General features: G+C 40.5%; 2 protein-coding genes across 3 annotated transcripts; one reads left to right on the forward strand and one right to left on the reverse strand.

Annotated features, from left to right (window-relative positions):
- The first annotated feature begins 18,712 nt into the window (after positions 1–18,712).
- On the forward strand, positions 18,713–21,819 carry LOC131237582 (allene oxide cyclase, chloroplastic-like). The gene is made up of 3 exons (XM_058235427.1): positions 18,713–19,047; positions 19,282–19,403; positions 21,058–21,819. Exons 1-3 carry the CDS (start codon positions 18,735–18,737, stop codon positions 21,457–21,459), a joined length of 837 nt encoding a protein of 278 aa, XP_058091410.1. The 5' UTR covers positions 18,713–18,734; the 3' UTR covers positions 21,460–21,819.
- A 4,018-nt stretch (positions 21,820–25,837) lies between these two features.
- Positions 25,838–38,456, reverse strand: LOC131237583 (lipid phosphate phosphatase 2-like). 2 transcript variants are annotated; one of them, XM_058235429.1, is made up of 8 exons: positions 38,306–38,456; positions 34,299–34,520; positions 34,063–34,150; positions 33,454–33,563; positions 33,250–33,343; positions 31,947–32,123; positions 31,803–31,862; positions 25,838–26,231 (listed from the first exon to the last, which is right to left on the reverse strand). In XM_058235429.1, the coding sequence occupies exons 2-8, from the start codon at positions 34,512–34,514 to the stop codon at positions 26,029–26,031; spliced, it is 948 nt and encodes a 315-aa protein (XP_058091412.1). In that variant the 5' UTR covers positions 34,515–34,520; positions 38,306–38,456; the 3' UTR covers positions 25,838–26,028. The 2 variants fall into 2 exon arrangements, with proteins under 2 accessions (XP_058091412.1, XP_058091411.1); XM_058235428.1 differs by having other exon boundaries at positions 31,947–32,135; positions 38,306–38,455.
- Positions 38,457–72,089: the final 33,633 nt, after the last annotated feature.

Consider the following 72,089-nt stretch of genomic DNA (forward strand, 5'->3'; position numbering starts at 1 on the left):
TAAATAGGCTAGACCAAATGACTTAACCTAGGCCATCCCAAAACCCACAACAAATTAATAGACCATAAGTATAAAAGAATAAATGCATACATGTTTGTATCAATCCACTAATTAAGCAAAGCAACACATACCATTAGCTCCATTTTCTATTCTTCACTCCAGTCTGGCTGTGCCAATCGGGTCAGGTTAGTAGAGTTGGAACCTATTACAATTAAATGGGCTAGGTCAGGGTAGGTTGGAATTGATAAATTTTAAGTGGGATTGGTCAGGCATAGGGTAACAGTTCCATTGGTCGAGTATGAACCTGGATTCTTGTCCTGTTTAGTAAATGGGTCAGGTTCATGCTAACCCCAACCTAACCCAAATCGAGACCAATTGCCAACCTTATACACATGCTGGCTGAAGGTTTGTATATCATGCAAGCGTTAAGTTTATACCAGTTAGCCCCATGGTTTAAGATCTAAAATGTTGATTTGATAAGATAGCCATCGATGGCCATGCAAATAAATAAATAAATAAATAAAATCTCATAGATTAGAAGATCCTTGGTGCACAATGGTTTGGCCTTTTATTGGTTGAATCGAACAACTCCTTTGTTCGCTACCTACCTGTTCAAAGGTTTAGGTTTTTTTTTTTTTCATAAGAAGATTTTAATTGGACAGCTGGCGTGCGGCCCATAACATTAACGTCTTGGATTAAAACAATGGGTGCGGCTTATATGAATTGAGAACTTAAATGATACAATCCATTGGCCTGAGCATTGTTTACTTCATATATGAAACGGGTTCCTTTACAGGTCCTAGTAGAATAAGCTTTAATCTATCAGTGCCACTCGTGGGGCTGCCAAGGTATGTTTTTGGCATTAGCCAGTCTAGTAAGATCTTCCCACCATGAAAAGTTACAGCATTTTTTTTTTCTTTCTTTTTTTTTTTTCTTTACACACGCACCCACGGACGCTGTAGTGGGATTTCACCGCCTATGGGTATCAAACCCAAGACTCCTCAGAGTCTACCATAGAGGTAAGGACTCGAACCTGGAAGAAGAAGAAGAAGAAGAAAAAAGTTATAGCATAAGCTTATTCAATGAGTGATATCTGTGGGGCTCACCAGGGTGTGTTCATGGCATCCAACTTGTATAATAAGGTCTCTTCACCCTAAAAGTTGGATGTCCCAAAATTCAGGAAAAATCATAACATGGTGGGGCATATTTCTGGTATTAGTTGCTCCTCCCTGTTATTTGGCTTGCCCATTCCACGTATCTCAATTCATGGCAATGGAAGGTCGGAAATGTCTGTTAACAGGACTTTTTCATTGGGCTTACATGGTAGCCTATGAAGGTTCAACAATTATGATTTTCTCTAATGCTTGGGTTCTTGCAAGAAACGTTTTTAGTTGTTCTCCACTAATGGGCAAAGCCAGTAATCCATATGATGGTCTCTTATGAATAGATGGATCAAAATGTTGATGGGACCTAATGTGCTTAAATGATCTAGACTATCATATTAAAGGTAATGTTGAATGGTTAATATTTTTCAAATTGATGTGATGCTTGTATGGCTGTCCATGAAATGTGGGTCAGACCTAATGAACAGTCTAAATCAATGGATTGGACAATCCAAGTGCCCAAATGCAACTAAATAGAACTAGGAGAACTATCACTCATGGAGCTCTAAGAGCACCAGAGCATTTTTCTTCATGGTTCACAAGCAGGTTTGAAAAACAGAGTTTTACGATTTATAGAGGAGAAGAAAAGAATATTATGGTTCCTAAAGGAGGCATCATTTTGGAAGGGTAGGATCATTCCCTTAGTGGGTGTTACCCTTACTGTGTGTGGGCCACCTTGATGAATGTATTGTATATCCACGCCGCCCATGCATCCCTTTTTTTCAGCTCATTTCAATACCTTATTCCGAAAGTTAAGCAGATCCGAATCTCTGGTGGACCACAACACTGTAAAATGTAGCGAATGACCATTAAAACCTTTTGTAGGCCACGAAAGTTATCGATCAAGCTGATCTTTGTATTTTCCCTCATCCAAGACCTTATCAACCGGTTGGATGGCAAATAAACATTACGGATCTGCTTATGGTGGGCCTCGGGAAGTTTTAATGGTGGACGTTCAATCATCACTGTTTCCTGTGGTATGGTCCACCTGAGATTTGAATATGCTCAATGTTTAAGACCACGTCCTAAAATTGGGCTAGAAAAGCAGATGGACGGCATGGATACAACACATCATCAAGGTGAGCCCCATTGTAAGGGTACACGGCTTCCAGATTCAGTGAGGACGTCAGGTGGTAACCATGGGCCCACCTTGATGTATATGTTATATATGCACACTATCCATTCATTTTTTAAAATCTTATTTTAGGACGTGGGCCCAAAGTTGAAGGAGATCCAAATCCCAGGTGGACCACACCATAGGAAACAGTGATGATTTATTTTTATTTTTTTAAAATTACACACCCACAAACATACCATATGGGTGCTCAAACCCAAGACCTCAACACTGAAACCCATAGGCCATGAGTAGGGACCCACTTCTTGTGGCCATATAAGTTATGGATGAAGTTGATATTTGTATTTTTCTCTTTATCCAGGCTTATTTGACCTTATTAATAGGTTGAATGGCAAATAAATACTAAGGTGTGACTTCGGAAATTTTTAATGGTAGACGTTTAATTACAATTGTTTCCCATGGTGTAGTCCACCTAAGATTTGGAACTGCTGCAGTTTTGGGCCCATGTCCTAAAATAAGCTAGAAAAATGGATGGACAATGTAGATATACAACACACACATTAAGGTGGGCCCCACTGTCACAACCTGACCAAACTTTTGACCTGACTGAATCCGTGCCCATAATTTCTAATCTCTCTCTCTCCCAGCCCGTTTATTAAATGGGCTAACATATCTGGCCTAGCCCTTTTGGGCCTAATTTTCTAGCCCAAACCTGTCACAAAAGCTTGACCCGACAGTCCCATCCATTGACAGCCTTCGGCAAATCTTAGAATACCCAAAAACTAAAACATGACTCAATCTCTAGTTTGGTTGGGCCGACTTGAAGATTTGGGTGATTCTTTATTAGATGCCCGATAATAATTACTTCTTGCTCTAGATTTTTTTTTTTTTTTCTTTTATAAAAAGAACTACGTAATAAATATAGAATTTACATTTATTTTTCTAAAAAGATACCTCTATCTTTTCACTACCTTGGCTTGGGTGGGCTCCACCATAATGTTCAAGTAAAATCTATCTTAATCACTAGGTGTGTTAACCCATGTTAGCTCAAGAGCCCAAAAATCTACTCCATCTGTGATTTAGATGGACCACATGATTGGAAACAATGTGTAAGTCTCTGCTTACCCTCCAAACTATTTCGATTAATGTGGCCTACATGAATCCCAGATAGATCTGACTTTTGAGAAAAATGCATAAATTTTTTTGTCCAATCTAATTATTGGAGTAGATTTCATATAATTATAATGTAATTTATTTATTGTCTATTGGCTAATATTGTACAAAATATCTAATGGCCAAAATGAATATTACGTAAACATGATAGCAGCCTGTCAAAGCCAAGATGGGCCGTCCCTTGCAATTTCAATTTTCTCCCAATGCAATTTGCACAGTTGGAGAGAGAGACAGAGAGAGAGAGAGAGGGAGAATCGAACTTCATTTTGGTAAAGCCCACCATGAAGTTTATGTAAGATCTACTTTGACCATTAAATACATAATCTTAATTTAAGCCTAATCAGGCTAACTTGTGTTTCTGGTGGGACACGTCAAAGCAAATAATTGGGAGATAGTCAACCCTTGATTGTGTCAGAGCCCAACATGATAATTATACGTAATTCACTCCAACTATTAGATGCCACATATAAGTGTAGGCGAGGAGCTAAAATTCAAGCTCATTTATGATTTAAGTAGGCCATACCAAGGGAAACAATTGGGATTGGTGATTATTACATGTACACCATTTACAATTATGTGGTCCACCTTAATCATGGATGGAGGTAACTCGTAGGTCTTTGGCTTAACATGAGGAGACGCATCATGTGGTTAGGATGGATTTACCATAAACATAATGGCGTGGCCCCCAAGCAGTTGGCCCATTTGCTCACATACCCACCCAACCAGCATTATTTTATTTTTATTTTTTAAAGTACAATCGAAGTAGTGGAATAATAATAATAGTATAATATCGATTAATGATGCGGCTATTTGAAAACATTCTTTAAAAAGATAATAAAATGCAAATTTCATATTAATTAGGTAGTTCTTTGTAAAATTTCTTAAAATATAATAGCCGGGTTTGACTCTGTAACTCAGACATGGTCTGACCCGATTCCCCACTTGTACCCAACTTGGATTCCAAAGGATCCGATTACGACCAAAGGTTGAGAGAACATAACCTCCCCAACTCAGACTTTGCACGTACGGCTGAGCATTCGAGGGCGAAATTATCGCTGCTACCCGATCTATGGCTACGGTTATAATTCGTAGCTATAGATCTACAGAAACGAAAAAACTTTGAAAAGCAGGGGTATTTTCGTCATCAAATGCCCTGTCCGTACGTGAAAGGTCTAAATTGGGAAGGTAACTTTTGGATTTGTCATAAAGACGCTGGATAAAAGATAGGATTTACGTTGGTAATTTTTTCAAAGGTTTATATTTGGAAGGAACAATTGAACGGTTTGATGGTGCACTGAGTAGTTTAATACTCCGCAGAGCCGTTCAATACCTAGTCCCATCTCCAGTGATCATAGCCATTCATCTGGTGAGAACTGCCGTAGATGGCCCATTACGTTGCAAATAGTTCATCCATCAGATGATTTGTGCATCCAATCAATGGAGTGGACAACCCCTTTTTAACCGTTCTTTTGAAGGCCACCAGCGGTACCTACTGGATCATCCAATCAGTGGAATTTTTGTGTCATCATCCTTTCATCAGGGACCATATAGGACGACTGGTTCAATCAAGGACTGGTGGGCCCATCCACCCTCTATCCTTTTCCTTTCTCTGCCAACGACTTAAACGTGCGTCGAGTGGTCCATGAAATAAAGATGGTACCTAAATGGTCCACTACGAAAAAGACAGTTGACAACCGTCCCTTAGTTATTTCTATACTCCATAGACAGAAGTTCGGGCCCACCTTTGGGTAATCTAAGCCGTTCGTCAGGTGGGCCGTATCTCTCCTGTCTTTTCGTCCTAGATATTTGACAGAAATGGACAGTCAGAACCAAAGGATCATATTTTGAAATAGCCTAATTTGAATGGTTGGTTATGATCATCAGATTGGTATTTAGAATATTCCTCATCCACCGTACATCCGGCTAGCATATGAACGATTGAGATTAGTGCAAGGGGAGCTAGATGGGCTGAACAAAATGCTTCATCCAACTTAGGTTAGATGTAGGCCCACATTTTCCATCAGGTGGTCCACACTGATTAATTCCTCTGCTTAAATAATCAGACTTTTGGTGGATAAAATGGAAAAAAAGAAATAGACGGCTGAATATCTTCTGGCCATCCATTTGTTTCGTACACCGTGGCCCACCTAACAAATGAAATTGACTGCTTTTGAGGTGACAAGATCTAATTAGTGTGGCCCATCCGAAGAAAATACTGGATCTAGCAAACACGTGCCTGAGACGTGCGCGTGCGCGTAGATTTGCATGGATCTACGCACGTGGGGTAATTCGTTTTGCGTCTGTCGTCATACAGAACGAGCATATGTCGCTGCTCACTAGGGTCCACATGATGAATTTTCCAATGATCGAAACCGTTCATATTACATATTATTTACCAAAAATGCTACCATATGAAATTTGGGCTAAAATAATAATTATTACAATCAAAATATGAAGATGAATTTAGAAAAATCAAAAGGAAGCTTCTAATGGCTCGAATTCAACTGTAAAAAATCATGGTTAAGGATCATCCTTAAATCGAGATCATTGGCAAGACCTTTATTTGTGATAGTAAAGAGAATATGGACGGTTCAAACATAGGACCATCTTATTATGACGCCCCAGTGAGCAGTGACACACGCATGATCTTGCGTTTCGATAGAGGGAAATCGTACAAGTAGGGTAGTATCAACTACCAACACAGCCATGTGGCCACACTGCTTTTGAATAAGTCCGGTAACCCGCAGGAGTACAATTATTGGACAGCTAGTATAGCCCACTAAGGCCATATCTAAGGACTCGGATTCGGTAGTGAGTACTGCTCCTTGACTGAAAAAGGTCAGTGGGCTCCACCATGTTGCATGTGATTTATCAGTGTTCATCCATTTTCAGATCATTTTAGGGTATGAGCCAGGAAATAAGGCAGATTGAATTGTCCGTGGATCACATTATAAGAAAAAGTGGTGATTGAACACTCAGTTAAAAACTTCTCGGGGCCACGAAAGTTCAATATCAAGTTGCTATTTTTGTTTTCCCTTCATCTAGATTTTTTTAAGGTCACAAAAGTTTGGGATCAAGTTGATATTTGCATTTTTCCTTCATTCTATATACACACACACACATGTGCGCGCGCGCACGCACACACATTCACACTAGTGGAATTTCACCACTTATGGGTACTCGAACCCTTGACCGGGTGTTGAAACTCCTTCATTCATATATGTGTAACCTAATCAACAAGTTACATGGCAAATAAGCTTTATATTGGGTCTTAGTTTTTAACGGCTGTCATTCAATCACCACTCACTACTATTTCATGTGAGATGGTCTATGTTGATGACTAAATTTGAATGACTCTTCACTCCGACTCGCGAACTCCGAATCGCTTCAACCTCTTGGACCTGCACACTAGCAATGAGCAAAGGAGACCCTGGCTTAAACAGGGGACCCTCCGATGCCTAAGTCAGGTCAAGGAAATCTGGGTCTAAATTAGAAAGTAGAGGGAGAGTGCAAGATGTTGCGTACCCGTAGCAATGGGGTCTTCATTGTATTTAAACCTGATCATCAGACGGACTGGGTCCGCTAATCTCGGTTCGATTCACTCAATCAATAGGATTTTCGAATCGTGGAGATATTGTCTGTAATCCAGGGATCGTGTAGCGTATCGTGCGTATCTGTGAGCGAGGTAATCGGTCATGTCTGCTTAAGGTAGTTTCTCAGTTTAGCGCATGGAGCGTCCACGTACGCTTTGGCCCCGGCTCGGGACATCAGACGAGAAGTACCCTAACTACGAGCCTCGACCCTAGATTAACACATACATGAGCCTTCATCATTGAGTTATTAAACGAGGATTGCGTCCTGAGTCCGAGCCGAGCTTCAGCTTGGGCCCACAGCGGACTTGACTGTCGAATACCCTCGGAGGCCTCCCCTCGGAACTTCGAAGCAGCGACGGACCTGTCCTGTTGGGTGCAATTCTCCCACAGTGGACGATACTGGTGTAGTGGTTGAAATATTTGTTTTCGGTTGGGACTGCCCAAAGCCTTTGACTTGAGCTTCACACGGTCTGTCTGTCTTCGATCACACCAAACCGACTACTAGCTTCGGATGAGGAGTGCGACTGGGACCAAATCGGGAATTCTTCCTTTCCTTCAGCGGCATTATTCATTTTGGACCACTTATTATGCATCTGATCGGATTAGTGTGTTGTGGCACCTAGGGTATGAAGGGGTTCGGATCTTCCCATAACAGAAGCCCTCTACTCTTCGAGTTCGGATACGGGCTCGGAGAGTAAGCATGTACGGGAGATCAACGGTTTCCGCTGTTGCACCTTTCATGCGTGCATTTGTCATTATGACTCTTGTGTCGAAGAAACGTGTCGTCGGGTCTTTCCATTCGCAGGTTAATCTCTAGCTAACGCGTGGCGACAGTTAAGATTTCGAATAATTGCCTGGCTTATGGTCGACTGACACGTAGGCCTTGGGAGGCGTCCCAACGATGCTTCCCCTGCTCGGGTGCCGCTTTTGCTTGATGGAGCCCATCGCTTAACGTCAGAACCATACAGCCTAGGCAGAGCTCAAGCCAATAGCCAGCAACCACGTATGCTCTGGAGTTGCCTCGCGATGATTTGGCTGCTGCCATCAATGCCCTGCCATTAATGCGAAGATTCTTCCCCGACTATATAACCCTCAGCGTTTCGGAAACGCTTCTCATTTCTGCATATTAAATTCCCGTGGCTGTTGGTTCCCTGAGGAGGCGATTTTCAGCGAAGGCGATTCCGACCGACTCGAAACTCTCGACAAGGCGATTCTGACCGATCAAGGGTTCTACAGTAGAAGCGATTCCCGGTGACTGTCCAGTGAGTCCATCCTTCTATTAGTGTTTTTCTCTTCCTTCTCTACAAGATGTCGTCTGATATTGACACGGTCCGAGAAGACTTCGATGATTCCGAGCTGGGAAGCTCGGATGGCAGGAGAGGGGCATCTGAAGGTCTCTTGGAGGCAGTACCTCTGTTCCCTCCACCCTGGAGGAACAAAGAGAAGGGGGCTTGGACTCGCCGAGTAGTCAAGAAGAAGGCCGCCCAAGCCCCCCGAAACTTAACTATAGGCACCACCGAGATGGCTGCGAGCGGGCGGGCCTCGGAGGTTGTACCTGAAGGCTCCGTATTGACAGAGCCTCAAATGGGGTGGATCCGTTCGGAGTTCGAGATTTCGAACTTCGTACAGATAAGGGCACCAAAGCCCCTCGATATTGCCGGCGCACCCGCTGAAGGGGAAGTCGTCATTTTCCTTTGTGCGCTGCAGTGCGGTCTCCGACTTCCTCTGCACCCCTTCGTTCGGGCCTTGATAGCCTATCTGGGGCTAACTCCCGGCCAATTCAGCCCCAACGCTTGGAGGGTTTGATCTCTTCCTTCTTCATCTGGCATCAAGTCGAAAATCCAGAGCTGACACCAGAGGAGTTAATAAGTTTGTACCTCATCAAGCACGACAGTCAGGAGCCATGGTACTACTTTGCGACCGAGGCAGCAAGGGGTCGGGTCTAGTCTTGAATCCTCCGCCCTCCAATAAGGACTAGAAGAATAAATGGTTCTGAGCTTCAGGCGAATAAGAGGTGCTTGTGGCTGAGCTCGGAAGCTTGATGACTCGGGTTCCCACCCTATTTACTTCACCAGGTCGGACCACACGCATGTTCTTTTTCATATTTTTCTTCCTTAATAATTGAACTAAAGTTTTCTCTTATCTCTGTAGACTTCCTAAGAGGTTCGCCCCTCCTCTCCTCGGACTAGAAGAACCAGATTGCTAAGGCCAGGGCGAGCTTGGGAGATCTCCGCTCCTAGATGGATCTGATCACAGCCGCCAACCTTCACTGGTCCGGGCTATGCAAGTCTACCCCACTCCCTACTTCTTTCAGTAAGTCATTCTGTCTCCTCCTTTTTGGAAGTACCAAACCTCTTATCTTAATTGTTGATTTGTTATTGCAGGCATGGCAGAGGCAGTTGGGTCTTGAAGGAGGAAGGCCGCCCCGACCGTCGATGAGATGTTAAGGGCCCAGCCCTGAACGAAGACGACCATTCGGAGGAAGCAGGCGGCTCCCCGTGGTGAGGGCCCCTAGGCCCCAATTTTCGTCGCTACAGCTCTAGCTGTGGCTTCATTTTCTGTTGCTGCAGCTCTGGCTGTAGCTTCAATTTCTATTGTTGCAGCTCCGGCTGCAGCACCTATTGCTTCTGTCAATGCTCCGGCTCCAATCCTCCCTCCTGCCGCCATTCCTCCCACAGCCGAGGCCCCTCTCGTAGCCCTACAGCCCTGCATTGCCTTCCCTTCTTCATTCGAGCGGGAGGAGGATGTTCGGATGGTTGATGCCATGCTTTCTCCTTCCGAGGCCGGGAATGATCTTAGGGTCAAGGGTTAGGCCTCGGCAGGCAGCAGGATTGGGGTTGAGGAAGCAATAGGGTCGGTCCAGGTGGGGACGAGTGGAGGAAGATTTGAACCGAGTTACCACATGTCTTACTTGGTGCAATGGGCCAACAAACATGCCCCGGAGGAGGAGATCGCCGGCCTTTTCAAGAAGGCGGATGAATATTTTGTCAATGACTTGGCCTCTATCTTCTATCGGGTAATTTTATTAACTTTTATTGCCTTCAGTTTCGGTCGCGTTCGACTACTTATCCTTTCATTTTTGTACAGTCCGTTCTGAGGCTCCTTCTAACTTGGGAGAGATTAAAGGAAGCCGTCAAGAAAGATGCTAAGGTGGAGGCCCTTAGGAGTGAGGTCGAGCTCCTGCAAGACGAGGTCACCTTCCTCTGGATGGAGCAGGCAGAACTCCGCCGGCAAGTTGATGACGGGAAGGCCCGAGAGTTCCAGCTACAGGGGGTCGTCAGCGATCTTGAGGCCCGATGCGGTGCTGCTGCAGCCAAGCTGACCCAGGCTAAGGCCCATGTGGACTTGCTTGCCAAGGAGAACGCTCGGTTGGAGGAAGTACTGGAGTGGACCAGGGCTGAAGCCGCAGAAGAACTGCACAAGGCGGTTTCCCAGGCGAGGGATGTCCAGCGGACTGAAGATGAAGCATCCCTGGCCTCAGCCGTTGCCATCGCGGTAGAGGCTTTCAAGTCTTCGAAGGAGAGGACCGCCGAAGCCACTAAGTTTTATAACTGTGGCTTCGACGCTTATATTGAGGTGGTCCAGGACTTGTACTTGTACCTCAACCTTGAGCCTTTGCTGCTTGAAGATGCAGGAGTGAAGCCCGCTGAAGATGTCTACCCGGATTAGGCCCCTAGCTCTCAAGCTCCTCCTCCTCCTCCGACTGCATAGTTTTTAGCATCTCTTTTATTGACTTTTCTGAACTTTTTTCTTTTGCTGGTGAATGGTTTGATAGATAATATTTTTTGACCCACTGGAGAGGGCGCATGAATGATGATGATTCAAATAGTAACGCCTACTTGGTTCTTAGATATTGATTGCTGAGCTAATTTGTCGACAGGTCAATTTTCTTTGGGGCACTGCCGAGCCGACCCTTGACGGGTCAGCTCGTTTCAATATCGTTTTGTAGAACTTTGAATATTTGTAATATTGCCATTGTTATGTCCAGACCCCTAGGGGATCGACTCTTCCCATGATTGGTGAGCAACTTTTAACTTATCCGTGAATCAGGTGACGAGCCGACCCCTCTATTGGGGAGTGGGTCATCCATTAGCTTTTTCCCTGACCAAGAGGGGATGCCCTGTAGAATTTTCATGAGATAATGTACTAACCTCTTCTTTAAGGGATCAGTTCGTTAAGTCAGCCTCTGCTTATGAGAGGCAACTTGTTTATAGTAGATAGTCCGCTCAAGTAGATTTATTGGGAATGTGAATTTCATTGAGAGCCTTGAAGGCTGGTCGCTCAGAGGCGTACATTTATTGGGGGCCTTAAGGGTCATTTCATCAAGGATAGTAGACCCTTAGGTGCTCGGCGTTTCAGGGGTGGGGGAGTTGGCAGCCCTCGAGATCTTCTAAGTAGTAGGAGCCCGGTTTGGTCGATCGAACCATACGGAAAGGCCCTTCCCAGTTAAGCCCGAGTGCCCTAGCCCCCGGCTCGGCGGTATTCTGAAAGACTCGGTGAAGGACTAAGTCCCCTGGACGGAACCGCCTGGTTTTGATCTTAATGTTGTAAAATCACACCACCTGCTGATGTCGAGCAGCAGCTCGAAGTCTGGAGACTTCTTTGGCCTCTTCAAGTAGGTCCAGGTTGGCCGTCATCTGCTCAGCGTTCTGGTTTTGATGATAATTTCTGACCCGAGCCGTAGGGAGGCCGATTTCAACTAGCATCGTTGCCTCTGAGCATAGAATAACGAATATGGGGTCTCCCCAGTAGACAACTGAGCTGTGATCCTATAGGCCCAGAGGACGAATGAGAGCTCTTTGGCCCAACTGCCTTTTGCTTTTTCTAACTTCGTCTTGAGATGATGTTTGATAACCTTGTTAACTGCTTCCACCTGCCCATTGGACTGCGGGTGCCGAGGCGAGGAATATGTGTTTGTGATGCCGAGCCCATGACACATTCCTCGAAATTTCTCATTATCGAATTGCCTGCCATTGTCAGATACAATGGTACGTGGGATTTCGAATCGACAGACAATATTTTTCCAGACAAAATCGATCACCTTCTGCTCCGTGATCTTCGCAACGGGTTCGGCCTCTGCCCATTTGGTGAAGTAGTCGACTGCAACGATAGCGAACTTGACCTTCCCATTTCTGGTGGGCAGGGGGCCGATGATATCGATTCCCCACTAAGCAAATGGCCATGGACCGCTCATGGGAGTCAATTCTTCTGCAGGTTGCCTCGGCACAGCCACATATCGTTGACACTTATCGCATATTTGAACATAGTTCTTTGAATCCTCCCTAATGGTCGGCCAGAAATATCCTTACCGGAGTATCTTTAGGGCTAGGGCTATGGCTCGGCCGCCAGAGTGGTTTCTGCAGATTCCTTTGTGAATATTTCGAATCACATATTCTGCCTGATCGGGTCAGAAGCACCTGAGGTAGGGCTGCGAATGCCCTTTCTTGTACAATATCCCCTCCAGAACTACGTACTGCGCTACTCTGACTCTTAGGCACCTTGCTTCCAACCTATCCGAAGGAACCTCACCGGATGTGAGGTAACTATAAATTCGGTCCATCCAGCTCAGAGTATCATTTACTGGATTGACTATTTTCTTCTCCATCTGGTCGATGCTCAAATGTTCTATGAACTCCACGGGAATGATTCACGGGATCTTTCCTTCTGTGGCCGAGGCTAATTTTACTAGGGCATCGACCCATGAATTTTCTACTCGTGGGATCTGATGGATAATGTAGCTTCAAAATCTTTCAATCAATTTTCTTGCCTCATCGAGGTAAGCAATCATTCTTGTTTCCTTGGCTTCATACTCGGTGGAGATGTGGTTCACTACCAGGTGAGAATCACATCGGACTTGAACAAACTAGACCCCCAGGCTTGCCGCCAGTCTGAGTCCAGCAGCAGAGCCTCGTACTCCGCCTCATTGTTAGAGGCCTTGAAGCTGAGTCTGATCGCATACTGGATGGGCATGGAATCAGGTGCGATCAGGACAATTCCCGCTCTGGCACGTTTGGCATTAGACGACCCGTCTACGTAGAGAACTCATCCTGGTTCTGATACCGCCTTTTGATCGCTTGGGGGAACAGGCGAAGGAGTCGTCTCAACTTCGGTACTGATCCCTTCTTCGCTCGGAGTGGTGAATTCCACAATGAAGTCGACCACGGTTTGACCCTTAATTGTTGTCCTCGGACGAAACTGGATGTCGAATTCACCAAGCTCGATGGCCCACTTGGTTAGCCGACTCGACATTTCACGCCTCTAGAGGATCTGATTGAGGGGAGAGTCGGTCAGGATGACGATGGAATGAGCCTGGAAGTACGGACGTAATCTCCGAGCCGAGACGACGAGACTGAGCGCTAGCTTCTCCAAAGGCGAATATCGGGCACCATGGCTTTACTCATATACTATATGGGATGTTGCTTGTCCCCTACTTTCCTGATCAGGGCCGAGCTGACAGCTGAGGCCGAGATTGCGAGATATAAGAACAGGGGTTCACCTTCCTCGGGCTTGGATAGCAAGGGTGGTGAGCCTAAATACTGTTTCAGCTGCTGGAAGGCCTGTTCACATTCCGACGTCCATTTTGCCTTCTATGACCCTTCAGCTGTTGGAAGAAGGGAAGGCATTTGTCCGTAGCTCTGGATATAAACCATCTAAGCGCTGCTACTTATCCAGTGAGGCATTGTATCTCCTTGACAGTCCGAGGCGAACTCATGTCTAGGAGTGCTTTGATCTTGTCGAGGTTTGCTTTTATGCCCCTTTGGCTAACCTGAAACCCGAGGAATTTACCGGAGCCAACTCCGAAGATGCACTTTACAGGATTTAGCTTCATCTGGTACTCTCGAAGGATGGTAAAAGTTTCTCCGAGATTTGCCAAATGATTGGACGCCTTGATGCTCTTCACAAGCATGTCGTCGACGTATACTTCCATGGTATGTCTGATTTGTTTGGCGAACATCTGATTTATTAACCTTTGATACGTGGCCCCAGCGTTTTTCAGGCCAAATGGCATTACCCAGTAACAATAGAGCCCCTTGTTTGTGACAAAGGTAATCTTCTGCCTATTTGGTGGATGCATCACGATCTGATTGTACCCGGAGTAAGCGTCCAGGAAGGAGAGTAATTCGTGCCCCGCAGTGCTATCTACCAGTTGATCAATCCAAGGCAATGGGAAGCTATCCTTTGGACACGCCTTGTTCAGATCTGAGTAATCTACATAGACCCACCATTTCCCGTCGGCTTTCTTGACCAGGACTACGTTCGCAATCCAATCGGGATAGTGCAATTCTTCTATGAAGTCGGCATCAAGCAGAATGGAGACTTCGTCGGCTATGGCTTCGTATCGCTCGACATCGAACGGTCTCCTCTTCCGCTTAACAGGTTTGTAATCCGGGTCCACATTCAACCTGTGGACCATAACGTCCAGGGAGATCTCGGGCATGTCCCCATACGACCATGCGAAGATGTCTCTATGTTGTTGTAAGAAGGCCAGCATTTCGGACCATTGTTCCGGGTTCAACGATGTTCCGAGTTGAACCGTTTTAGTCGGGTCTACCTCGTCGAGTGGTACCTTCTCCAAGTCTTCCACGGATGAGTTTTTCACAGGTCCTTTGGGATTCAGAACATGGACGATGAGTGCTTGCTTCACAGACCCTTTCTTCACTGCTATAGCATAGCATCTCCGAGCTTCGTGTTGATCGCCTAGGAGGTATCTTGTTCCACCCTCGGTGGGGAACTTCATTATCAAATGATAGGTGGAAACGACTGCTCTCATTGTATTGAGGGAAGGCCTGCCTAGAATGACATTATGCACTGATGGCACATTGACAACAAGGAAGTCCACCATGAGAGTGGCTTGATATTGTCCTTCTCCTGCAGTCACGGGGAGGGGAGATGGCTCCCTTAAAGAGTACCCTTTCTCCGGCAAAGCCGTGCAAGGGGGCCTTCACAGGTCTAAGATGTGACATTGGAATCTCCATTCTTTCAAAGGCCTCGGAGTAGGTTACGTTGGCCGAGCTTTCGGTATCGACTAAGATGCGGTACACTTTGTGGTTTGCTATGGTCATAGTAACCACCAGGGCATCGTCGTGCAGGTGTTGGATTCCGCACGTATCATCTTCCGTGAAGGTCAGACTTCACGGGTTGACCCGGAGTTCCTTGCTAGGCCGCTCGGTCAAGTGGATGTAATGCTCCGGATCGGACTTGTTAGAGTGGGCTTTTCAAGCCTGGTTCGAGTCTCCTCCACCAGATGAGCCACCAAAGATGGTGCGAATTTTGGCTGGCTCTTCTGCTGTGTTACTCGGTTGTTCTCACTCTCATTCTTCTTTCCGAGCGATTCTTTCTCCCTTGGTGTATCGGCGTAGATGCCCTTTACCAATAAGGGTCTCGATCTCATCCTTGAGGTTCACGCAGTCTGCTGTGTTATGGTCGTGATCTCGATGGAAACGACAATACTTGCATTTGTCTCAATATTTCGGGTTGGCCTTCATGCAAACAGGCCAATTCAGAAGTTTCTTCCCTCGGATGTCCAATAAGATCTCGTCGATGGACGTGTTGAGGGGGTGTAGGAACGAAATTTTTCCTCCGGTTTTCTGCTCAGGCGACGATCGCGGGGGGCGCGGTCATCTGGTCCCTTGTTGGTTGGCTGAGATTCTTCATTCCTAAGCCTCTTCTCCTTGCCAGTCGGATCTGTCACTTGAACATTCTTGCGGATATTGGAGAATTCCTCGACGTTAGTGTACTTTTGAGCTCTGACGATGAGGTCGGTTAATGTTTTTAACGGATTCTTCCCAATAGAGAAGGTGAACTTTCCCTCTTTCAAACTGCTGAACATGGCGGAGAGTGTCATCTTGTCATCGTAGTCTTCCACTTGCAACGCTTATTCATTGAAGCGAGTAATGTAGTCCATCAACGACCTTAGGCTCTTGTTTGATGGTGAAAAGGTGAGTATTTGGCTTCTGCCTCTTCTTACTGCTTATGAATTGGGTAAGGAATAATCGGCTAAGTTCTGCAAAGGAACCAATGGAATTTGACTTGAGTTGACGGTACTAACTCCGAGCGAATCCTGTGAGTGTGATCGAGAATCCCCTACACATCATCGTGTCTGTTACTGTCTGGATTTTCATCCATGAACGATAAGCTTATACATGCTCGGATGGGTCCCCAGACCTGGAATATTGGATGATGGGAGGTATCCAGAACCTTTGTGGCATCACCTCATTTATAATTACCGAGGTGAAGGGAGGCTCGGTCTCTTTCATCATCGCCTGAACGACAGCAGGAACTGACGACGGCTGCTGCTTCTTTTCTAGTGTTAGAATTTTGTCATTGAGCTCCGCGAACCGTGCTTCCCAAGGATCTTTTTTTTCAGCCACTATCTCCCAGGTGTTTTCTATTTCAGGAGTCCTTCTTCCCCTCCTCCGTTCCAGTTCATGGCGGAGATCTGTAGGTGCCAGGGCTGAGGTGACTAAGGCATTTGTCGGAGCTCGAGTAGTAGTGTTCCGAACCAAAAAACGGATTTGAGTTGGGGGAGGATTCTGAACCGAAACCTGCGCCTGAGGGCGTTGAGGCCCCTCGGGTCTCATACTCCTCGGCGCGGAGTGAGCTTCTACGACTAAACCAATCGACTCGAGAACAAGATTTCCTTGAGCATGATGTGGTTGCGGCTCTTATCGCTACTTCATCTGATTAACTTCGTTGCGCAGGGCCTATATCTCGCTTTGTATAGCTCGATACTTACTTGCCCGATTGCGAGAATGCTAGGAAGGCCCTGAGGCTGATTCAGTGTGAAGTAGCGAGGAGGAACGGGTCTGCTCATTTTGTTCCGGTTCCACAGCTACTACCTCTTTCTTTCCTCTTGCCATTATACTTAAAGATAAGAACCTGATCTTTCGTATCAGATTCCCACAGACGGTGCCAAAAATGTTGATGACTAAATCTAGATGACTCTCCGCTCCGACTCACGAACTCTGAATCGCTTCAGCCTCCTGGACTTGCACACTAGCAACGAGCAAAGGAGACCCTGGCTTAAACAGGGGACCCTCTAATGCCTAAGTCAAGTCAAGGGAATCTGAGTCTAAGTTGGAGAGTAGAGGGAGAGTGGAAGATGTTGCGTACCTGTAGCAATGGGGTCTTCATTGTATTTATACCTGATCATCAGACGGACTGGGTCTGCTAATCTCGGCACGATTCACTCAATCAGTAGGATTTTTGGATTGTGGAGATATTGTTCGTAATCCAGAGATCGTGTAGCGTATCATGTGTATCCATGAGCGAGGTAATCAGTCATGTCTGCTTAAGGTAGTTTCTTAGTTTAGCACATGGAACGTCCACGTCTCGCTTTGGCCGCGGCTCGGGACATCCGGCGAGAAGCACCCTAACTACGAGCCTTGGCCCCAGATTAGCACATACATGGGCCTTCATCATTGAGTTATTAAACGAGGATTGCGTCCTGAGTCCGAGCCGAGCTTCGGCTTGGGCCCACGGCGGACTTGACTTTACCTGCCCGTCAAATACCCTCAGAGGCCTCCCCTCCGAACTTCAAAGCGGCGACGGACCTGTCCTGTTGGGTGCAGTTCTCCCACAGTGGACGATACTGGTGTAAGTGGTTGAAATATTTGTTTTCGGTCGGGACTGCCCGAAGCCTTTGACTTGAGCTTCACACAGTCTGTCTATCTTGGATCACTCCGAACCGACTACTAGCCTCGGATGAGGAGTGGGACTGGGACCAAACCGGGAATTCTTCCTTTCCTTCAGCAGCATTATTCATTTCAGACCACTTATTATGCATCTGACCGGATTAGTGTGCTGTGGCACCTAGGGTTTGAAGGGGTTCGGATCTTCCCATAACAATTTATTTGAGCTTTGAAACTACCTCATTTTTTGCTCATTCTCTACTATGAGCTGAAAAAATGGATAGCCAACATAGACAATACACATATATCATGTACGGCCCATGGCTTTTCCAACACAGGCCTACACCGAGTTTAGTGTTGCACACGAGCTGTACCGAATTGAGCTTGGCCCAGCTTCACTTGGCTCAGCCAGCAAGTTACCCCAAGTTGAAGTTAACTCGATCCTTAGGCCTGATTGGACAGCTTGGCTTGACTTCGTCAACAACTCAAGCCAAGTTCTAAGTTGAACTTAAGCTCGATCTTTCGACCTCAATCAATCTTGAGCTTACGCACTGTGTTCAAGTTTAAGTTTTAAAAATTTTAATATATATAATATATAATTTAATTATATAAATATTTACAAAATATTAATATTAAGTGAACTTAATTGGATAGGAACTGAGTATGTTCCAAGCCGAGTTGAATCAAGCTAGGTCTAGTTAGAAATATGCTCTAAATTTTTTTCCAAGCTCAAATAATCAGCTTGACTGGACTTCAAGCCATGCTGAGTCAAGCTTTTCACACTGAGTCAAGCGAGTTAACCGAGCTAACTCGGTTGGTGTATAGCTCTCGAGGGGTCACTGCCTAAGACAAGTCGGTCATTAACTAAGCCAAGTCCCATATATAAAAATTGGACGGTTAGTATGTCAGGGAAATCGGCTCTTTCTAGATGAGCCCCCATCTTCCGAGAAAAGAACGGTAATGGTGGCGGACTATTGATGGCGTCTGGCCCACCGCTCCACGTGGAGGCTAGTGGGCTACAATTTATGGTGGCACAGAGGACCACCAAACGATATCATAAAAAATAACCCACTTTCCCATCCCTTTTCCTCATTATAAAATGCTCCCTCTTCCTCCTATTTCCTCATCTGTTCAGCATTCACCCCCGAACATTATACTCCCTCCTTTTGACATCTCACCCCAACCAATGGCTGCGATTTCATCTCTCAAAGCCTTCCTCAAACCATCCAACAACAGAGAAGCACCGCTCTCCTGCTTCTTCTCACCGACTAAATCGCCATCTTTGAACTTCCGAAACGCACCTCTACCCAAAACCCTCACTTCAAAGACCATCCATCTTGATTTTTCTACCCAAAAGTTTAAAAACACACCCACGTGCCTCGCTCCAAAGGCATCAGCTGCTTCAAGACCAAGTATTCCCAAAATACCCTCTCCCTAGAGTGAAAAGAGATGGGCACACGTGTGCGAGATCTGGACCATGGTCCATGTTGGTTCTCAGCTGACGAGCATCAGGATCCAGCACACGTGTGCGAGATCTGGACCATGGTCCATGTTGGTTCTCAGCTGACGAGCATCAGGATCCAGCACACGTGTGCCACGTCAGGCATGTCGTTATTTCTCACCATTTCTTGGACTTGATTTTGCAGGCGACGTGCAAGAGTTACACGTGTACGAGATCAACGAGAGGGATCGTGGGAGCCCTGCCTACCTCCGACTGAGTCAGAAATCGGTTAACTCGCTCGGCGATCTAGTCCCTTTTAGTAACAAGGTAAGGATCCAGTCATGGGCTGGCGCGACCCGACCCGACCCGAACCGTGAGTTCATATGGGTCTGAGTTAGGCCCGAAAATGAGCTCCCTCTCCCTGTGTGATGGACTTGTTATGCGTTCACGATTGCATGGTTGCTGGTGTATCTTTAACAAAACATGAATATATGGTTTAAGTGGTGTGTGGTCGTTGATCCTGACCGTCCAATTAATGGGACACCCCTCGGATTAACGGTAAGTTGAAAATAAGAGTGATCGAACGGTTGAAAAAAAAATATCTGATTTGTCAGCTGCCTGCTCTTGCATGCACACATGCAGCTTAGTGGCGTCACACAGTCACTATGGCACTTATGAATGTTTTCATCATTATATCTGGACCACCCAATTGATGAGGGCCCCATCATGAAGATCATCAGGCGCAAAAATGGGCCAGCCCGCTCATCAGGCAGGCTATAACATCAAAATAACTGGACGGGTGACGACCCAACTCAGCGAACAGTTGTGGCCCATGTAATGAATGGATAGGCTTGATTTTCGAGACAGTTGATCTTCATGGTGGGGCCCAACTGTTGCATGGATCAGATGACTTACAAATTCGACAATTTGGTAGGTTTGGCCCATTGGCTGGACTGTTGGGGTCCATCCAGGCGTAGATTCGACAAATGGGCTGCGCTGGCTTGTGACGCTCGTCTAGGTCTAGGTTTGGGTGTAGCTGAGAGTCTGGCCCTTGTGTGGCCCACGCCCATCCCGAACTTAACATTGGTCGGGCAGGCCAGCTTGGTCAGGCCCCTAGAAATGATATAGCACTACTTACAACCGTTGCATCAAGCGGATCGGTTCAGAGCTAGTAATAAAATTTAAGAATTCTAATTGGGTTTTCTTCTCCACTTTTCTTGGTTCTAAACTATGAATTATGCATTAATTTCCGTAAACCAGGCGACATGTGTGCGCTGTCTGTTGAATGGATGTCTTCAATCTATGAGATACAGGGGCTTCGATCGATTGATCGAACTTCCCCGGTGTTAGACTATGCTCGATCGATCTAACCTTTGAGTCGATTGATCGACAATATTCGGAAAAATCCTTATTTACTCTCTGGACAGATTTGGATTAGTTCGATTACTTGAACTTTGGTATGCTCGATCAATCAAAGGTTGCTCGATCAGTGTCAATCGATTGACACTTAGATCGACAACGTGCGTGGAACCATGTAAGTACGCAATTTGTTTCTTATTCCGATTGTGATAGTATATATGTCAGGTCTAATTGGGATTTGAGAATATACATTGCTAAGAATTCCGGAAGGTTCTAAATATATATATATATATATATATATATATATATATATATATATATAAAAAAAAAGAAAAAAAAGAGCTAAGTTTTTAAGAGATTGAAGGAAATTCTTGTCATTGTAAGTGCATCATCTTTTGCAATATCATTTCATAGTATATTGTTGCTTGTTGCTTTGTGCTGTGGTTTATAGTTGTTTCTCGTTAGTGTTTTTCCACCTAAAATTCGTGTTGTTTATATTTGATTTCATCCTGTTTGATTGAATTCGGGTTCACTTCCACGTGATCTCCAACATCATCATAGTTAAGAATTGTGTTTTGTTTATTCTCTAAATATAGTAAATTATACCTACATATATATGTAGGTCTACCATGGGAACCTTCAGAAACGTATAGGAATCACGGCGGGCATATGCATTCTAATCCAACATGTGCCGGAGAAGAAGGGAGATCGCTACGAAGCAATCTTCAGCTTCTACTTCGGGGACTACGGTCACATTTCCGTACAAGGGGCGTATTTAACATATGAAGATACGTATTTGGCCGTGACCGGCGGATCCGGTGTCTTCGAAGGTGTTTATGGGCAGGTGAAGCTGCAGCAGCTCGTGTTTCCCTTCAAGCTTTTCTATACATTTTATCTCAAAGGAATCGGTGAGTTGCCTGCCGAGTTACTGGGTCAACCCGTCGAACCGAGTCCTCACGTTGAGCCCTCACCAGCTGCTAAGGCCACTGAACCGCATGCGTGCATTCCAAATTTCACCAACTGAAAAGAAATACAGTGGTCTATTAGCATTGCACCCATGCTACTGTGCTTGTGGTTTTTATGTGATCCTCAATCCAATCCATCCGAATATCAGGCTTCACCTCAATTCCATGGTCAGGATTGTCCGTTCAATGAAATCTGTAGATTATGCCCCATCTAAAGTGGGTCTATAATTTGGACGGTTTGGATTGAGGTACATGAATCCCAGATATACAGAGGCAGTGTGCACATGTATGAATCCCATACTATGCCAGCGTATGAAATACCTCTTGTAACCGTGTAGAGTAGTAGAGCTTTTTCTGTAGATGTATTGTGTTACTTTCAGCTGAGATAATGAGATTGCTTGGTGCGTCTGTATCAAAAATCCCGTAATCAGTGTTTATATGCATGACAATCTATACCATCCAAATTGTGGGTCCCAGTGCTTAGAAAGAAATTGTTCAGTGGCCCAGTTATATCCAATGGCTTATATCAACCAATGTGGTTATTGGGTAATGACCCATGGGCCCTTATGATAGGTATTATTGGATGTGTTGCGACATCCAGCAGTGGTTGGGGCTGCAAAGTGTAACACCTGAACCCGTCCCGTTTTAATTGGGGCCAGAAATTTGGGCACTTGGCCCGCAGGCCTATGATGTTAGTCCTGAGTCCTGCCCATGGAAGATGCAATCGGGTCTAGGATTTTGTTAACATGCGCACCTTCAAAGTTGCTAGCTTTTACAAGCCATGGTTTAAAAATCATGCAATTGATTATCCTAAGCATCCAATCAATGGTATGGAAAACTATGCATTAAGATTGAACAAAAACAAAATAGGTACAATCATCATCTTGAACTATCTATCATACATCCTACTGTGTATTGCTTATGATTCTAAAACAGTACTTTCGTGTTATTTATTTATTTTTATTATTATTATTAAATGGGCCTCATTTATAGGGTTTGGTCATCCAATTGACAAGATTAGAGCTCGGCACGGGACGACTTGACTCGGCAAACATGATGCATCCGACTCAATCCAAACCGAGTGGATGAGTCTATCCTAATCGAGTTGATGATCGTTGTCCAATACGAACTCAAACCGAGTCGAGTTCAAGTCACCTAGTAACTCGACCCGAAATCTAACTCGGTATTGACTTGACTCGATCCGAAACTCGACTCATACATACGTAAAAGGAAGAAGAAGAAGCTCAGATATGACGTATCAGATCTGAGATGCTGTGTAGCTGATGGAGAGGCTACAATTTTGGCAAGTGAATCTAGGCTTTGTGTGTGATTTCAACATGTGAATACCTTTTGCACCTGACCTGACTCAGTGCTGACTCAACCCGACTTGGTACCTGTGATTGGGTTGGACCCTGTCCGAATTAGTCCAGGTCAGACTTGGACTTGGATTGGGTCAGGCAAGCTTGACTCGGTACTGAGTTGATTCGAGTTAGGGTCAGCCCTGTTTCAAAACCAGATTGAGTTGGGTCAGCCCTAACTCGGTCCAACTCAACTCGATGCCCAGCTCTAGACATGATCCTTGCACCATGGCTCGGTTCCTACTGCACCATTGAATGAACCGTCTGTTGGTGGGGACGTTATGAAAACCCAACAGAAAATGTTGTTTGAGTGTTTTTTCTTTAGGCTTGAAAATTAGCCATACCATCTAACCCATGATGGGTTTGGCCAAGAGCCTAGTGGGGCCACCCCACTCCATAAACTACCTACTCGGTCCTTGAAAGTGCCTTGGGTTATTACTAGACAGAGCTTTGCTAGAATATATCCCCACCTAATTTTATAGAATATGTTGAGACTATAACCGTTGGATCTAGGATCATGATCTGTGATACCACGAGATACACATCTGTAGGAATTGAACCTGAGAATTTGCCAATGTTGAGTTTGGCGCTTCAACCATAAAACAATGGATGTGTTATCAGCCAGTGAACTCCTAGCTGCTTTCGCCTTCCTCAATGGAAGGGAAACCTCTCTGCCCACATGCTAGCCACCACTACCACCCGTGGCATCTAACTATTTGCTTCCTGTTCCTTGCTAAGTTGCTTTCGTGGCTCTTGCCTTTAGGTATAGTGCTCCCCCCATATATGAAATCAATAACATCGATGTAGATTCATGTCACTCCCTCTGGTCAGGTCCTCCCAAAATCCCGCTATAGGATAAACAGATAGATATGAGTTCTTTGATTCAGAAGTGCGTGCCTCCTTCTATACCCAAAACAGATGTGCTGATTAGACTGTGCTGCACCTCGTCTCACCCAGCTTATTATAGGGCGAGTCACTTTCACTTTAAGCTTCAAAATGTATGCACGTGCTAGAGCGTTTTACTAGTAAGCTTTTAAGCCAGCTGAAAAATGTATGCTCACATTATGAAGCAGCTAGAAGTGCTTGCTTTGCACCCTTGAATTCTTACCAATCTTTAAAAGAGGAGGGCTAGTCTTATTACTTCAAGTGATGTCTATTACTACTTGTTATACTTACCGGCCAGAAACACAATGGGGGGAGATGATAAGAGAACTGGCTCCACTCATTGCCTTACTAAATACAGCTATGGGAATAAGAGCTGCCGGGCACGCTTATGCTTATTATCGGCCTCTTTGATTGGTATGTGGGCAGGCTAAGACTGCTATTTAGGATGAAAATCAAGCATAACCTTTTGATTCTGTCGTGATGCAGTCTCAGTTGCATTTGGTGTTCCCATTGATCTTGCTCAGGTGGGCTAGACCAAAAGTGGGGGAGGAGCAAGCACCAACCCAGAAACCAGGAGTTTTTTCGTGGAGTTGTTCTTCCCTGTGTAAGTCATCCTTCATGATAGATGAAAAATCTTCAAAATGGGCAGATCCTAAAGTTTTGATCTGTGGCCCACAAAGCAATGTTTAAAGGATGAGTGTTTAAGCATGCAACTCGAGAGTAACATTATTGGCATTCCCTGTCAATAGTGAGGCCCATCATGTAAATGGCTTGGATCACTATAAACATGACACCAGATCCAATGGCTACAATCCAAATGTAAATGTATCCGTGGATATGCATTTTAGCACTCCTTTTATTCCTGGAAAAGATATTAGCAACCATTGGTTTTATACGCATGTAATCTCCTTTCTACATTAGCAGAGATTCTACAGTCTACACTAGCAGGGAACCACATGATATGTTGGTGCAGAAACATGCGACCCTTGAAATTTCATGTAAGATCCAAGTTGAACTCACCCAAAAATGGAGCAATCCTGGCCATTAGGCGGGCATTGATCTCTTACGTGTATCATGTTGAAAGGTCTACATACATAAGAGTACTATTTTTCAAGTAGTCCATCAAATTACCAAAACTCGACCTAAACTTCCACAATATAAATAAATAAATAAAGATTATGATCATTGGATGCAACATAAGTTGAGCTACCATGAAAAAAAAAAGACCCAAGATTGATTCCATTAAAAAATGAACGGTCACGATCCTATACCTAAAAACAGGTCCAATCAACAAGTATGGAAAGAGTTCATGTTTAGCTCAGTTGCCTTAATGATAAACACATCAAATGTCGGTAGGGGAGGAATGGTAGAAAAAAAAGGTAGGTTTATTTAAGAGAAATACTACAATTCAACCTTTTGTATTATTACAGAATACTGATCATAGCCGTTCGATAGAGAATACCCAAAAGATAACTAACAGATTGGATCTGATTTTTGTTCAGAAATTTTAGTTATAGGAATCTCCAACGCAAATATTATGCAATTACCAACCTACCATACATGTTAGGTCCCAACCTGATTTATCTAGACTTCTCACAAAGTAGACCATCCTCTCATCATGGCCAAACAATCAATGTAACTCGAATATCCTAGCCATTCAATCCAGTTCCTATGATGGATAACAAAAGAAATATGGGAAACAGTATAAACAGCCAAATGGTCCATTTATGGGATGTTAAGGTCCTACCAATTAAACTGATTTCGACCATAAGCAATCAAAAGTAGAGACCACCACCAAGCACGCAGTCCAGATCCCATTTGCTTGAGATTTCCAGCATCACTGTTTATGTTCTGGTTTCCCTCTCACTTCCCTTTTCCTATTTTCCTAGTTTACAGAAAGGAATCATAATAGCAAGCAATGCTAATTGCAAATGGCCACCACTTACACAGATTCCCATAGGGACAAGTAGCATTAGTTTGCAATATCTAGACCACTCAACTAGCAGACCGCACCACGAAGGGGCCATTGAACAAAAGCTAATCTAACCATGGTTCTCACCCATGGTGGGGACTGCTGGATGAGCAATCTGGATCATGCACATGGTTCTCATGTGCTCACATGGGAGCTCATGAGTGATAAGGCAGTGCAATGAGCATGCTTCCATCTTAGCCATTGGATTACAACACAACCGCCTGTGGAAATCCAAACTATATTTTCTCAAACTCTCTCCCATTCAATCCAAACACTCAGGGGTGCTTGTTTGGTTATACACATCGTTCAAATCTAATCAAGATGCATAATAAGGTCATTAAACTGCGCATATACACATGGAGAGTTATACTACTAGGACTCACCGGCTAGATGTTGCTACAGGGCATTTCATCTTACTTCCTCCCGGCTTCCATTTCGTCCTCTAGTATACTGGCATTCTGTGCTCTGGATGATCCCATATATCTACTTTGTTCGGCTCGCTGGTATGCAGATTCCACCTCCATAGGCTGTACATTGAATGCATTGATGTTGTTGGTCGGTTGTGCACTTGCCCGCGACTCCTCCAGCGTTTGGAAATATGCATAAGGTCCCCAACCTACATCAAAAGGGCGTACATCAGAATGGACATTTGAGCAATAGAAAATGGTCCCAAGCAACTAACCGTTCCATTTCTTTAATTTCAAGTCAAAGTTCTTGATTGGATTTCAAATCAAAGCTTTACTAGCTAAAAGAAAAAGAAAAAGAAAAATTCTACTTGCATGAAATAGGACCAATGCCACCGACCAACAAGGTCAAACTTAAATTTCACCTTACCAGAAGGAAAACAAAAACGAAGAATTTTAAGTTTAAGAAAAAAAAACAAGCGACCATTTCTTTTCACATGTATAGAGAAAAAATATAAAAAAATAAAGGGCATAAAATGAAATCGAGCTTGTGAAATGCAATAATCATGATAATGTTGAACTAACAAAAGAAACAACAGGAAACATCCAATCATATAATATGAAACTGACCCTTCTACCCTTTATTCATAGAAAGGGATTCACAAAAAAGAAACAGAAGCTAATCTAACCAACTGCAATTTAGTCCCAAGCAAATTGAATTGTGAGGGACCTTTTGATTTTTATACATATCGTATTATATGACATAGCCGGGATTAGGCTATGATGATGATGATTGGATAATTACACGAAGATGATGACATGCGGACAAAAATAGGAGTCTTAGGCCCTAGTAGATAAAGAAAGCATGGGCATTCAAGGTAAGTAAAGGTAGCCCTTGCTGCCAATGTATGACACGGACCGTAACAGACGCTACAACGCTGTAATGGTCATTTTTTTAATGAAGAAATGTAACAGCCCGGTATTGGACCCTTATGGCACGTATGGGCCTTTTTTTTAGACGGCTGTTACAGCCCTGTATCACACAATGGGTCCCATCATTACTGTTATGTAACATGCTTCCAACCATCGACAAATTTTTATTTTTTTTTTAAATGGAAGGTTATAGAACAAATTTGTGTAGTTTGGATGACTAGCCATTTCAACAAAATTCCACTGGTAAAAAATGCTATAGATAGATGGAGGAGAAGCACAACAATATCTATTTACAAGAGCAAAGGAAATGCATAAAGCCATGCCAACCATCATTGGATCAAACTCGTACCATGAAGCTCCGGAGAAGGGTGGTGGAGGAAAGACAGACAAGAAACAAGCTCTGGCTTCATGTCAGTGAGATCGACAAAAAAAGCCATCTTTCTACAGAGACATTGATGGAGAAGTATAGAGAAGAGGCGGATCTACAAATGGTTCGTATGAATTGGACAAATCCTATGATACGGGCATCTCATCATAAGAGTGAGAATGGGTGTGGTGGAAGTTGAGGAGGTAAGGGATCTTCTGAAGAAGATAAATGGACAGTATTTAAGGCATATGTGAGTATGTCACTGTGAGAGAAAGAACCTCGTGCTGAGACAGACATGTTCCTTGTAGCAAGTGGTATCCGATAGGGGTCTAGATAAGCCCTTACCGTTTTGCACTTGTTATCGATGAATTAACAACTATCACTGTGAGAGAAAGAACCTCGTGCTGAGACAGACATGTTCCTTGTAGCAAGTGGTATCCGATAGGGGTCTAGTTAAGCCCTTACCGTTTTGCACTTGTTATCGATGAATTAACAACTAGAATCTGGGAGGAGTTCCCATGGTTTGTGTTGTTTGCAGACTGTGGTGCTGGTTGGCAAGACTAGAAATTGGACCTATGCTAAAGATTAATAGAACCATCACAATACTTGATGCTACTATAGCAGGAATGCTCATATATGTGAGGCTTAAGCTAAAACTGCTGACTGGGAGATTCCTCAAAATGATCTTCTTTTTTGGTCATCTTGTCTCAATCTTTTGAAGAGGATGGAGAGATCAAGAATGCATCCAATATTAGATCCTCTAGACACGATTGTAGCATGCCAATGTAACTAAAGTGAAAGCTTTATAAGAAAACTATTTTATTGGCCACACTATATGCGGCAGGGCATTGGACAATTAAGAGATAACCTGAGCAAAGGATGAGCGTTGCAGCAATGGGGCTGTCAAGATGAAATCATGGAAACACTAGGAAGGATCCAATGAAGAATAAGGTCTTTGAAGCAACCCATGAGTAGGATATGAAAAGATTGGGAACCAATAGAGATGGCTCAGCCATGTGCTAAGAAAGCAAGTGAACATCAATCATGGTTGAAGGGCCTACAAGTACAAGGGGAGGACCTAAAATGACTTGGATGTTGAGAAGACATATGAAGGATTTCCATTTACAGAAGATAGGGCCATGGGAATTTTTGGTGAAATAGGATTCATAATGCTGACCCAAGTAGCTAGGATGACGCAGCAGTGTTGATGGTGACAATGATGACAGTAGTAGATGAGATGAACTACTAATACATAATATTAGAAGGATTGGAAGTCAAATAAAATATGGACTAACATATTAGAGCCTTCATCAAACTATGTTCTCTATATGAAGCGGGGCACTAGACAAACTACGGTAGTGACTTGTAGCAAATTAGTTTGCACACATCCTAAAATGACTTCTATAAATCTATTAAACAGTAATTTCTGATTACATTGAAGCCTATCGGTATATCTCATTAGGTTCACTCATGAATTTGTTGAAATAAGAATAGTCCTCCAAGTGCCTAAAGCTCAACCAGACTAAGACAATTCTGTCAGGTTTTTAAACCATGGACACAACAAATAGAACCTCTATCAAAGTCCACCATGGGCCCGTGGCTGAGCTAATGGATATAAAAAAAAAGAAAAAAGACCAATCCATAGATTTATTCAAGATTTAAAACCTCATATATAGTTTCCCCAATCATTAAAGAGGAAGATGAACAGACAAAAGAAATTTTTTCATACAAGAACATCTTGATGGAGCATTGTTTGTTAATCAAGTAGGAAATACCAAAACCAGAGTGTTATGAAGAAACTTCCATGTTCAACTGTCATTCCCTTTTGAGGCATAAGAGAGAATCATCTAAATATGTATAAATGAAATTGTCAACACATACAGCATTAGAAATCTTTTAGAAGCACATTTAAAGGATTTTGGTCCACCGAGACATTAACTAGAAACCAGACTACCAATGATGGAATTGATGTTTCAGGACAATATAAGATCGATCATCTCACCAAATGTGCCACGGATCATACTGTTACCTACAGGGATGGATATGAAGCTTGGGATGAATAAAGGAGCCTCATTGAAAATCTTACATGATGTGCGAGCATCATTGATGCAATCCAAGACCTTGGTGGACCTAGACAAATTTTATTTTTATTTTTCTAGCCATTAGACCTGAGTTTGCACCATTGGGTAGGTGAGATCTAAGTTCATATCTGATGAATGGTCTGGATCCAGTTGTCATCGGATTTGGGTGTGAGCAACAATGATTCATGACGACAATGAATTTCTTTTGGTATGCTTTCATCGTCATCTAACCAATGAATGGCTTCAATTTGGAGGCGCACACCTGTAGCCAGTCCCAAGCCTAGATAAAGCAGGAGGGTTGCATCAAGTTGGCAGCCAGTGTCAAACTTTGGCCACATCTTTCTCTTATGAATCCTAACAATCTGATAGTGTATCCAACTCCAATTAGTTGGGATAAGGCTTACATGCTTTGACCGTGATGAACGAATGACCCAGATGATTCTCTTCTCATCTTCTTTAGTGTTATTCTTACTTTAAATCCATATGTTGCTGGTCATTAATTTGGGGCTATGACGATGAATAACAACATGGAAGAGTATTTAAATAACATTCCAAAACCATAACCAACCAAAAAGATGTGCTTGCATTCCCTACTAATCAACATGTGCACATATGGGACCCAAACGTACATCACAAATGGACCACACGTGTCCACCTCCAAATTCAGGCCATCCGTTGGCCAGATCACAATCAAAGCATATCACAATGAAGCTACTGTCATAATGAATCCATCCATGCCAATGCTCTTCGTATACAAACCCCATGACCACCAATCCAAACAGTTCATCAGATGTGAAGTAAGATTTGACCAATCCAACAGTGAAAACTCAGATCTAACGGCTAGAAAATTGTCTGCGTCCTCCAAAGGTCTCAGATTGAATCAATCATGATCTATGAGAGCACTTACTTTCACGAGATGTGCAAAGACTGCATATACATACCAATGGTATATTCGATAACTGAAAATGATTTACTTAACCTACTTAAAAAATAAAAAAGTTTGATGACGTCTCCCTATAGCAGTCATCTATGTTGTTGATAATCAATATGCAGTTCCTGTTCTTCAATCCTGTGTATAAGGGGAGATTAAAACATGACAAGGTAGAGTTTCATTTCGCCAATCATTCCCATTGAAGGCACTTCAATCATTTCCTCACCACCTCAATCCAAGTCCAAAAAGTTTGCAGCATCTGGGTTACGCAAACGAGTACATGCATTCCCATACACAAATGCATATTGGGATTTTCAAATATCTCATGGTAGTTAGCATCAAAATTAAAGTTTCATGGTACATGAAATGTTACATCCTGGAAGTTATCTTAAGCAGTGTCTTAAGTATCGACGATATTGGCCGATATATCCCACGATATATCTTGTATCCCACTTGTGCGATATGAAATGTACAAGTAGTAGGATAGATCCCACATGTTCGATCCAGTGAGCATTTTTAATTTTCGATCCAAATTTTTTTTTTTTCTGTTAATAATGCTAAATCAATGTCAAATTGTTGCAAATTCATGATTGTTCATACTTGGGAGTTTCGATTTTGAGGAGATGGGCCGAGTTACAAAAAATTGAAAAAAAATCAAAATTTCTCAATTTCTCACAAATCAGTTGCAATCTTTGTGTCCAAACATAACATCAAACATGTATGTAACATGATCTAGTGATTCTTCTTTTTCTTTTGAATGTATTGCTTGTGTTTCTACACGTCTTCTTACATTTATAAATTATATGAATAGGCTTTGAATATTCTTGCATCAATTCAGTTAGACAGCGCATAGATTAGGACCCCATACAAAAAAACCTATTATGTGCATTGTTTTTTTTGTAACATTTTGATTTATAAGTGTGTATTGATGTCTTTTTCAACAATCACTGAAATTTCATTGAAAAAATCGACCAATTTCCCAATGTTTCCCCATGTTTCCAACAACAACGATACATTACGCGATAGAACCAATATACCCCATGCGATATATAACATGATACCGATATTTCGAACACTGATCCTGAGGAATACCACATCAAAAAAAATGGTATGCATTTGACAAACTAGGTTGCATTTGGATGTTTGATTGAATTGAATTACAAAAATCCGATTAAAAAATAAAAATAAAATCAATCGGTAATTGCAAAATTGCAATTAGGATCATCTCCAAGTCGAACCACAGGTGGAGTCACCCACATTGGTCATTTCTTCTATATTCAATTATGAATTGGGTTACAACAGTTCAATTGAGCATCCAAACATGTCGTTAGTCCTCATCTTGGTTTCCGCTAATGATCCTAGAAATGTTTGACTCACATGTTCACTAGGAATTTGTTAAGTGTATGAACATAAAAAACCTGCCCACTAGTAAAACACAATTAAAAATGTCGTAAAAAGGTGAGAACATTACATTCAGTACGATAGGGTGGTGGGAAGAACTGCAGATAGCAAAATGTAGCCACTGAGATGCCTGCATGCAATTCATTCTAGGAGAACAGTTAATTTTCAATTAATGAAAATAAAGGAAATTTCACTGATCCATGTTATGACAAACCTATAAGACCTCCGGCAAACACATCCTGCCAATGGTGCCAATAGTCGTCCACTCGAGAAATTCCAACGAGAGCTGCAACTAGCAGAGGAAGAAATATGATGCAAAGTTTCCCCACGTGTCCCTTACGATCAAATGCTTTTATTTTCCCAGATAAGTATAATGCAAGAAAACCAAGACCTGCAAAGGACCCTGCATGATGAATGTTCGCGTTTTCAAAGTCATTATCTTCCTAAGATGATGAGCATAAATTGAAGGTGGCTGCAGCCAGACATATTTTGGATCCAACTTATACGGGAAGACGACCATCGATGGTGCAAAATATATTCTATGAAAACCTCATGCTGCAGTATATTATACAAAGGTTATCTGGATCTCTGGTCGCTCTGGTTTGTGGGATGGGAATTGGTACGCAGTATGCTATTCTCTCCCATATGGCATGTGCTAGGGGTATGAACATGTGGATCACTCAGTTCATACACTATCGTAGTGACAAATCTCGTTCTTGGCAATTTCTCAGCATGGAAATTTCTTCGGAGTTTTCTAATTTTGAGGTCTTTCTCAGGATATTATCAGGAAAATCTAACAGAAAATAAAGATATTTAAAAATATTTATTGTAAATTATTGTTTTGAAAGGTATATTTATTGTAAATTATTAAATAAATGTAAAATTAAAATATATTTATACAACAAATTCCTTAATGTTTTCACTAGTTTTCGTGTTAATATCATGATATTATCGTGACAAAACGCAATAGTTTAAAATCTACCGAGATTGAATATATTGCGATAATATCACGATAATATTGTTTAGTGAATTTCTCAGGATATTATCATGAGAGTTTCAAAATCTCAGGGATATTTGTCACACTGCCAAGTATATCCAATATAGTTAAAATACAAATTTATGTTGTAATTTATATATGAAATGATGAATGTAATTATCGATCCCACATGCATAGTTCTATATTATAAGCATGCTATTGCACAAATCAAAGTATAAATGCCTACTTTTAACAATAAATTTACATTAAAACTTAACCAACACTAAGAGTATAGAGTCGACCACAATTAGTTGGGATGAGGCTTTGATGATGATGATGATGACACTAAAAGTATGGAACCATAATTTTGGGTCGGTAAAAATAATGATCAGGATTGCAAATGACCCATGATCTAGACTGTGATTCGGAACAGAAAACATAGGGGGATTGACGACTTAGGTAACACTGTAAAAGTGAAGTGCTCATTGGGATTCAATTACACCATATAAATAATTCTGCATAGTTTTTCCAAGCCGCTTACATGAAGTATGACCACTTGGAAAACTCTTATGTCCTTCCTTGATAACCTTTTCATCTCCGTGGCAAATGACATTGCTTGTGATATTATCATACAGCTGAGAAAATTGGAGATTGAGAATGCTGAATGAGAAATATATCGAAATTAAAGAAACTCGAACCGAAATGTAGCGATAAGAGAGAAGTAGAGCAAATCTGATGAACCTACAGCATTTCCATCAGGAAAACAACGCCAAAAAAAGTCTGGTCGAGGCCTACCAACAGCATCCTTGATTGCATCCGTTATGACCCCCGTTATCAGTACAGAAAATAAGAGGCCTGTTCTTGCTTGCAAAATATATTCATGTCATCAGCTCAAAATTTTTGAATTGTTCCTTCCTTTAACAAAAAGTAGGGTAAGACTATTGTGTGTTTTCCAACACTACTTAAGCAGTTGTGACTTTTCCACCATATACTTGGCATAAATACACGACAGTGCAGACCGCCCAGATCATGGGTTCCTATGAGGATATAGAATATCCCGAAGATGACATTGATTGGATGAACTCACCCTTCATTTGGTTGCCAATGAATACACTGTTAAAAAAGAAATGGTCCATGGCAAAATCCAACAGCATGTATCAGATCATTAAGATCATCTATCCATTTGTCAGACATCACATTGATGGCTAAACAAATGCCCGATCTGGATTGACGGATGTGTGTATGCCATGTGTACAGTGGATGAGTCGCCCCCATTTTAAACGATGGAAAATGTACAGGGTATTATTATATCCCCTATTTATAACAAGGTTATGGAGATAAAAGAAGGCTCTACCTAGTATGGCGTGGTGCAGATCATAGACATCTCTCCTACGAAAGTAGATGGCTATGACAATAGCAAAGGGCAACAAAATTGCAATCATCTGATTATCATGACAGGAAAATAGAGAGAAGAAGAAGAAGAAAGAATCATCAATGGCATTATTTAACAAGACCACAAAACATACAAGGAACCTAATTTGTTTGAAATGATAACAAAATCAATGCAAATACAAAGTGAGAGAAACCTACCGGAACAGCCCAAAATGGGACTGTGTTATCTTTTAGGGGATACATGAAGTCGGAGATCATGTCCTTCCCAACGTAGCGATAGAATGGGCGGATGACATTCAAAATGACATCTATAATGATAAGAAGTAAGAGTATAATCCAGTCATGCATATGTGTCCTTGCGACTTTGATTCCATGGGATTTTACAGTATGCGCACCCAACTGAATCTCCCTCATTTTCTACTGTTAGAACATGAAACCAAAACAAACAAAAGTCAAAGGTGGCATATCCTTCCACCCAAAGAACCTACTTACAAGAACTAATACTGCAGCAGTTCCATGGGATGGTGGATTCAAAAAGATACTAATGCTATTTAAGCTTTATAATGAACAATGACAATGCAATCTCTATGAATTCAAAAATCTCAAGGTTGATGAAGCTAATTAATGATAATTTCCAGGGAGCTGATTCAGTGCCTCCGAAGCAAGGATTGCTGACTCATCTGAGTCCTATCCAGTTCGGTACCACGAGTCAAACCTCTGATTCAGCCCGACTCAGATGAATCACCCTCTGACTTGCCCAAGTCCTGACTTGATTCAGGACTGTACAAGTGGGTTGAAGCTGCTGAGTCAAAAAGCCATGCTCCGAAGGCACACGAAGGTCATGGTGCCTTCATGCCATTGCTGCATGAGTGGCATACATGGGTGAGATCATAATCATTCATCCAGTAGGTCCAATGGTGAATAGACCAACAGCAAAGAATCACAATGTTTAGCTGATCCTAAACTTTAATCAGTGGCATACAAGAGGACACTAAAAGGGGGAACTAAATCACAATGAACTGTATCAATGAGGAAAAGTTCATGTGTACACAATATGGAAGCACGAAAATTCAGTGTCTCTGGGGCATTGGATCTCTTCCCTTGTTTCCAGTAAAAATACCAGTAATCTTGTTTATTTTTCTTTAGAATTATCTGTAAAAGAGAAGCACCAGAAGCCATATCAAGATTCGCAACAATGGTCTCTCAAGGTTTTTGGTTGGGTCATATTTCCGCCATCTCCGTTTATGACCCAACCAAGTCTTTCTTACTCAATGACAATGAATCCAGATGCACCACTAGAAGAACTTGCAAAGCTGAGACTTAGTTTCTCAGGTTGCCAGATTATTTTGAAGCCAGCACAGATTTCCAAGGCATCCTTATTAAGTCCTCGAATCCCAATCACAGATTTTATTTATTTATTTTTTTTCTTTCTTCCAAATGAGAATGTTGAACCTCCCACTAACCCCTCTTGCTCTATAATCACCTTGTCATTCTAAGTGTCGTTTGGTGGGAGATAACTATGTTCATCATCAGCATGTAATTGAAAAATGTATACAAGACAGTGCATTGGATCCTCCCGTAATGAAAGGATGATATACCGGATCCTTGCCTTCCACATTCATATTCAAAGAGCTTTCTTGACAAGGCATGCAAAGATGAAGACTTCATCCCGATTCTACCAATGTTCTAATACAAGTGCTTTTGAATATCTTCCATGGAAGTTTCTATTATACCAGAATACTCCCAATTTTCGGGCCTTAATTATTATATTGATGATTAACTCAACCACTTATTAACTTAGGCAGAGAGCATTACAACTGCATTGTTGTAAAGGAGAGAAGAACTTCAATAGTTAGCTGATAGGAGATGGGGAACTGTATGATCCTCTACTACTCGAGGACATGGTACATGTCCTCAAGGTCTGAGTCCATACTAGTGGGGCCTTAACCATCACTTTGGAGGACACTAATCAAAGAGATGGATTGGCTCCATTTGGGAGATTTTTGGGGCATGCTCCACCCATTGTTGGAATGTCATATTGTCCAGATTCATGATTTATGGGATAGCTATAAGACCAGCCATGCTTTATGGGACAAAATGTTGGGCAGTTAAGCAACAACATGTTCATAGGATTTGTAGCTAAAATGATGATGTTGAGATGGATGAGTGGCAAGAAGAGGAAGGATAGAATTTGTAACGAATGCATTCGAGGGAACTTAGGAGTAGAATCAGTAGATAATAAGATGAGGCAAAGTAGACAGATGGTTTGGTCATGTGCAATGGAGACCAAGAACTACCCCAGTTAGAAGGAGTGAGTTGGTACAAGTTGAAGGCTCTAAAAGGGCAAAGGGAAGGCCCAAAGGGACATGGGTGGATGTAGAAAGAAAAGACTTGATGACCTATGGTCTAACTGAAGTTGTGGCCCCTTGATAGAGTGTAATGGTGGAATGGGTTCATGAACCCGACTCCAATAGCTGGGATAAGGCTCCAATCACTGTTGCTCCGGATAACCAAGTCATGAGAATACTATACATATCTATCTTCAAGTAGAGGATCATATAATTCCTCTAAATACTTATACTGAGTAGAGCAGAATACAGCCATAACCAAAAAGAATTTATAACTTGGTAGAATTTATACTGAGGAAATACTTCCTCCAATGGTCCGGATAACCAAGTCATGAGAATACTATACATATCTATCTTCAAGTAGAGGATCATATAATTCCTCTAAATACCTATACCGAGTACAGCAGAACAGAGGCATAACCAAAAAGAATTCAAAACTTGGAAAAATTTATACTGAGGAAATACTTCCTCTAGAAGGTATCTTTGAAATTCCTCAACCAAACAAACAGATTCAACCTCCTGTTCAAGACATCAAGCTTATTAGCAACAAAGAACAAAGCATAAAAAACAATCCCAACGAACAACACCCGGAAACACCTCTATCCCTGGAATTTTTTCTGTGAGATCTCTAACAGTAACTTCCAAATGCCAATGGAAGGGAAAACCATTTCCTCCTCTCCTTTTCCAAGCCGTAATCAAACAGAATTTATCTCCTTTTCAAGACATCAAGAGCTCATCATGCAAAGAAGTACACATCTAAACAAGAAGAAAACCTGCAGACAGCTCTAATTCTGCCAATTTCTCTGCAAGCATCTCCAATACTTAACTCCCAAATTCCAACTGCAACTTAAAAGAAACCCCATATCCGTATCTCCTAATAACTCCCAAATTCCAACTGCAACTTAAAAGAAACCCCATATCCGTATCTCCTTTTCTAAGCCAAAATCACAGAAAGTCAACCCTCCTTATAAAGACTTTGAGAACTCATCACACAGAAGAATTACATAACTAAACAAGAAGAACACCCAAGGAATAAAACCCGCAGACAGCTCTAATCCTGCCAATTTCTCTGCAAACGTCTCCAGTACTAAACTCCCAAATTCCAACTGCAAATTAAATGAAAACCCATCGCCCCATCTCCTTGTCTTAGCCGAAATCAAACAGAGTCAACCTCCCTTTCAAGACATCAAGAGTTCATCGTGCACAGAAATACACATCCAAACAAGAAGGAAAGCCGCAGACAGCTCTAATCCAGCCATTTTTTCTGCAAAAATCTCAAACACTGTACTCCGAAATTCAAAATGAAAATTAAAAGAAAACCCATTTCGCCAGCTACTTTTCGAAGTCCAAATCAAACAGATTCAACCTCCTATTCAAGAGATCGAATCCACCATATGTAGAAGTATGAATAAAACCCAACAAAGAAAACCCGGAAACAGCTCTAATCCTGCCAAAATTTCTCCAAACATCTCCAACACTAGACTTCCAAATGCCAGTTAAAAGAAAACCCATTTCCCCATCTCCCAATCCAAGCACAAATAAACCAAAACACGACTCAAAACAGAATCAAGTGCAGTAGAAACAAAGAAAAGAGAAGCAACAAGACCCATGTCTTTTTTTTCCCTGGAAAGTTTCCAAAATAAATAAATAATAATAATAGAAAGAAGAAGAAATTCCCATGGTTTAGAAGAGAATTCACTACAATTTATAACACAAAGGCCTTGCATATATGAAACAGAAGCATACCAAGAACAGATAAGGAAGCAAAAATAAATAAATAAATAAATAATAAAAAAATAAAAAAACAAAAGGAATTAGAAATGCTAAAAGAGGAGGAAAAACGCAAAACCTGCTTACTGAAATGTTGGACAGCCTTGAATTCTTTCAGGGCGCAAAAAAGCATGAAAAGGAGTCCAAAACAAACCTTTTGAGAGAGAGAGAGAGAGAGAGAGCTCTTCTCAGCTTGGAATTTGGAGAGATAGAGTGGGGGGACTCTTCTCGGCTTGGAATTTGGAGAGAGAGAGACAGAGAGAGAGAGAGACTCTTCTCGGCTTGGAATTTGGAGAGAAAGAGAGAGAGAGAGAGAGAGACTCTTCTCGGCTTGGAATTTGGAGAGAAAGAGACAGAGAGAGAGAGAGAGAGAGAGAGAGAGAGACTCTTCTCGGCTTGGAATTTGGAGAGAGAGAGAGAGAGAGAGAGAGAGAGAGAGAGGGCGCTCTTCTCGGCTTGGAGTTTCGAGAGAGAGGAATGCGGCTGAGAGAGCGTCGTGTTCTCCGTTTCGAGGTTTGCCATGCACGTGTGACCCTGCCCATCCCACACACGAGCAACACATGCCAAAAAGAAACACGTGTGAGATACCCAAACTTTCCATCATTTGGGACAATAGATCTTATGGCCTAAAAATCAAGCTCTATCACCCCTCCCTTTGGACAAACTGCCCAGAAAAAAAGACGGCTATAACAGCTTCATCCAGCCGTTCATGTTTTGTATAAAATGTGGACCACTTAAGATATCAACCTACTTAATTCTTACTCCTAAATAAATAAAAATCATTTCCCACCTGATGGAAAGCTCAGATATTCCACATGTGCTACATAACTTCACATGTGATTGCGTGTATATGGACAAACGTGTGACTTCTAACAAACCACCATCATTTTAAATGCAACGATTGGCGCCGGCCTGTATGGTTCGTGGGAGACGGTTAACGGCCGAGAATCCTTGGGGAATCCGGGGAGGGAACTGATATATCCATCTCTTAAAAGTACACGTCAGATGTGATGTATAAATCAGGTCCATTCATCTACTGGGACCTATCAAGGGTGGGATTATGTTTCAAAAATCAAACAATTAGATATTTCTATCTATTATTTTTCTTCAATAATCGCACTGAATACCTGACCATCAAGTATTATCATTTCTACCGTCTATTGTGGGCCATGAATCAGATATATTTGTGTAATAGATTTTATTTAATCCATCTATGCTATTCTCCAATAGATTGATGGAATCGATTCAGATATATTTGTGTAATAGATTTTATTTAATCCATCTATGTAATACTTCCAGGTTTCCTTTGAAGAGAGGTATGTACTGTATTCCTGTTCTACCGCGTTTACCGTATCATCTCATATCCGGAAACCACATAATCTCGTTATCCCGCTGTCCCGAGGCGAGGTCGGAACAGGCTGGGCCTCTGAGGGGGCCACCGTTCTTTACGAGTTTATCAACACTGTCCATTCATTTTTACGTATCTTTTTAGGAGATAATCTAAAAATGAGGCAGATCGAAGGCTGAAGTGGGACTTACATTAGGGATTCAACGGCCACCATTAAAAACTTCTTTAGAGCTACAGGAGTTTTATATCAAGTTGATATTTATGTTTTGCCTTCATCCATGTCTATGTGACCTTCTAAACAGGTTAGATGGAAAATAAACATCACAGTGCCATCTAGGAAGGTTTCAACGGTGGGAGTCATAATCACAACTACTTTTTGTTGTGTGGCCCACTTGATGCTTGTATGTACCTTATTTTTGTCCTAACAACCTAAAAATGATATGAAAAAATAGATGGACGATGTTGATAAACCCATAAATAACGGTGTACCCCTCGGGGGGTGTTTGGCGCATGGCATTAGATCGGCTTAGGTGGGATGGAATTGCATCTGGTCCCATGCCAATTTCACTCAATGTTAGCAAGTTGTGTAGGTCCCACCATGATGTGTGGGCTATATCCAGACTCTCCACCCATTTTTTGAGATCATTTTAGAGCATGGGCCAAAAAATCAGGTAGATCTAAAAGCTCAAGTAGACCCCACCATAGAAAGCAACGGGGATTGAATACTTAATATTGAAAACTTCTTTGAGACCACGTAAGTTTTGGATTTGCCTCATTTTTAGGCCCATGTCATAAAACGAAATTACAAAACAAATGAACAATTTAGATATACTATTACAAACAAAGCTTGGAATTAAGCTTATCCCATGGTAATGGGGGACCATCTCTGCCATGGGTAATAATTATGTTTTTTGAATCTCATCTCATCTAATCCTTCCCAATGCCATGCCCCGAGCACCCCCTGAGAGTCTAAGTCTGTTTGGAGATCTAGATAAATGGGGTAGTACCTAATCTCCGTCCCTTTCCATAACGTACAAGTCGCGAATGTTTATATTGATCCAAACTGTTCATCCACTTGAATAAACATAAGTTTTTTTATGGGTAAAAATGGACTGATTAAAAAAAAGAAGTCGGCTTGGACATTTCAACGGGATATGAGGTCGGCCAGTGCCGGTCACAACTAATGAGCCTCTCAATGGCTAAGGTAGAGATGTCGACCAAAACTAGCTTGGGCTTGGCACCTCTGCTCGGCCTCGTCAGCTCAGCTCGGCCTCAACAGGTCAGCTCGACCTTGGTAACTTAGTTTTGCCTCAATAGGTCTACCCGGCCACGGTAGCTCAGCTCGGCCTCAGCAGATCGGCTCGGCTCGACCTCGATTAACTCAACTTAACTCAGCCAGATCAGTTAGGTACGAGATTTTCTCCCAGTAACATATGACTGGAGTAACCGCCTACAATGTGATTCTTGTGTAACTGTCGGCATCCATTACTCCCTAATATCTTGTGTAACAACTGAAACTGTGTTTGAAATTATCGACCACATTGTCTTATCTTCACTATAAATAAAAATCTCAGCTATATTAAAAGGTACATAATATTTTGTACCTCTCACCTACTCTACACTACTTAAATCCAGTTTTCCTAGCCCGACTTTAACATTGGAGGGTCTCCTAATTGAGCGGGGTCTCTTTTTTTAACCACTTTATGCAGGACCAAGGTGCGATGGAAGGTGATCCAAATTCTCCCATCAACAAATTTTACGAGAAACCCAAAAACGACAGCTATAGTACAATCATTACAATCCAAAAATGGATTTTAAGTTACTTAACAATGATCCAACCATTGCGGAGTTATTTTATTTTATCTTTTGTCTATGGGACATCTATGGATCCTTGTATGAATGAACGGGTAGGATCATCACATGAATATCCACGTGTACTGGATAAGTATTGGTGGCAGGAAAGATTCGCTGGATTTCTTTCTATTTTAGTAGTAACGATCCCGGCCACCCTAGCATCCTAAACTTACCACGTGTTAAACGTGTGGGACATCCTATACGTTTAAAAGATGGACCCTTCATGAATATCGCATGGTGTGAAAATCAATCCTACCACCCTTCAGATTCCACGCTCCAGCAAAGCGGGTGAGGCCATTAATGATTAGTTTATTTGGATGGCGTTGACCATCAAATTATTGGAATGTTCTAATTTTTTATACAGGTAATTTCTATGATGGGCCACACACTTTTAACGGATTGGATTTTAATAAATAATTACATGTTATCTTTATAAGCTGTGCATAGAATGCTATGTTTGGATGTCAGTATTCCTCTTCTATATTATCGGGCCTCGACAACGCGTCTTTGTGGTACAGTTGTACGCGGGATTATTGAAAAGGTAAGATACACTTTATTACTCTAGCAGATGTGATGGATGATACGCAAGCTACAGGCGCTTACAAATTGCATTTGTCGTAAGATTAATTCACAGAAAAATTTCCAAATTATGAACCACATTTTAGATGTATCATTAATAGATACCTATGCAAGTCCGATCATTTAACTATTGGGTTAGTGGACATTTATTGGACGGTCAAAATTAAATGTTATCCTATTATCCTATTTCAAAAAATACGTGTAGACGACTTAGAGGTTGGTGTTGTTCAACCAATTTAATTTTGGGAATACAACTTAGATGCTTTGAATTCTCAATTTAATTAGTTTTTTATTTGAGTTAGTGATGTCATATGTACAAATTATGGGGACCTGCGTATCAAGTTTCACAGGCAGCCAGAGTACTAAATAACTTCTGAAAAAAGTAAGGCGCGAGGCCGGGGTCGGGGAGCCGATTAGGTGCGGTCCTGGCCGCACTCAGGACGGTGCCGTTCTTACCATGGGGTCCACCTTGATGTATGTATTTTATATCTACGCCGTCCGTCCGCTTTTTCAGATCATTTTAGACAATGATCCGAGAAATGAGGCAGATACAAATCTTAGGTGGACCATACCATAGGAAAAAGTAGTGACTGGCCATTAAAAAGTTTCTGTGGTCCACAAAAACTTTGGATCAATCTGATAATTTCTTTTTCCCTTAATTCAGATTTGTTTGACCTATCAACAGGTTGGATGTAAAGAAAACATTATGAAAACATTACGATGGTCCCTAGGAATTTTTTAATGGTGGGAAGTTCAATCAACACCGTTTCCTATTGTATTGTCCACTTGAGAATTAGAACTTCTTCATTTTTGGGTTTGTTCTCTAAAATGATATGGAAAAACGGATGGACGGTGTGGATATAGAATAAATAAATCAAGGTGGGCCCCACGGTAAGTGCCGTACCGTCCTGGGTGAGGCGGGGACGCACCTAATCCACTCCCGGTCTGGGGCTCATTTTTCACGACGTGGGACCCACCGTCTCCTTTTGGACCTGGAAAAGCATCGTGGCTTCTTTCCGGCAAATGATGTGGTAGACCCGAAAGAACCCGAAAGAAAGAGAAATTTCCGACTGTAAGACCCATTTATGGCCCATTTCCAAGACGAAACCCACCTCATTTTACCTTCCAAGAATAAGCCCCAGCTGTACGGACGCCTTCGCAAAGGTCGAAAATGCCCGCTGACGCTCCTCGAACTCCGAGTTGTACGAACGGTTCAAAAGATATCAAAGTTACATGGGCCCCACAGTTATGTATTTATTACATCCACAACGTTCATCCATATTTCGAGATCATTTCGGAGCATTATAAAAAAAAAAAAAAAAATTCATACCCAAAGATCAACTAGACCACACCACAAAGAGCAGCGGGAAAATTGACTTTCACCGTGAAAAATTTTGTAGGGCCCACCATAACATTTATTTTCCATCCAATCTATTCACAAGGTCACAAAGACTTAGATGAAGAGGAAAAACAAATTTCATAATAATCCAAAACTTCTGTGACCCCTAAAAGGGTATCAGTGGTAGACGTTCAATCCTCCACTGCTTTTACAGTGTGGTCAACTTGATAGCTAAATTTGTCTTATTTTTCATCTTAAGACTTAATACGAGTTCGCCAAATAGATAAATGGTTTGGATATAACACATACCTCATAAAAGGACCCACAACAGGAAAGCCTGGAACCTATGGCTACAGATTATAACCGTAGCCATTATGGCAGCCCATGCTTTTTTGATATGTCCTTTGCTATGTATCGAAGGCTTTTCGATATCGAAGGTCTTTCGATATCATCGAAAAAGGTCCAGAACCGTCCAACGAGTTTGCATAAAAAATCCTGCAATTTTTTATATATATCGAAGTGTATTTGATATGTATCGAAGCTATTACTACGGATTATAGCCGTAGCTATAATTGTAGTCCATAAAAGTCTATGCAAATTCTTTTTATTTTTTTGTTTTTATTTTTTACATGGAGAACTTTATTCTACCTACAATTTTCTCTAATACATATTTATATAAATATGTATATATAAGCATATAAAATTTTTTTCCCTCTTTATTCATTTAACCAGAATATCATCTAAACCAAAATTAGTTACTTGACATACTATATATGATTCTGGGGTAGGAGAAACTACTTTAACCAACTAACCTTGTTATTTTCCAAGATTCCATCAGGTCAATGGTCGAAAATCCATTTCATTCACTTCGCGGACAATTTCAATTAGTTTGTGGTCAATTTTATTTATTTCATTTACTTTGCGATCAATTCCATGCATTTCACGGTCAATCCCGGTGATTCTCCTTCACTTCACTATCAATTTCATGCATTTCATGGTCAATTTTGACAATTTTGTTTAGATTCACGGTTATTTCCATGCACTTCACGGTCAATTCCCTTTACTTCACGGTCATTTTCATGCATTTCACGGTCATTCTTGGCAATTCCATGTTCATTCACGGTCAATTTGACGCACTTCATGGTCAATTCACTTCACTTCACGGCCATTTCCACGCACTTCGCGGTCGTTTCACTTCACTTCACCGTCATTTCCATGCATTTCACGATCGTTCCCGGCGATTCCGTGTTCATTCACGGTCAATTTGATGCACTTCACGGTCAATTCACTTCACTTCACGGCCATTTCCACGCACTTCGCGGTCAATTCACTTAACTTCATCATCATTTTCATGCATTTCACGGTCATTCCCGGCGATTCCGTGTTCATTCACGGTCAATTCGATGCACTTCACGGTCAATTCACTTAACTTCATGGCCATTTCCATGCACTTCGCGGTCAATTCACTTCACTTCACCGTCATTTCCCTGCATTTCACGGTCATTCCTGGCGATTCCATGTTCATTCATGGTCAATCCGACACACTTCACGGTCAATTCACTTCACTTCACGGCCATTTCCACGCACTTCGCGCTCAATTCACTTCACTTCACCGTCATTTCCATGCATTTCACGGTCATTCCCGGTGATTCCATGTTCATTCACGGTCAATTAGACGCACTTCACGGTCAATTCACTTCACTTCACGGCCATTTCCATGCACTTCGCGGTCAATTCACTTCACTTCACCGTCATTTCCATGCATTTCACGGTCATTCCCGGCGATTCCGTGTTCATTCACGGTCAATTCAACGCACTTCACGGTCAATTCACTTAACTTCATGGCCATTTCCACACACTTCGCGGTCAATTCACTTCACTTCACCGTTATTTCCTTGCATTTCACGGTCATTCCTGGCGATTCCGTGTTCATTCATGGTCAATCCGACGCACTTCATGGTTAATTCACTTCACTTCACGGCCATTTCCACGCACTTCACAGTCAATTCACTTCACTTCACCGTCATTCCGATGCATTTCATGGTCATTCCCGGTGATTCCATGTTCATTCACGGTCAATTAAACGCACTTCACGGTCAATTCACTTCACTTCACGACCATTTCCACGCACTTCGCGGTCAATTCACTTCACTTCACCGTCATTTCCATGCATTTCATGGTCGTTCCTAGTGTTCCGTGTTCATTCACGGTCAATTCGACGCACTTCACGGTCAATTCACTTCACTTCACGGCCATTTCCACGCACTTCGCGGTCGTTTCACTTCACTTCACCGTCATTTCCATGCATTTCACGATCGTTCCCGGCGATTCCGTGTTCATTCACGGTCAATTTGACGCACTTCACGGTCAATTCACTTCACTTCACGGTCATTTCCACGCACTTCGCGGTCAATTCACTTAACTTCATCGTCATTTTCATGCATTTCACGGTCATTCCCGGCGATTCCGTGTTCATTCACGGTCAATTCGACGCACTTCACGGTCAATTCACTTCACTTCACGGCCATTTCCACGCACTTCGCAGTCAATTCACTTCACTTCACCATCATTTTCATGCATTTCATGATCATTCCCGGCGATTCTGTGTTCATTCACGGTCAATATGATGCACTTCACGGTTAATTCACTTCACTTCACAGCCATTTCCATGCACTTCGCGGTCAATTCACTTGACTTCACCATCATTTCCATGCATTTCACGGTCATTTCCAGGGATTCCATGTTCATTCACGGTCCATTCGACGCACTTCAAGGTCAATTCACTTCACTTCACGGCCATTTCCATGCACGTCACGGTCAATTCACTTAACTTCATCCTCATTTCCATGCGCATGGAAATGATGGTGAAGTGAAGTGAATTGACCGCGAAGTGCGTGGAAATGGCCGTGAAGTGAAGTGAATTGACCGTGAAGTGTGTCGTATTGACCGTGAATGAACACGGAATCGCCAGGAATGACCGTGAAATGCATGGAAATGACGGTGAAGTGAAGTGAATTGACCACGAAGTGCATGGAAATGGTTGTGAAGTGAATTGACCGTGAAGTGCGTCGTATTGACTGTGAATGAACACGGAATCGCCGAGAATGACCGTGAAATGCATGGAAATGATGGTGAAGTAGATCATGTATACATGGAAATGGCCATGAAGTTAAGTGAATTGACCGTGAACGAACACGGAATCGCCCGGAATGACCGTGAAATGCATGAAAATGACGATGAAGTTAAGTGAATTGACCGCGAAGTGTGTGGAAATGGCCGTGAAGTGAAGTGAATTGACCGTGAAGTGCATCGAATTGACCGTGAATGAACACGGAATCGCCGGGAATGACCGTGAAATGCATGGAAATAACGGTAAAGTGAAGTGAATTGACCGCGAAGTGCGTGGAAATGTCCATGAAGTGAAGTGAATTGACCGTGAAGTGCGTCGAATTGACCGTGAATGAACACGGAATCGCCGGGAACGACCGTGAAATGCATGGAAATGACGGTGAAGTGAAGTGAATTGACTGCGAAGTGCATGGAAATGGCTGTAAAGTGATGTGAATTGACCGTGAAGTGTGTCTAATTGACCATGAATGAACATGGAATCACCGGGAATGACCATGAAATGCATGGAAATGACGGTGAAGTGAAGTGAATTGACCGGGAAGTGCGTGGAAATGGCCGTGAAGTGAAGTGAATTGACTGTGAAGTGTGTCGAATTGACCATGAATGAACACGGAATCGCCAGGAATGACCGTGAAATGCAAGGAAATGACGGTGAAGTGAAGTGAATTGACCGCGAAGTGCATGGAAATGGCCATGAAATTAAGTGAATTGACCGTGAAGTGCGTCGAATTGACCGTGAATGAACACGGAATCGCCGGGAATGACCGTGAAATGCATGAAAATGACGATGAAGTTAAGTGAATTGACCGCGAAGTGCGTGGAAATGGCCGTGAAGTGAAGTGAATTGACCGTGAAGTGCGTTAAATTGACCGTGAATGAACACGGAATCGCCGGGAACAATCGTGAAATGCATGGAAATGACGGTGAAGTGAAGTGAAACGACCGCGAAGTGCGTGGAAATGGCCGTGAAGTGAAGTGAATTGACCGTGAAGTGCGTCGAATTGACCGTGAATGAACACGGAATCGCCCAGAACGACCGTGAAATGCATGGAAATGACCGTGAAGTGAAGCGAATTGACCGTGAAATGCATGAAAATGACCGTGAAGTGAAGAGAATTAACCATGAAGTGCATATAAATGATCGTAAATCTAAACGGAATCGCTGGAAACAACCGTGAAAAGCATAAAAATGACCATAAAGTGAAGCGAATTGGCCATGAAATGCGTGGAAATGACCGTGAAGTGAAGGTAATTGATCGTGAAATGCATGAAAATGACGATGAATCAAAATGGAATCGTTGGGATTGACCATGAAATGCATGAAAATGACCATGAATCAAAATGGAATCGCTGGGATTGACCATGAAATGCATGAAATTGATTGCGAAGTAAATGAAATGAACGAAATTGACCGCGAACTGATTGAAATTGACCGCGAAGTGAATGAAATGGATTTTCGACCATCGACCTGATGGAATCTTGAAAAATAACCAGGTTGGTTAGCTAAAGTAGCTTCTCCTATCCCAAAATCATGTAGGGTATGTCTAGTAATTAATTTAAGTTTAGAAGATATTCTTGTTAAATGAATAAAGAAAGAAATGAAAAAAAGAGAGAATATTTTTTTTATATGCTTATATATACATATTTATATAAATATGTATTAGAGAAAATTGTAGGTAGAATAAAGTTCTCCATGTAAAAAAATAAAAATAAAAAAATAAAATAAAAAATAAAAAATATTTCATAGACTGGTAGAGACTATAGTTGTCGCTACGGTTCTAATCCATAGCTATTGGTAAAATACCTTTGATACATATCGAAGAGTCTTCTATATGTATCGAAAATTACAGGATTTTTTAGGCAAACTCACTGGACAGTTCTGAACTTTTTTCGATTAATTGAAAGATCTTCGATGCATGTCGAAAGACATATCGAAAGACCTTGGATACATATAAAAAGGCGGGCTATGGCTACGGCTACGGAAATTATTATTATTATTTTTTTATTTTTTGCTGTTGTAATCCCCACCGCTTTTTGTGGGTCCTATTATGAGGTATGTGTGATATCCAAAACCGTCCATATATTTGGAAAACTTGTATTAAGGCTTGAGAGGAAAAATAAGACAGATCTAGCTATCAAGTGGACCACACGGTAAAAGGCTTTGGAGGATTGAACATCTACCATTGAAACCCTTTTAGGGGTCACAGAAGTTTTGGATCATTATGAAATTTGTTTTTCCTCTTCATCCAGGTCTTTGTGACCTTATGAATAGATTGGATGGAAAATAAATGTTATGGTGGGCCCTACAAAAGTTTCAACGGTGAAAATCAATTTTCTGCTGCTCTCTGTGGTGTGGTCCAGTTGATCTTTGGATATGATTTTTTCTTTTTTTGATAATGCTCCGAAATGATCTCGAAATATCGATGAACGTCGTGGATATAATAAATACATAACTGTGGGGCCCACGTAACGTTGATCTCTTTTGAACTGTTCGTACAACTTGGAGTTCGAGGAGCGTCAGCGCTCGTCTCGAGCACCAGCCGATCTGGTTGAAGGAAGAAGCAGGGGCATTTTCGACCTTTGGGAAGGCGTCCGTACAGCTGGGGCTTATTCTTGGAAAGTAAAATGAGGTGGGCTTCGTCTCGGAAATGTGCCATAAATGGGTCGTACAGTCGGAAATTTCTCCGAAAGAATTGGATAGGGATCCATCAATCGTATGGATGATATTGGGAACCTGATTGCCTGCAGCACCCCCACAGGGATATCCTCGGACGACGTGGCTCAACCTTTGTGGGGCCCACCATGATGTATGTGTTTTATCCAAGCCGTCCATCAGTTTTTCTAGCTTATTTTAGGGCATGGTGCATGCCCAAAGCTCAAATGGACCACACCACATAAAACAGTGGGGATTGAACGCCCACCATTGAAAACTTCCTAGGGCCCACTGTGATGTTTTAATTGCCATCTAACCCGTTCATAAGGTTATATAGACCTGAATGAAGGTAAAATACAAACAAAATACAAATATGAGTTTGCTCCAAAACTTTTGTGGCGTGTAAGAAGTTTTCAAGGGAACGCCCGCTCTTTTCTGTGGTGTGGTCCACCTGAGCGGGGATCAATATCCACGATTGACGTGACATGCCCAGCACAAAAGGGAGTGGATTAGGTGCCGCCCGGCCTCACCCAACACGGTACGGTCCTTACCATAGGGCCCACCATGATGCATCTATTCTATATCCACGCCCTCCATCTGTTTGGACAGATCATTTTTGGGCATGAACCCAAAAATGGAGCAGATCCAAATCTCATCTTGATCCAAAACTTATGTGGCCCATAAATGGTCAATCACCACTGTTTCCTATGGTATGGTCCATCTGAGAACTGGATCTGCTTCGTTTTTGGAGTCAATATAGTAAAATGATCTGAAAAGTGGATGGACGGCGTGGATATAGGATTGATACATCAATGTGGGCCCCACTGTAAGTGCCACACAGTCTTGGGTGAGGCCGGGGCGGCACCTAATCCGCTCCAATTCAAAATGATGTTGACAGTTGACACTTCCACCTACACATCACATAGAATAGTGTAATGCTAGTTATAGACGATACAAAATGGTGGTGACTTATCCGTACAATTGATACTGACGTTACACATGAAGTGGTTTCATGACAATCAAACCGTCCAAATCACTGACCCATTTTTAGATGGACCATAACCCAAAAATTACAAGTTAAACACGATAACAACCATCTGATTTTGCACTTGGAATTTGGACCACTCACTGCTTCGAATTTAATCATCAACTTGATAGCCATCAATTGGATGGTTAAGATTGCTTGATTAGTGCGATTTCAGAGATTGGCTCCATCCACAATGCACCCTAATATTTGGATAGTATGGAGAGGGTAAGTGACTGCAAACATGTGAGGATAAGTCACCACCCGATTGTATGGTGCCGAGCGGGTCGAAAGATTCTGCCTTTAGACAGCTATTTGGTACTCTGGGGAGAATGGAAGGTTGGTATGCAAGTACTCAGAAATTTGTATACATGGCAAACAAAATCTCAAATTAAACCGGCCCAAATGTAGGAGCAATAGTAGATAGCATATCTTCTCAAAATTAGATTTGATAAAAATTTTGATTGAATGATCACAATCGTTGATTAATGTACAAGCATTTGCTGAATTTCAATTATCAAAATTTTCATTTCAGCTGTCCCTTACACATCACTAATAATCATGCCAGGAATTTAAGGTGGCGTAAAAGCTTTATGTCTAATCAACGTAAAATGGAGCCCTAAAATTGGACAGTTCAATTTGAGTATTTCATATGCCATATGTACAATTTGGAAGTGCGTGTGCATCAAGTGTCATATTCGGCATGCGTCGACCTCAAATATATATATATTTTTTTCATACATACTTTTGGATTTGAATGTTAACCACCGTAGCCTCTGTTAAGACAGTGGAGACAATAACGTATCGTGTCCTTGTACGGTTGCTTGCTTAGGTCTTTTTACCCGTACTCTCTCCTCGTGATATTGCTACCTATATACCAAAAGACAAGATAAAGACAAGTTTGTCTGTTTGTGTTTTTTTATAAGAGAATTTATGTATAAAAGAAGAGATGAAAATATATCTATTTTCACCTTTGTGTTATTACCTAATGAAAGCATGCATATTACCTAACCATGCAAATTTAAGCATATTACTACTCACATAAATTTGCATACTTTTTGCTAGATTATTTTTAAGCTCTTTGGCTTTTGATTGGACTCTTTTTCTTTTATAATTTTACTTTGCTTATATTGATCGTGTGCAACATATGTAAGTGTATAATGAAAAAGCCTATTATTACAAAAAGAGGAAAGGTATCAGCTTGTAATAATATGTTGTTGTTTTCATCCCAATTAACACGGTCAAATCAATGCACAAAACCACAAGTTTGAATTTACGCCCATTCAGTTGACCAGACTATTCCATGGTCAACCCTAAAACATCTAGCAAGTCATGATTTGAACACCCACGGTCGACCTTAGAAGTTTGTCCATCAATCTTCCGAATTCCAAAACAAGTTAGGGTTAACCTTGAAATTCCATGGCCAACCTTGGAAATTTGGGGTCAACCTTCAAATTTTAGGGTCAACCCTGAATTTTTAGGGCTTCTTTTTCTTCAATTCTTTGTCATTAAATATGTCTAATTCTTTCACTTGATTACTTTAAAACTTTGATATGATAGATTATCATCTCTTTTAGGCTTTAATCCTCCATGATTAGCTCGAATCATCTTAAACAATCCATTATTTCCTGTACATTGAAAACACATCTAATTAGATTGATTAACCATTAATACATTTGTAAAAATGATGTGAAATTGAGGGTATATATGTAATATTTAGTACTCAACAGATGACTATCCCGTACCTCACAACCATTATGTTATAAAGTTCAATCCCATTGAGTGACAAACGAATTATCGCTCTTCAAATTGATCGTGAGTATCCATATTGTAAAATCATTATTTAAATATTTCTAGCATTTATTTGGTTATATTTTCTTTTGTCTATTGTTATTGAACTACGATTAAAATCAAGCAAATATTTAAGTCCTTTTGACTGAAAGATAAAACGAATAATCATTTCGAAATCCTTTCCTTCATAAATTATCTAATCACCTTACCAATTGGTGGCTAAATGACTCTCAATTTTCACAAATTCGATTTTAATCAGTCTATCTTGACACCTAGAGTCATTAAACATTCAATTTGATTTGAGTTAAATACAACTTTAATATGCCAAGCACTCGACATACCTGCACCCATTTAATCAAAAATATATAAGTCATTCATTACATGTGTGGCACATGTCGGAATTAAATAGCAATAGTTGTAGCAGCTATGTCGAAGGAAGAAGGAAAGGAAGGAGAAGAAAGAAGGAGAAGAAGATATCGAATATACGACTAACCAACCGTCTGAATCAACTCGCCAAGTTGGCTAACCTTGAGAAGAATATGGTATAGCCATCTCTCCGTAGGACATGTGAAAAGGGTGGATGTATCGATCATGTCCACCCATATCGTGGCACCTGAATGGATGGTTCAATTCTTTATGGACAATCCTATCCATTATTTTGTTGAAAAAATTTACAGACTAATATTTTTTCTGTAAAATCCGAAATTCGAAAAATGAAAAATCTGAAATAAGGACAGGCTGAAGCACGTCTAGGATGTTGTCCTTAAAGCGTTATTTGCCTCTACTCAAGTGAATTGAGTATGTTGATATGTTACAGGCAAACCACTTCTAGGATACGACGAGCCTGATGTGGGTCTGCGTTCAGCAAACACGAAGGCCCACTAATGGAACTCTGTTACACACAATCTAGCAGAATTACAATAAAAGAAAAATCTCCAAAAAAGAAAAGAGAAGATAATAGAATTTGTACTTTAGACCACTGCACTGGTCAGTTCTTGAGCTACTGGTTCAGTTGAACCATTGTAAACCACACCACTGGTCTGTTCTTCAAGTAATAGTTCAACCTTGCTGTCTTGTAAAAGTCACCGGAGTATAGGAGAGGAGTGACTGTCTCAGTTCATATGGGTCTACTGGAGTGGGTTGAGAGATGGTTTGAAAACCTATACAGGCCTTGTTTATATAGGCTGTGGTGGATGGGGGTTATGGTCCAGGAAAATAAATCCCATGATTGTTTTCTAGCTGTTGGAGAAAACTAGCTGTTTTATGATCGTTTTCTAACTCTTGTGCATGAGCCATAACCACTGCTACATGCTGACTATTGTGAGATAGTAGCTAGTCATTTTCTAGCTGTTGGGCTAGCCATGCAGCAGTTACAGCATGGTTTTTTCACTAATGACACAACGGTTATACTTCTGCTGCAACAACCATATTTAGCCTCTCTATATATACTGGAGGACCTCTCTCTCCTCCAGTCTCCTTTCCAACTAGCCACTCACCTTAGCCACCTAGTCGCACCACGACTCACGAAGGGAGCGACCCTCTGCGACACGATGCACCTGTGCGAAGTGCAAAGTGCGCCACTAGCACCTCTACAACCACACTGCCTCACATGCACACACTCCCACATCGAGCTCGTGATCGAGACCGAGCCCATGCCCGTGCCCGACCACGAGCGCGTGAGTGTTCCAGTACTACTCACTGGAACACGCAAGTTCCATTCTCCTTTGGACCATGTGGGTAAGTATTATAATACTCCACACTCCTCATATAAACTACAAAAATTTCTTCTCTTTTTTCAATGTGGGACTATTCCCAAAATCATGAAAAGGTGTTTTTCAAACACTTTTTGTATATAATATTTAATATATTTAAAATATATATATTTTTTAAAATCAACATTTTGTAATAATCTCCCACTTGATTTTCAAACATATATTTTTCTCGATTAAACATTTCTGTCAGAATAATCAGCTTATATGCATGAAGAAAGATATCTTTCGATTTTAATCTTCCCTTACTGTAAGTATCTCAAACTCTATAGAAATGATTGGTAGCCGTAGCGTTGAACCAGTTATTCCTAGATAATAGAGTTGGAGAAACTACACGTATATTCGCTATGTGTTAGTTAGAGTTCCCACAATCTTACTCAGCACAATTAATGGTCATGTGCTTATCTTATTTCGTGAACGATCCTGAGAGAAAACTCCTAACTCTCATGAGAGATGGTATCATCTCTATGTTCATATAGGTGAAATCCTTCCAGTGTCTTTGTTACTCTAAGACACTTGTCCTTTAGACTGGACTTCATTAAGAGTTATAAGACTCAACCCTCTTTCGTAACACTCAGCACTTATCTATTATGGATGGGGTTTTATTATTTAGTTCTGAAAACTTTTCACATATCAGTGACTTGTTCTTACCCCTTAAAACTGAAATTGGAGATTTTCTGACTTTAGGTTGGGTTACCATCACTGATGAAACTTTGGTTGAAGAGTTTCAACCCCATCTCTCTAGATGTAGCCTTTACTAACTCTCTCGGTAGAGGTTTGGTAAAAGGGTCTGTCAGGTTATTGCTTGATTTCATATAGAAAATAGCATTGATTCTATCTCGAATCAATTGTCTGACATAATCATGTCGAATACTGATATGTTTATACTTACCATTATATGTGCCGCTACAGGCTCTAGCTAATGTAGCTTCACTATCACAATGTAGTGACACAGCCGATATAAGCTTTACATAGAAATGAATTTCTAATAGAAGATCCCTTAGCTACTCAGCCTCTTTGCCTGTTACGGACAGGGTTATAAATTCAGACTCTATAGTTGAGTCGTTATGCATGTTTGTTTCTTGGATCTCCAAGATACAGTTGCACCTCGTAGGGTGAATACCCACCCTATAGTAGACTTATTGTCCCCTACACTCGATATCCAGCTCGCATCTGTATATCCTTCCAATACGGCAAGAAACTCTGAATAAAATAGTCCTAAGTCTTTGGTTGCTTTTAAGTAATCAATGACTCTACTGATTGCATTCCAGTGTTCCGTATTGGGGTTACTAATAAACCTATTAAGTTTACTCACAACATATGCTATATCAAGTCTAGTGCATTGCATAACATACATAAGACTCCCCATAACAATCGCATATTCCAATTGTGCAACTGTTCTTCCAGTATTCTCTTTTAATTTGATACTTAGATTAAATGGAGTTTTTACTTCTTTTATATTTAAATGGTTAAACTTGTTTAGTATCTTCTCAATATAATGAGATTAACATAAAGCATAACCCCTATAATAATTTTTAACTTTGATACCTAGGATGGTATCAACTTGTCCAAGATCCTTCATTTTGAATATAGAAGATAAAAACCTCTTCGTTTTAGTCACACCTTCCATTTTATTACTTATTATTAACATGTCATCAACATACAGACAAATAATAATCATACAGCTATCATCTACTTTAGAATATATGCATTTATCAACTACATTATGAATAAAACCATGAGATAGTATTTTGGAATCAAACTTTTCATACAATTGTTTTGGTGCTTGTTTTAATCCATACCGAAATTTGATTAATTTACATATTTTATTTTTATTTTCTGGTAGAACGAATCCTTCAGGTTGTTCCATGTATACCTTTTTATTGAGGTCACCATTTAGAAATGCGGTCTTTACATCCATTTAGTGGATGTGAAAATGATGTATGGAAGCTAACACAAATAATATCCTAATGGATGTTATCCTAGCTACATGAGAATATGTGTCAAAGTAATCTATTCATTCTTTTTGTCTAAAACCCTTATATACTAGTCGCCTTAAAGGTTTGGACAGGCCCATCAGTGTGAAATTTCTTTCTAAATACCCACTTGCAACCTATGGGTCTAAAACTAGTTCCCATGTTTGATTTGACATTATAGATTCTATTTCATCGTTTATAGATTCTTTCCAGAAAACTGAGTCTCTAGAGAATGCAGCCTCTTTATATGTTTTAGGATCATCTTTTATAGTCATTATTATAGGTATTTTTCTTATAATATTTTCTATATCTCCTTCTATAAGATGAAAAATGATGCATTGTGAGTCAATATAGTCATCTCTTAGACTCTTCTCTATTCTTGTCTTTTGACTCCTACGAGGTTCAACAGGAGTTTTCACTATTTGTGGAGTTGTGCTATCTGGTTCTCTATCAGGAGTTTGGACTTCATTATCCTTTGATTCCAAGGATAGTGAGTTCTCAAAGAATTTAACGTCTCTTGATTCTATTATTGTATTAGACTCTATGTCTAGAAGTCTATAAGCTATACTATTTTGTGCATACCCTATGAAGGCGCACTTAATAGCTATGGGTCCTAACTTAGTTATTTTTAGATCAGGAGTTCTACAGTATGCAAGACACTCCCACACTTTAAGATATCCTAAGTTAGGTTTCTTCCTCTCCATATTTCATATGGAGATATTTAATATTTTTTAGAAGGAATTCTGTTTAGTATATGACATGCTGCAAGCAGTGCCTCACCCCATAGACTTAGTGGCAACTTTGCTCTTATTAGTATTGAGTTGACCATCTTTACTAATGTTCTATTCTTTCTTTCAACTATTCTGTTTTGTTGAGGTGTGTATGGCATAGTACATTGATGTATTAGTCCATGTTCTTCACAGAAGTTATCGAATTCATTGGAGAAGTATTCTCCTCCTCTATCGCTACGGAGAATTTTTATCTTCTTATTTAGTTGATTCTCTACTTCTACTTTATATATTTTAAACATGTTTAATACTTCATCTTTGCTCTTTAATAGGTACACATACATATATTTAGAGCAATCATCAATAAAGGTTATAAAATAGCTTTTGCCTCCACGAGTAAAAATGTCATTTAACTCACAGATATCACTGTGCACAAGATCCAATACCTGAGACGATCTTTCAACACTTGGAAAATGTTTCTTCATCATTTTGGATCGTATGCACACTTCACATTTATCAGTTTCATTATTTGTGTATAAGATTAAACCATTCTTAGTCATGAACTTTAAGGTACTATACCCTATATGGGCTAGTCTATCATGCCACAGTCCAACGGATTCAACCATATACGCAGAAGTGCTACTTTCATTCAGAGAAAACTTGACCATACCGTTACAAGCATATCTCTTTCCGACAAAGTTCCCATTCTTAGACAGAATCAGTTTTCTTGACTCGTACACCACCCATATTCCTGGTTTACCCAGAAGGTCCCCAGAAATTAAGTTTCGCCTCATGTCTGGGACGTGCAGAACATTTGTCAGAATCACTTTCTTTCCAGGGGTAAATATTAGTTCTATGGCTCCTTTGCCAATAACCTTCGATCGGACTTCATTACCCATTTGGACTTCTTGACCATTGGTCAATTCCTTATAGGTTTTGAAGGTTGATCTATCGTAGCAGATATGTACAGTAGCGGCAGTATCATACTACCAATCGGGAACCTTTCCTTGGATGGTATTCACCTCAGTGACCATTGCCACAATATCGCCTTCTTTTACTACACTTGCCTCCTTTTTAGATTTGTGATATGGGCATACTCGAGCATAATGCCCGGTTTTCCCATAGACATGGCATAGGCTTTTGAACTTTCTGTTCTTCTTTGGGCATTTTTCTTGAATTTTTCTTTATTGGGTTTCAGAGAATCGTCCTTCTTAGAATTCTTGTTATTAGTGTTCTTTACTGCATGTACCTTGTACGAGGCATTCCCGTTATCATTCTTTTTGTTGTGATTACCGGATTCTTCCTCAATTCGAAGATGTTTCTGGATTTGTTCCAGTATATAGTCATCAGTCTTATGCAGCAACTTCTTTCTATAGTCTTTCTACATCGGTGGCAGTTTAGCGATTATAGCCCCGACTTGAAATGATTCAGGAAGATCAATTTTGATGGCTTTGATTTTATTTACTATTAGCTGCAGTTCTTGGATTTCAGGTAGCAGCGGTTTGTTATCTATCATGTTGAAGTCAAAATACCTTGCGATAAGAAATTTGTTGGTACCTTCTTCTTCAATCTTGTATTTGAACTCCAGAGCGGCCCAGATTTTCTTTGCTGATGATGTCTGTTGGTACAGATCGTACAGGCGGTCGGAGAGCGTGTTCAGAATGTATCCTCGACACAAGAGTTCATCTTCAACTTGTTTGGTGCGAGCAACTATTTATTCAGGTGTATCAGCTTCAGTTGCTTCAAGCAATAGCTGAAGACTAGGAACTAAGATGTAGTAAATCTTCAGCACAGTTAGAAGAAATTTTAGCTTGTCTTGCCATCTCGTGAAATTGGTTCCATCGAACCGATTAGGACGGATCAAGTCCTGATTCATCAACTTGATAGATGATATACTGTCGGCTTCCATCAAATAACGCTTTAAGATTGTTGAAAAAATTTACAGACTAATATTTTTTCTGTAAAATATGGAATATGAAAAATGTAAGATCTGAAATAAGGACATGTTGAAGCATGTCTACGACATTGTCCTTAAAGCGTTATTTGCCCCTACTCAAGTGAATTGAGTATGCTGATAGGTTACAGGCAAACCACTTCCAGGATACGACGAGCCTGATGTGGGTCTGCGTTCAGCAAACACGAAGGCCCACTAATGGAACTTTGTTACACAGTCTGACAAAATTACATTAAAAGAAAAATCCAAAAAAAAAGAGAAGAGAATAGAATTTGTGATTTAGACCACTGCATGGGTCAGTTCTTGAGCTACTAGTTCAGTTGAACTGTTGTATACCACACCGCTGGTCTGTTCTTCAAGCAATGGTTCAACCTTGCTGTCTTACTGGAGTCACTAGAGTATAGGAGAGGAGTGGCTGTCTCAGTTCGTATGGGTTTGCTGGAGTGGGTTGAGAGATGGTTTGAAAACCCATCCAGGCCCTGTTTATATAGGCTGTGGTGGATGGGGGTTATGGTCCAGGGAAATAAATCCCATTACTGTTTTCTAGCTGTTGGAGAAAACTAGCCATTTTATAGCTGTTTTCTGACTGTTGTGCATGAGCCATAACAACTGCTGCATACTGAATGTTGTGAGACAGTAGCTAGCCATTTTCTAGCTGTTGGGCTAACCATGCAATAGTTACAGCATGGTTTCTACACCAATGGCACAATAGTTACACTTCTGCTGCAACAAACATATTCAGCCTCTCTATATATACTGGAGGACCTCTCTCTTAGTCCTCTAGTTTCCCTTCCAACCAGCTACTCACCTTAGCCACCTAGTCGCACCGCGACTCGTGAAGGGAGCGACCCTCTGTGACACGATGCGCCTATGCGAAATGCAAAGTGTGCCACTAACGCCTCTATAGCCACACTGCCTCACATGTTCATGCTCTCGCACCAAGCCCGAACCCGAGCGCGAGCGCGAGTGCACACGCGCTCCTTTGGACCATGTGGGTAAGTATTATAATACTCCATACTCCTCATATAAACCACAAAAATTCCTTCTCCTTTTCCAAAGTGGGACTATTCCCAAAACCATGAAATGGTGTTTTTCAAACACTTTTTGTATATAGTATTTAATATATTTAAAAAATATATATTTTTTTTAAATCAACATTTTGCAACATATTTTTTTGTATTTTATCTCACTACTAATCTAATTGTTAATGTTTCACAACTGTCACCTTAATTACCAAAGATAAGATCTGATTTAATCATCTCAAATTCTACATGGTTCTAAAACTTAGTGAGTCAACTCGAAACTCTACCAAATCATTCTCAAGTAAAGTCTTCTTAAAACCTACTTAGAGAGCCTGATTCAATCGGGACTCAAAACTTAATCGAATCTACTAAATCATTGGCCCAATTAATTTTTAAGAAAACATGGTTTATTTTCGAGAGGACTTAAATGATAACATTTACTGAAGAATGTTAGTTTTGCCAGGACTGCATCATTGACAATAGCTTGGCTATCTATTTGGATATTTTAATACTTCACAACTTCTGAGAAATTCAAGATTTGCAGCCCTAACTTAAGATTCTTCGATATTTTAATACTTCACAACTTCTAAGAAAGTTAAGACTTCCAACCCTTGCCTCAAGACTTTAAATTTGGTTATTAAAATATCGAATTGAGTCTTAACCCAGCTAGACATCAAGTTGAGTACATGCAGGCACACATGTCATAATGTGACACGTGTGAGATTAATTTCCCCATTGAACGCGGATTGTGTTCTGCCCCATTACCATCTAGGCAGATCTGTGGAGGGGTCCACCTTAAAATATATGTTCATCCATGTTGTCCATCCCTTTTCTTGGATCATTTTAAGGAACGAACCCAAGAATGAGGCAGATCATCCAATGCTTCAATAGGTCACACCATAAATGACTCTTGCATTTAATGTAACTCTCATTTAATGCTTTGTGTATTTAATGCAATCCAAGTGCTCAATTTGGTATGCATTGGATCTGCCTTATTCCTAGGGGTCATTTGGCACTGTGGATTTAAGGGGATTTCAAATCCCCTGGTTGTTTGGCATCATAAAGTAACCAGGAGTTTCAAGTCTAAGGGGTTTTAAATCCCTTCGAAGAGGGTTTTAAATCCACGGTGAAAGCTTGGATTACATCTAAAATCCTTTCAAGAGTTGCATGTGTAACATGTGTGTCACTAAACTATTAATCTATTGGACACATGGCCCACTAATGATATCCAAAATAATTAGATTAATAATTGCATCACTATAATTACTTTAATAAGACAATCATCCCCGTCTAAACATTGTCCATGTAAATCAACGGTTAAAAATAGTTGGTTACGTGATCTTGTGCTTGTGGCCCATCCGAGACTTGGAAATTTATCACTTTAAATTTCGGGCAAAGTATATATTTCAACGAGCTTATTACAACTATTGTGTTAAACATTACATACTACGTTCACTAATTAGATATATTTAAGTTGATTTAGTAATTAAATTCAAACTTCTGTAAATATACTATGCATAGCTATTTTTGGATTAAAGTTGATTCCAAATCGAGGGTGCCAAAAAGGATTTCAAATCTAGGGAGTTCCAAATCCACACTCCTAAATAGGCCCTTAGGCTCATACCTTAAAATGATTTGAAAAAAGGGATGGACAACATGAATAAACAAATACATCACGGTGGGCCCCTAGACGGATCTTCTGGATGGTAATCTGTCAGGAGGGGGCAGGACGCAATTGCGCATTCCCTCTCATTAGGTAAGTTATATTATTTAGATCACCACAACATATCAAAACAAATAAATGGTTAGAAAAAAAAAACAACTATCAATTTAATTTGTATGTTGTGGCCCATCAAAAGAGTGAGGTTGTCCAAGTTCTAGGCAAAATTTTTAACTATTATTTCCAACCACATGTAAACTATAGAGAGACCATCTGGAGAGATTGGATCTCACATGTGTCTTTCATGTTTGCACATGTGTAGATGTATTTGGTTCTACATGTGTGTGGAATTAACAAACATGTATTGGTTGCGATTTTCCCAAGATGGGTGCGACTTTGAGACAACTACTGCAATGTGCACAGTGACTCGATGGAACATAACTGAACCTATATGCCAAAGCACCCTTATATTCAGATCTTTTGGGTTGGAAAAACATCCAAGGGATAACTACAATCGATTCATATTGTGCAACATTTCCTGGTTCTGCAAGGATTTGGATTGTGGTAGTTGATATGCTAGGGGATGGGAGATTTAGAATAAGTGGCCCACTCGAGTTTTAGAATATTGGGTAATCCTTATTTTGCATAAGCACATCAGGTGAGTAGATTGGATGCAATATAAATCCCATGGTGGGCCCTACACAAACCTAACGGTGGATGTCTCATACCAATTGTTTCTTATGGCGTGTCCTACTAGAGTTTTGATTCATCATGATCTTTTAGATTTCTAGGTAAAAATGAGGTAGTGCACCTGATGGACGGATTGGTCTAATGAAAGTTTCACCGGTGTGGCACTCGGTTAGTGGTAGATACCTAATGTAACAATGTAACTATGGGAAGTAGAGTAACATTGTTCTTAAGAAGATATGACCACATATACATCTTGAACAGAGGGTATTATTGTACCTATTTCTGACCTCTCCTGAAGCAGCTAACTAAAAAATGACATGTGTCACTGCATGAAAATATATAGCGTAAAAAAGATCTTTAGGGATATTTAGAGCGCTTGCTAAAGGAGTAGAGTTTATGTTGAGCTAGATGATACATGTCATCTAATGATGAGGCATGATCGAAAAGTCCAAGAGGCAAAAAGTGGTCGAGCAGAAAAGAACAGGCGGAAAAGAATGTTAAAAGACACATATCAAGAAGAAAAGAAAGAATCTTGAAGAGCAACGTGGTAACAATTCAACTGTCATAACCATTAAATAAAGGAAAAAACGTCTTAAGAGAAGCAACAGAGATCTATAAATAGAGGAAGAATTCAACAAAGCAAGTCATCTCATACCAATCCAATAAACCAATCAAATTCATCTTTCCTTATCATAGCTAAGATCTATCATAAAAGTAGTGGTAATCTTGAGTTGTAATCCAAGCCTATCCTTTTACGCTGGACTATTCTTGATATTAATATAATCACATCATCTTTCAAAAATGCATCTTATAGTTGCTCCATGTGGTTGACCATAAGTATTTCTTTTTTGTTTGACTATTTCCACTTATAAAAGTCTTTCAGTATAGAAAGTAAGGTGCAACCCATCTTCGGAGGAAGAACCCCGCCCTTTGACAATCACTTGATCATTTGATAACTATTTTGCAAGTGACTGAATAGGCAACCAATCTTCTCAGATCTTGGTCATAAATGATTGCATTCGACGTATTTTCCTATCTTAGTAATTGGGTAAAGTTGTTTGGTTTGAATTGAGCCATACAATCGGTTCTGGCATACCCGTGCACACCACACGTGACAAAAAACAAACCGAGAACCAACAATTTTTGGCATGCCCGATAGGACACCAATTTTTGTGTAAGCATATTGGTGTAATGGTAGAGCATGAGTTGGAGATGTATTCATAATACTTCTGGAGTTGGTGAACCTCCTGCACTAGAGGAGGAGATGCAGGTGCAACTAGTGCCTGAATTTTTGCCAAATCTGATACTCAATCTTCTAAATCAGGACTGGGCATCATCATCTCGGAATGACCCACTTGAGATAATATCGAGTGGACTATGTGATATACAAAGAGGGATTCAACATATTACAGAGTAGCCATGAGCTCAGGCCGTGCAATCTCGAATTTAGGCTAAAACTTTCAACATGTAGATGGTCACGGTCAGATTAAGAGCTTAAATCGAATGATGACTAATTTTGATGAAAGAGCACTTGTCGTACCTCAACAAATAGTGCCTCAACCAATTGTGCCTTACCAAACTGTTGAGACTAGTTTTGTCAGAAACCCAGATCCGATCCCGCTAGCACTGTCAGTTCTTATTTTACAACGGAACACACATCCTCCTCCAATACAGGAAGTGCGGAATGTTCCTTTACTTGTAGAGTTTAGACGGTTCGAATGAGAAAATAGGAATTTCAAATCATAGGTCAGAAATCAACAAATGCCCGGGGGTGGCCTTTGCCTGAGAATATTCCTCATAATTGGGAACAATACTTGGTAGGTCATAAGCTACCACCTGTGACTGAACCTCACCATTTGCACTGCAACCAAGTTTTACAACTGGTCTAAGAGGTGGCAGGCAAAGTTTTTATTCGAAGAATTGAAAAAGATCGAGTATTGCAAATGACATGGAACTCGATCTCATTCTACTAACAAATGTATTATTTTCAAGAATGTCATCCAATACAACATTGATCGGGGATTACTAAATTTTTTTGAAAAAGAAAAAGAGGTGATGCTGATTGATAGTGACCCGTTTCCATCAAACATGGAGATTAATATGACCACGGTCAATCCGCAAAAGTTGGTGCGACTGCGACAAAAATCTGACATTGGGTTTGGTTATGATGAGGTTGAGAAGCATTTATTGCTAGGGTATTCGAACAATTCCTCAAGGTTTGCACCTTTGTTATTTAGCTGCTTGTTCTTTTTTGCTAACTTGTGTAGATCGAGTTTCACAGTCAAATCCATCATGTTCACAGTCACCTGTTCATCTTCTGATTGTGAAATCATTGGCATATGCCGTGATCGCCTAACTATTTTCTGAGGATTATTGGCCATAGTGCCCAATTCTCTTTGCTTAGCGGCATATTGCCTTTGTCAGCATCGTTTTTGAGTTCAGGTCATCCCTTCAGGTATTGATGGGAATTCAGGATGACTAACCCTTCTCCATAATCCTTCCTAGGTAGGGAGAGGTTTAACTACCCTACGTCCTAGCATTGGAGCTAGCCAAGGACGGTTAGTTGTATACTAAACTCTCCACTGTTGATAAGAATCATTCATTTACATCCTTTGTTTGAACGATGATTTTGTTTGACTGTTAGATTGAGGAAATGGCCTAATCAGCCAGTTGTATACAAAATTAATGACGGTGATAAGCCCATTGAAATATATGCCTTAGTAAAAAAGTGACGAAATTTTGAGTCTTGGGTGGGCCAAAAGCATAATATTGCAAATCAGTGACTCACCATTAGTTTTTAATTATTGATTTATATAGCAAATGTTTGGACTATTCAGATCATTCTATTAATGTAATTTTAGTGATATAGTCAATAATTTGTTTATTTTAGGGTGTTATTAGCATACTGTCTGCACAATGAGTTGTGCCTATCAACACTTTACAAACACAACTCTTTTACATTTAAAAAGAAGTTAAAAAAGACATATGATTCCTAATAAGGAGACTTAAATTTAAAATAAAGTTGTGTATTTCAAATACTTTCAAATCGTCATTGCTAAACAACTTTTAAATCCAAATGCGCTCAGCACTCAAATACACTCAAATCCATGTTGCTTAATAACCCCTTTTTATATATTCACATGCAAATCACGTGAACTTGGATAGAGCCAAAAATGAAATGACTGGCCCTGATAGTGACATGTGGCCCACCACTATGTCAAGTCACCATGAAAGTCATGGTGGTAGGTTTGTTGGGATATGGAGTTTGGAAAACTATTTAAATTGATAATAAGAGAAAGCTTATCTATTTATAGAAGTCGAGGCATGATGTGAGTCACTCAACTTGAAATCGAATTTGCTCCCCTTGGACAGCGTCCGAAGTACAATAGGTTTCCAAAGTAATCGACCTCCACGATACAACGACTATGACCCAGTCCCAGCGGTGCACTTACTATACACGGGCTCGAACCACTTGTAGTCTTAACCCGAATTAGAAAATACTTAAACTATATTTTCAACGTGAAACAAACCTTTTATTACACACTAAAACAGATGAGGAAAGGTCTATTTATAGACTTTGTAAAGAAACCCTTTAAGGGTATAAAGACACTCTTTGAAAAAGGGTTGTGACTATTGGGTTTAAACTCAATTAGTGTGACTATTAAGCTTAAAAAGATGCTACTTTTCAAAACAAAATATGAAAGGATGCGACCTTTCATACTTAAGTGAAAAGATACATCCGTAGGGCACATGCTCACCTATGGCCATGACCATGGCCCATCCCAACGGATATTTTAAAACACTAAATTATTTTAAAATAATTTAAAATACAACAATCCCCCACATGTTTCAAAATTTTTTGACATTTTGGGTTAAGATGGAAGAGTTGTGCAATGGTGCCAGTGTCACCATAAACTTGAACCGACATTTAGAGCAAGCATGACATGTCTACAGGAATCATGTGACACCATAGTCTTGAACCTGATTCCTTTTGACATAGATCGCAAGTACATACCACTCACATAACTTTTTCGCTACATGTGATTCTATGGTTTGGTGTGTTTCGGCCATGCATGATTACCTGAATTTCATGAGTGCTCTAGAGAACTCGCCTAGATTCTTATACAAAGCGGCCTCCACCTCCACACTTATATAGGTGAATTCCATTAAGTGTACGCATCAATTGGGTATACCACTAAATATATGGATATAGATTCATTAAGAGTTCAAAAATTCATCCTTCTTCATTATTATTCGTACTATACACCATATAAGGGACTCGTTTATATCAGTGTAATTGTCTACCTCAAGTCTTGTTGTTTACCCATTGAACTTATCGTATAAGATCTCTACTTGTATAGGTTAGGTTGTTAACACTGGTAGCTCATATATTAGGCTAGCCCCATTCCCTTCGATGTATCATTGATTAATCTTATAGATAGTCATTTGGTCAGATGATTTAAAAGTTTATGACCCTTGGGCCTTTTACCTCCACCCGGCATTGTTCCGTCAAGCTTTCGCCTATTATGAAAATTCATCACTACTACCTTCCATGTTTTAGTCTTAGAGTGCCTAATCATCCTTTCAGACCAACTACTGATCATGACCTTGATAAACTATTGCCTCACCAACTAGCTACATAGAAACTAGCTTCCGGTTAGGCGGATTTCTCCTTTTGCTCCTTAGTCAAGTCTTCGGCAATCAGTTGCAAACTTTTTGACTATTCATATCTCAAGCCAGTTATTTTCTAATTTCACAGAGTCAACAATTACGACTCCATCATGCAACAGATACTTAACATCACTTTTATTATAATAGTTATCATATCACCAGCTCTGAATACAACCAACTTTCTTAGCCCTGAATGCACTCTTACCATTTAACCAACTTCACTAGCCCACTATTCAACCAACTGGTGACAACTGAATATGGAGTACAAATGTCCAAGTTCATTATCAAGTATCTTGATTGAAGGATTGAACAATGGGCTCCATAGGTGCATAAGTTTGACCATTAGATACATCTGTTGATTGTAAAACAACATAGTTCATCAAATGAACTTATAGTCTCATATGAACACTAGTCCCAAATGTTCAGATCTAGCCTCCAATGAGAATAAAATATAGCTTAAAAATTCCATTGATCCAACAATCATATTTTGAATTCAAACCACTAATAATTTTCTTTCTAACCATTTATTTGATGGCTACCAATTAGATCATTAAAACATGTAATCAGTTTGATTCCAGATATCTTGTCTTCAAAACTCACATGATGTCAATGTAACACATGCGTATATTAATTCATAACATTCATCATACAGATTTTTTGGTATGAACCTTTAATTTTTATGTCAACCCATTTATCAAATACTTATTGACTAAACTTATATTCCATGGGTAAAGTAGTTTATTTAAATGCATCCAAGTGCACCCCTACAATTTCAGATTTAGCCTCGATAGATATATCTATGGCCTACCTGATAAACCTATTAACCAAGAGTTAAGAGAAATCTTTCGTAGAAAATATCATATGAATTGACTAGACAACACATATCCTAAGTTGACACATGATCGGATGGAAATAACATTTCCTCCGCCCTTCTCCACCCTTCTAAGCAGGTAATATTGTCTAGAAAATATGGTGAACGATGCCACAAGTGAATGTAACTTGTCTTATAAATTAGGCATGTGCACTCATCACTCTATCATCAACTTTATGTACAAGATCAATAATATGAACTGTTTATAGAAAAGTAGTTATAAGTGTGTCAAACAGTTAAATGATATGTGCCGATGGTCCGTTTGTTATTAGACCCAATATTCTATAATATCACTTTCTATATAATAAAATGTAAGTCAAAATTAACATTGAATTAAGACACATTCACTACTACTCCACTTAAGAAACTCAAGTCACTATTTACTTCATGGTAAGTGAAACTTCAGGGAGACAAGCATTCATATAATCTGAGTTATCAAGTACTTAATATTCAGAAAAATAGCACACATGTAAGATTTAGACCTTTCATCTATTGGGCCCGTAAAAGGTAATATTTTAAAAATACAACAACCCAATCATCTCACATGGGCTAATATAATCTTTGTATGAATCTAGAACTTTGGGCCCCTATATTGCATCTAAATACATAACCCCCACATTTTCAAATCTTTATAAATAGGATGTTTTCCACATATGTACAATTTCTAAGTGTCTATGTATTAAATGTCATACATTGTTCAATGTTTCATGTTATAATAAGAAGACTATATTTTGTACATGTGACATATGGATATGAGATTCAAATATATTAATCATCAATCCACATAGGATAGATCGAATTTCACAAGATACATGCAATGATACAAAATGAATAATATGCGTTGTCTATAGATATACAGTGATAAGTAGGCTCATGGTTTGATAGACTTGGCCATTGATTTAATCAAGTTCAATATAGTATACTCATTTATTCCTTGTGTGCACTCATTATCATAAAGGTCATTCATACTAATGGTTGGTCCATGTTATAACTTAATTTTTAGGTCATTATAAATACAAAGAATGACTCACTAATGATCTACTCATGTTATAAACATGTGTGCAATGACACTTTAGTGTATAACTATGCTTTCTACTGCATTTTTAAAGATTAACATCAATATAGCTATTCATTCTATACATATCAATCACACAAAAATCAACTTTTTAACATGCACTTGATCAAAATGACATATTATATTTGTTCTAGCACCAATTATATAGTAGGCTCCATCTTTTCACAATTCAAACCATACACTTTTGTGCCACCCACCATCAGTCGTCATCAAATATCTTTCCAACATTTTCTATCATAAAGTAAACAGTAAACCATTCACTTGCAGTCCATAAGTTGGACATGTAAGATTGTCCAATGGAAGAATATTTTGGTGACACATTATACATGGTCCGGCACATTAGCTGAATAGTCTTGATCATCAAAATTGGGTCTGGATTAGATTATCCAAAGACATATAGCATATAGAATTATAGATTGCATATGTATGAACCACGATGATCTGTTAAAGTATTAAAAGGTTGCCTAGGAGAGGAAACTCACAAGAGAATAAACCCACGAGCAATTAAGATAGTTGATTCTAACCATCCACTTCATTCCGACTGAACAAGTGGTTAGATTGTCGGTTCATTATTACTTTTTTTTTCCATTTATACCCCTTTGGATTTGAGCCATCTCCACTTTTTTATTTATTTAATGAGATTGCCTCAGAAATCTCATTATTGGGACATTCAAGTCCTTCCATATTTGACAATTGTGTTCCCATGTGAGGTCCATCAGATTAGTGGACTAGATCAAGGGTCATCAGAATGTCATTTGCTCTCATGAAACATGTCAAGTTCAGATAGAATGGTTATAACTACTAGATGCTCCTTGTTAGAACCATTCTTAAAGGTTGCACCAACTTGAAAATGATGGGAAGACACATAATAAATAACTATATTTTCTAATACCAAGAATTCTATTTTTGGCATGTATGTGACGGATTTAGATCCTTCATTCGGTTGACTGTATAAGGAATATTATCCATTTGCATGTAAGCAACTAGCAGGCTTATGGGATAGTAACCATACCATCAACCTATCATGCCTATTTTAGAAGATACTTTGGAATATTGCATTCTTAAGTTTCTTTCACATTTTTCTTTTCAAAGTTTTTTTTTTTTAAACATGCATGGTAGTCTAAAAAGAAGAATTCCTAATATGGTGGGAATCCCAACACAAAATCCCATTTTGAAATGCATTTTGGGTTGATCTTCATTGTACATGGATGTTGAGATTAGTGTATATCCTACTCAGTATGGTGTAATAGTTTGATTTATTTTCATGTGAAGGTTACGTTTGGCTCATGCTATGAAAAAATAAATTATAAATTTTGAGATCTAGAAATAAAGGCTCCTTAATGTTATATCATGATTTTAAGAAAATCTACTAAATGTAGGTTTTCTTATGAGTGAAAAGGGCCTGATATTATCCAAGAGGTAGGCACTATAGATTTCTTGAATTTTACATATGTGTGATAGAATGACATGTGTTTGGGACATAAATACCATATGTACGTCATAACTCTAGTACCTAAGATGGCTTTAGCCGGTTCGACCCATCTGACAACTCGAGGATCATATTCTGTGTTAACGGGGGTTACAACGAACCCGACCAACTGTTCGGGAATCCATACCCTGACCATAGGTGGGATATGACAACTCTAGATTATATGGGACATGACTCACAAATCGGGTTGGTGTGGTTTCATTTTGGGCTATTCCAACCAAATAGATGCAACTATAATTCTTAAATAGTTTTTCAAACATATTCGATTTCAAGATTGTTGGGATATGGAGTTTGGAAAACTATTTAAACAAAATAAATTTAAATTGAGAATAAGAGAAAATTTATCGATTTATAGAAGTCGAGGCGTGACGTGAGTTACTCGGCTTGAAATCGAATTTGCTCCCCTTGGATAGCGTCCGAAGTGCAATAGGTTTCCAGAGCAATCGACCTCCAGGATACAACGAATATGACCCGGTCCCAGTGGTGCACTTACTGTACATGGGCTTGAACCACTTGTAGTCTTAACCCGAACTAGAAAATACTTAAACTATATTTTTAATGTAAAAAAAAACCTTTTATTACACACTAAAACAAATGAGAAAAAGTCTATTTATAAACTTTGTGAAGACACCTTTTAAGGGTATAGAGACACTCTTTGAAAAAGGGTTGTGATTATTGGATTTAAACCCAATTGGTGTGACTAATAGGCTTAAAAAGACACTACTTTTCAAAACAAAATATGAAAGGATGCAACCTTTCAGACTTAAGTGAAAAGATACATCCGTAGGACACATGTGCACCTATGGACACAGCCATGGCCCGTCTTAATGGATATTTTGAAACACTAAATTATTTTAAAGTAATTTAAAATAAAACGAGGGTCACCATACAATCCAGGTTCCTTTTGTAGTGCTTCAAACCACCTCATCATAATCATTGCCTGCGCTTTGTCATGGATAGAAAAATTGGATTTTGGTATTGGGAAACATTGCATTAGAAAGGTGCTGATGTGGCAAGATTTGATTGGGCCACCTGTTTTTATAAGAGATGGGACGAGGAATCGAATTCGTTGATCAGGTTGGGGAAACACCAAGCACAGCGAAGCCCTGACATGATCCAATCACATGTGATTTCAGTCTTGTATTGAGCCACTTTCTAACATGCTTTGCATAACTTAGGATGCTGCTTCAATGGATTCCTGAATGTGGGGCTCATTATGAAGTATTTGTCTTATGTCTATAACATTCATTAATTTTATCAGCTAAATTGGAAGCGGATTGCGTTGTGAGTAACTCAGTAGGCTAAGTGTACTGACTAAATTCTGTGGGGTCCACTGTGAGAAATCGGATTGCGTACTGAGTTACTCAGTACGAATGAATCAGTTTGCGCACTGAGTAAACTCTGTTGGGCCCACTGTGAATGAATGTGGTCTATCCACATCGTCCATCTGTTTTTCAAGTGCATTTTAATGGTTGAGACCAAAATTGAATAATTTCCAATGCTCAAGTGGACCATAGCACAGGAAACATTGGGAATAATAATTTCCCCCGTTGAAACCTTTATAGGGTCCACATCGATGTTTATTTGTCATCCAACCTGTTCATAAGATCACATATGGATGAAGAGAAAACACAAATATCAGATTGATCCAAAACTTCTGTGGACCCCAAGATATTTTCAAAGGTTGACATTCAATTCACACTATTTCCTATGGTGTGGCCCACTTGAGCTCTAGATGTACTTCATTATTGGGCTTAAGCCTTAAAATTATATGTTAAAATGGATGTAAGGAGTGGATGGAATATATAAATCACGGTGGGCCCCACGAAGTTTACTCTGTACGCAATTTGCTTCCCCACTGTGATTTATATATATATTTTATTCACTCCTTCGATCCATTTTAACAGATAATTTTAGGGCTTTATCCCAAAAATAAAGCATATCTAATTCTTAAATGGATCACACCACCGATGAAAATTTCTTAAGGGCCATTAAAGTTTTGGATCAAGCTTATATTTATGTTTTCCCTTCATCCATGTTTTTTTCTTCTTTTTTTTTTTTTTTAAATAAAAAAAAAATCTTAGGAACAGGTTAGATGACAAATAAACATCACTGTAGGGCCTAGCAAGGTTTCAAAGGTGGAAATCATTATTCTCAGTTTTTCCTGTGGTATGTTTCACTTGAGCTTTGTATATGCTTAAAATTTGGTCTCAACCCCTTAAATGAGCTGTAAAAACGGATGGACGGTG

The sequence above is a fragment of the Magnolia sinica genome, chromosome 2 (assembly GCF_029962835.1).
Source record: "Magnolia sinica isolate HGM2019 chromosome 2, MsV1, whole genome shotgun sequence".
Classification (NCBI taxonomy): domain Eukaryota; kingdom Viridiplantae; phylum Streptophyta; class Magnoliopsida; order Magnoliales; family Magnoliaceae; genus Magnolia; species Magnolia sinica.

Bases quoted from the DNA above. Each gene is read 5' to 3' on its own strand.
- LOC131237582 (XM_058235427.1), top strand. From the start codon at position 18,735: ATGCTCCCTCTTCCTCCTATTTCCTCATCTGTTCAGCATTCACCCCCG. The intron at 19,048-19,281 runs GTATTCCCAAAA...TTGATTTTGCAG, and splicing joins ATCAGCTGCTTCAAGACCAA to GCGACGTGCAAGAGTTACAC. The intron at 19,404-21,057 runs GTAAGGATCCAG...ATATATATGTAG, and splicing joins TAGTCCCTTTTAGTAACAAG to GTCTACCATGGGAACCTTCA.
- LOC131237583 (XM_058235428.1), bottom strand. From the start codon at position 34,514: ATGAGGGAGATTCAGTTGGGTGCGCATACTGTAAAATCCCATGGAATC. The intron at 32,136-33,249 runs GTAAGCGGCTTG...TTCATCATGCAG, and splicing joins TCCAAGTGGTCATACTTCAT to GGTCCTTTGCAGGTCTTGGT. The intron at 31,863-31,946 runs GTTTGTCATAAC...AATTGCATGCAG, and splicing joins GTTTGCCGGAGGTCTTATAG to GCATCTCAGTGGCTACATTT.